Genomic DNA, 72,089 nt, shown 5'->3' with positions numbered 1-72,089 from the left:
TGAAGTCAAAATTAATCGAATTATGAATGGGAAAGTCAGTCAGAACTGAGCTGGGTGGTTCCAGTTACACATTCCAGGGGAATGTCAGGGTGTGGCTTATCCTCCAAGGGAACCAATCAGTAATAGGTCATGTGATAATGGCGAGCCAATCAGAGAAATGGCTGCCATTCAGTTAGTACAAATAAACGCATCCTTTTGCATATGTGAGTGCAATCTTTGAGCAGGGCTGACACTGCTTCATACCTTGCTGACCATCAAGTAGCAGAAAGCTGCTTGACGACAGACTTTAGTTTTTCATAAAGCAGTCACCAGCGATGCATCGATGTAGAGAGAAGAGAAAAGTGTACAACCTTTGTACAATGTCAAAAAATCTGATAGCTGCATTCGGCACTGTTTTTCCTCACAAGATTGATTGAGTGCACTGCGCATGGTATAAATGTCGCATATGGGCATTGCTCTTTGATGATAGTTTGGACACCAATGTATTTCCCACTCATATTCGAAGCATTATCATAAGATTGTCCATGACAATTTTGTATTTTGCTTCTGTTCTCATCCAGAAAGGCCAGTATTATTTCTGCTATTTCTTGTCCAGTGTGATATATTCCATAGCACAGCACACACAGCTCCTAACATGGCAGGCAGCTCTCTTAGAAGCCTCCGGAAATCTGCCTGGTTCTGTTTATTATTAACTATGCAGTTGCAGTACACAATATGTCCACATCCACAGTGTGGAGCTACAAACATTACAAGCTTACAGACATTACACTGCCATGTTAGGAGCTATGTGTGCTGTGCTCTGTGAATATATCACATCCAGTACGACCAATTATTGGCAAGAACCTCAGGAACCTTTCCTCAGGACCAGTCGGTAGAACATAACGGATGACAAATGTCAGCTGATCTGAGTGTGTGACATCTGGCATTGAATCAACAGATATTGAATTGAACTTCGCTGATTTAAATTCCTGGATAATCATCTCAAGTATTTTGCCACCCATCAGTCTAATCAGTTCTTCACAAATGGTGGAAGACAAGTATGAAGTATGCCCCTTGCCTTTGTTGGCGAACGGTTTGATGTGTTCAGCAAGAAATGCATTGTAGTTTGTGAGAACCTCCAACACACCCAGATAATTACCACTATTGGAGACCCTACAATTTCATCTCTGCCTTGTAATGAAAGACCTCGTTCACAGAGAAACGTTATCACACAGACAGCCCGCTCTAACACCTTGTGCCAGTACTGCCGTTCATTTACAAACTGGAAGACAATATGACCATCCACACAACCAGTGCCTGCTTGTTTAGTGCACATTACTACCGTGGATTCTCTAAGCTGGTGGATGTTTTCGTGAGATGAAACCTTCTCATCTCCACGCTTCCAGTCACTAAACCCATGAGTAAAGTGGCTACTTGGTTAAGCTGTGACCTTGCAAGCAAAGCAGTATACTCTACCGTTTGAAGGTAAATAACAGAGCCACGTTGGCTCCACACATTCCCCTGTCAGCGGGTGCACACGTGTAAAGAAGGACTTCGAGCAGTATCGACATCCTTCCTTGGCATGAATCATGCCGGAGTTTTGGAAGTCTTTATCACAGTTTCGGCAGTCCTCATTACTTTTTGCCAATGGCTTTGCATGTCTTTTGAGATATTGTCTCCGCACAGCCCAATGTCATTCGGAAATTGCGCCTCTTTCAGCTCAGTATGTGCCAGTTGGTTTTCATCTTCTTCAACTTTTTGGACTTGGAGCTCCAACTCGACCAACTCCGGCTCCGATGCCACTAGTGGTTTCATTGTTGAAGTTCACTGCACAGTGGCGTCTTCATGATCTTGAGTTTTTAGTTGGAAAAAATGATCTAATTTAAGCAGTTTAGCTACTTCTCGTCTCTTGCTCCTCGAGTCGCTGGTGCTCTTTCCTTTAGTTTGCCCCCGATTTGTGTGTAGAATGCATCTCTAGAAAAAGGGCATCTAGAGTCTGTTTACATCGTCAAGAATAACATGCACCTGAGCCCTCACGGCTTCGCTCTGCTCTTACTACGTCACTTATATCAATACTGTTTTACCCTTACACTTAATCCGAGCCTGTATGGGCCCCACTCTAGGCTTGGGCCCCGGGCGACTGCCCATCTGCACACACTTTAATCCGTCCCTGGTGAGGTGTGTCTAATATTTAGACTGACATTTTATAACAGGATGCAAAATATGAGATGACGTCGTGCTAGATACAAGAAACGCTGGTGGGTTCCTAACATCCAATGCTTATATGGACCAACAGGTCTCAGGGGTGTGGGGGGTGGGTAGGAAGGATGGGTTAATGTTAAATTTTGAGCTGGCTTGATAGCCCTTACTTGCTCCAGCCTTTCTATAAGAACAGGAGTAAGCCATAGAACCCCTTTGAACCGGTCCCCTTATTACATTGCAAAGCAAGCCAGCTGGTAATAGGGTTTTGAATATAATGTAAAGAACAGCCAGCAGTTGAAAATAGATTTGGGAGAATAATTCAGGTTTTCATGCACGCAAGGCTATGTAAAGGAGAGAGAACCAGCACTGTAACGGTATGGGTGTTTGTCAGATCTGAATGACACAGAGAGATTCCGTTCCCCACTGGAAAAGAACACAGTTTCAAAATTATTGGATCACAATTTTCCAACCACTGAAATCACCCTCTGTACCTCAGGTATTGCGATATATAGTCATCGTACGCCTACTTAGTGCCTTCCTTGCAACCCTGATACTGTGGAGTACCGAATCACTCTGTAAAAGACCATGCGTGGTAAGAATCCTTCAAACTTGCCCATCATGTCGAGGAATATCATTTTCAATTTGTCTTCAATTTAGGTTGAGAGACGGAAGAAAAAAAAAAGCAACATTCAAACAAAATTAAATAGAGTGCCATTTGCCATTCCAAAATAGTTGACTCCAGCAAACTGTCAGCTGCCGAGCGCTTGGAGTGAATGTGAAAAATTACATTCTCTTAAAGAGGCGGGAACATCTAAACCTGAGGGCTGTGGTTTGGCATTTTGGACTGGTGCCAACCTGAGACAATGGACTCTCGCGTTGGTTCAAAGGTGATCCCTACAAGGGATTTGTCATAGCAGTGTTGTGCTAAAAGGATGTTATTGCCCTGTCGACCAAGAACATGGATGTAAGTAATGACTGTATGAGTATAAAACATGAAAAAAGTAAAACTGATTTTTTTTCTCAAAATGTATGGAGTATTCTTTAGTTCAGTCTATTTTTGTTTCATAAAAGTAGTTGTCATTACAAATGGAGTGTAATACTGAAGTTTTATTTGATTACCCTTGGAATTTCGGGATATTAAATGGGTTAGTGGAGTCCGTGACAGGCAGAGTCAGATTAAGGCTGTGAGGGGCCTAAGGCTAATAGGAGGGAAGGGCCTATATATGTACTATATATTGCATACAATTCATAAAATCATCAAGCAAATATAATTGTATATTTATCCAAATTTAACTAACAAAAATCAAAGCTATGTACATTAAAAAACAGCACACAATTCATAGAGAATGGTTTCTTCCTGGCTTTAAACTGTGATATGAAACAAAAAACATTCTGAATATGTTTCGTCAAACAAAGACTGCTACATTCCTGGCCTTAGCTGTGGCAAAGTCAAGAATAATATCATCAAAATTTAAAGACCTGACAATTTCACTCTCATTGCTCAAAAGAGACAAAGCAGCAAGATGCTCCTGATTCATGGTTGACCGTATGACATTTTTTATCCTTTTGAGAAGAGAGAAGGAACGTTCTGCACTACAATTACAGCCGTAATGTAGTTTCTACATTTGGGAAACATTCCATCACATTGGGTTACACGGTACATCCAAATAGACCTACTCTCATCCTCTTTCCTTTCCATATTTGAGAAGGTTGAAAATTCAACAAATTGGAGAAATTCTTTAGTAAAATCTACTGGGAGATCATCTGGATATTTCTGACTAAGCGTCTGATACCTTCACTGACTTGGGAGCTTGACATATTATATGAACAATTTTCCAGGACACTAAAGGTCCTGTCAATATCGGCATAGGCCTTGATTCGATATTCTAACGCACTCTTCAGGTTTGTCAATGATTGTGAGGAATGTATCAGCTCTAAAGGCTTCCTTGTCGCTGAATGTGTGTGAAGTTGTTGTCTTTTGTCTTTTGCGACATTTGGCTGATTTATACTCCTGGTTCGCTGTTCCTGCAACCCCCTGAGCCTCGTACTCATCGAAACTGTTCCGCATTTGTTGAAGAGCAGTTCCAAGATTCCTCAGTAAGTTTACAGCAGTGGAAAGGTCAATTTGCAAACTTAGACTGCATCTGTTGAATGGTTGACGTATATCACTCCAGACTTCACACAAAATACCAGTCTCCAAGTTATGCATTGCATCACTCAGCATCTTTGCATCTTTTCTTGTTGTTGGCTTTTGAGATTCATCATCTTTGATTCTCTCTCGGGACTCGAGGATGTTGCAATATCCCACAATGAATGCCTTCACAGCTGCAGCATTGGCTCTCCACTGTGTCCCGGAGAGTGATTTGGGCACTCGACATCTCTTCGGTAGTGAATCTGTAAGAAGCTTCCAACGGCTAGTTGATGGCAGTGAAAAAATTATATAATTCTTGGACAAATCCAAAAAATGAAACTGCTTCAATGCAACAGCCCGCAGCAGACTGGCCAACAAGATTTAGCGAGTGTGCTGTGCATGGTATGTAATCAACCAAGCGCTGTGCTCTTTTATCTTTGCCTGCATCCCTGAATATTCACCATTCATATTGGAGGCATTATCGTCGCTTTGGCCACGACAAAGACTGAAGTGAATACCATTTTCGGTGAGAAAGTCAAGTAGGTATGAGGCAAGTTTCTCCCCTATGTGGGCTAGTGATGCTTATGAAGGTCATGAAACATTCACTGGTCCGCTGGGTCGCACGTAACACAAGGTGACTGAGAGCTGATCTGTGTGTGACACATCTGGTGTTGAGTCTGCAGACCCTGAAAAATACCTTGCATCCTTGATCTCATCAACAATTGTTGATCGGGTCTTCTTTGTCAGCAGTGCAATGAATTCATCAGAAATTGTCTTTGATAAATATGATGTGTGGCCTTTTCCATGATTTCCATGCTCATTGAGGTGCTGAGCCAAGAAAGGATCGAATTTAGCAATCAGTTCCAGAATGCCAAGATTGCCATTGTATTTTAATCTAATAGTCTCATCCGAGCTACGGAATGGCCGACCAGGCTCAGCAAGGAAAGCAGTTACACATCTCAGGACATTCTTTCAATACAATCGAGCTTCCCAAAAACTGTATTTCCACTTGAGAATCAATTCTGCCGCTGACTTCCTTTCGGGCATGGTTACGTACCCACTGACAATGTATGCTGCTCACTCATTGCTTGAGTATCTCTATATGCTGTATTATTCCAATCATTGAAACCTCCACAGAAATGACACATTTATTGCCTTCAGAAAACAAGCAACAATAAAAACAGTACGCTTTTGTTGCAGAAGGTGAATAGATGAGCCATTCTCATTTGCCAGTCAATTGGTTGGGCTTCACATATTCAAACATTGATTTGGTCAGATAACAATTCTGCTCGGTGTATTAAGTCATGGGCCTAAAAATATGAGGGCCTAAGGCTACAGTCTTATTAGTCTAGGGGTTAATCCGGCCCTGGTGATAGGTTAGGCTGTACATGGTTTGTGGAAGAAACAGGTTTGATGGGCTGAATGGCCTGTTCTTGTTTTGTATTTTCTGACAGAAAAAGGACATTTCTTTCTCACCATCATCTCTGGGAATACCCAGGAATCTCAGGACATCCCAAATCGCTCTATGACCGATTAAGTATTTTCGAAGTGTAGTCACTGTTGTAAAGTAGGAAACACGGCAGCCAATTTGCGCACAGCAAGCTCCCACAAATAGGTCTCTCCCCGCGGTTTGTTTCTCTCTCCCCTGTTTTGCTTTCTCTCCCCCCCCCCCACCTGGGTTTCTTTTCTCTCCCCCCACCCTTTGGGTTTCTCTCTTCCCTCCCCCCACTTGGTTCTCTATCTGTGTTCCTTAATCAGGACTGACAGATTAATTTAATTAGGTCATTCGTTATCCACCTCTCCCGACTTCCCTTTTCACAAATCACCATTGGATTTTTGGATCTTTGTTGGCAGTTGTGTACCACTGTCCAAGACCAATTTCAGCCCCATATTTTTTAATTCCAGGTTAACAAGAATGGTCCCAGTGACAGAGTTCTCAGGTGATTCTCGTTGGCCCCAAAGCCGCCATCCTCACAACCGATAAGGAAGCTGTGTTTCCGAATGCTGGGGAGACCTGCAGGGCCCAGACAACGAGGTGCAAGCCATGACAGCCAGGATGCTGTGCATGTGCGAACTGCACACACAGGGGCTGTTTCTCCCGAGTCGCCAACAGCAGAGATCGGGAGGTCAATTGCCCATTCCGGGAGATTCCCGAGCAAAGCAAGAGGGTTGGCAACACTGGCCGGAAAATGCCAGCGCTCCTGGGCTTGGCCAAGTGCAACACCCTTGGGTGGTACGGTTCCTCTCCAACCTCAGGACTGGGAGAGGGGGAGCAGCAACATCGCCCCCAAATCATCAGCGTTTGAAGAGGGGTAAAAGAAATGTGTTATGAAAGGCGATTTGGTCCACCAATGGCTCATTGGCTGCAAAATGCTTTGGGAGGTCCTGGGGTTGTGAAAGGCTCTATATAAAAATGCAAGCTGTTTTCTTCTTTCTAAAGGTTACACATTTGAAAATATATCATCATCATAGGCAGTCCCTCATATCGAGGATGACTTGCTTCCACGCCGAAAAGGGATGAGTTCACAGGTGTTTCAATGAAGGACCTAATATTCCAAGTCCCGAACTCCATCTTGAAGGGTGGAAGATGCCTGTGCGTGGATTTTTTTTAACATGTGGTGGCCGTTGCACACCAGCCACCACACGGAATTGACAGAGCTAGGTCTTGGTCCAGTGACAAGGGTTAACCAAGACGACTGGAGACCAGCTCTGCTGCAAGGACCTAGTGCGCACACATATCGCAGTGTGGGCTGGCCCGTGCTGCCTCTTCTGGGCCCCGAACTCTCTCCTCTCCTGGGCCCCGATCACATCCCTCTCCGAACTCTTGCCGCTCCTTCGCCCCGACCTCGCCGCTCCTGCTGTACCTGCCCGCACTGCAGTCAGCCGTCGCCCTCCTGCAGCAGCAAAATGTATCAGAAATAGCAAATAGCTTTTGAACAAGGCTGCTTCAAGTGCCGTGCTTGCAAATCTCAAACCATTTCCTCTTAATGGCTGGTTATTGCTGATAATATCAGCCATTGCTTAAAATCATGGAGCTAATGCGATGCACCTGACAGGAGTTTTACAATCTCAGTACACAAAATTACAGTGCATCAATAGCTTTTTTAATGCTACGAAGTAATCACTGATACTTTCATCAGCCTTTTGATTCCGAATCCAGAAACGATAGCTTTCAGCAATTTCTAACGGTTTGGGGTTATAGTGTTGCTCCAGCTTCATTAAAATCTCTTTAAGCGTTGTGTCCTTTGACTTGTCAGGCACAAGCAGATTTACAAGGTTTTCGTACAATGCCGGACCCGCCTGCAATAAGAAGATCGCTTTCTTACGTTCCAACACAGCCCGGTTCTGGACTGCATTGTCTGGAACTTCAATTATGTTATTTGCAGTGAAATATATTTCTAGCCGATCCTCATATGCTTTAAAATGTTTCTGGTCATGTCTATATTCCCCCAAATATCCAATTACACCTGCCATTTTAATCTCTAACTGTTCACACTGTGTGCTGTATTTTATCTCGGATTTTTGTAGCTTTTTCCAAAGACAGAAACTTCCAAAGTCTCTCTGTCGGCTGGCTGAATCTTTCACCAACAAAATTTCAGCTTTAAATGATCCGAATAATCCCATCCTTGTCGCCAAATGTGATATATTCACAGAGCACAGCACACACAACTCGTAACATGGCAGGCAGCTCTGTCGAAGCCTCCGGAATCTGCCTGGTTCTGTTTATTATTAACTCTGCAGTTGCAGTACACAATATGTCCACATCCAAAGTGTGGCGCTACAAACATTGCAAGCTTACAGACATTACACTATCCAGACCACTGAATGCGATGCTCTGTGAACCATACAGTCAATTGATTTATGACTTGCCTGGCCAACTCCATGATCCTTGCACATTCGATCAGCACTGGTGTTATTGCCATGTCCGATTGAATAATGCGCCCTGACATTTCAAAGATAGGAGGTTACTTCTCAAGGAATTGATATAATGAATACAAATAAATGAAGTCAGTGAGGACATTGCTGGACAATTTTTTGTACATTGTCTTTCTCCCCAATAAAGACCAGGGTCCCTTTTAAAAATACAGCTACAAGTCCATTTTAAACTCACAGTAATTTGCCTGGCATAGGTCATCTAAAAACACAGAAGATTTATGTTCAAGGCAAGGTTTCCGTCACATAACGTTAAATCCAAGGTTGAAGGTTTCTGACTGGGGCCACTTACAAACCGTTGGCAAGAACCAGTCTGATGTTTTGTTTGGGCTACCCCGAGCAACATTGACAAATCTTTCCAGTGAAAACGCTCCATCGGTTGGGTAGAGTCCTTTCTGATAGATGTGCTCCACCATGACTGATATCTCCTGCCCTTTATGCTTGTTGTTCTGTCCTACATTGTGCAGCATGAGCTATGGATGTTGCTTGGCTGGCATTGCATTTCCATGTGTTTGACTTTTAGATGAACTACCTTACATGGGCAAGTCTGGCTGAAGTTTTTTTTTTGCAAGGATTTTACAACATGCTGTTTCTGCCTGAATAGTCACTATCTAGCTGGTAGCAGGCCGGGGCCATTGGAGGGAGCAGTGTTCAGCGGCATACCACTGCAGGGAGCAGTGCGTGCTGCTGCAGGAGGGCGACGGCTGCGAAGCCAGGTCGCTGATTGCAGTGCGGGCAGGCACAGCAGGAGGGGCGAAGGAGCAGCAAGAGTTTGTAGAGCAAGTGACCGGGGCCCAGGAGAGGTGTGGGTTTGGGGCTCAGAAGAGGTGAGGGCCCTGGGGCAGCATGGGCCAGCCCACACTGCAATAAGTGTGTGCGCTAGGTCTGTGCAGCAGAGCTGGTCTCCAGTCATCTTGGGTAATCCTTGCCACTAGACCAAGACCTAGCTCTGTCAAGCCCGTGTGGTGGCTGGTGTGCAACAGCCACCACACGTTAAAAAAATCCACGAACAGGCATCTTCCACCCTTGAGGATGTAGTTCGGTACCTGGAATATTAGGTCCTTCATTGAAACTCATCCCTTTTTGGTGTGGAAGCAAGTCATCCTCACTTCAAGGGACTTCCTATGATGATGAAAGCAACCTGTCCCACCAAAGAACTTGCTGTGTTCCCTGCTAAAGAGCTAATTATGTAACACCACTGCACCATGCCATCTCCTTGAGCAATATTACTGTCTCACTGTTGACGAAGTCATTGATCATTTATTGTGCTGCATTGGGCTCCATCTCCCCCAACCCACTCCCTGCTCAACAGCGAATGTGTTTGTGTGATAAAGTGACACTGAGCTCAAACTGCACTGCGAGATCTATGCTCTTTACTACCCTGCGCATGGGCTTTCGTGTAAAGTCAGTGTGCTGAACCTTGACCAGTCCTGCTTGGCTCACACTACCCAGGTGCTCCTGGATAGCTGTAGACCGAGTGGCACTGTGTGGGTGAACCGCTGGCACTCTGCACATTTCCATTGTGCGTGAAAGGATGTTGCATCTCCCCTGCCATCCAGACAGTCTAAACCCCCTGACTTTATTTAGCATGTGCACACTTCCAGCACTCACTGCCATGAGTGGCACAGGCTGCAGGATCATCCATACTGTATAGGCTCTGCTTTCCAACCCTCGCCAGCTCCCCACTAACTGCACAGACTACAGATTTGTCATCATTGACATCGATTCTGCAACAGTGCATAATATGGCCAGGATACTAAAACCTATCCACAAATAAGTCACTAACCACCCTTGGGCTCAATGCCCCAAAATATCACAAATGCAGAAACTCTGCCCCTCTAGAAACTCAGCACCCACATCAGCGTACCAGTGTCAAATGACCCCCTACATCACAAACTTCCTTTTGGCCACTCTTTCTCCATGGTTAGTCATCTTGGAACTTCGGGCTCCTCCACAGACTCCAGTTGTTCCACCTTAGAACATCTGATTTCTCTTCAATCATCCATTGGCGATCTGCTGGGCTATAGCATTGCAGGCTGACTGATCATCCAATTATTAACTACCACACATGATATTTGCACAAAAAGCCTAAGCTAATCGTTAATATTAACTGGTCACGGTGACATTTAGCTCATTATTCAACCTCAGGCTGGAATTTCCTCTGTGCACTGGTTAATATATTCATGGTAAGTGCTTGTCTGCTTTACTTTAACTAGATCAACAACTGTTAATATAGTAGAGGCAGGAATTTAATTCTCACTTATGACTGGTGTGGTAACAATGGAGCACGGAGCGAAGTAAAACCTTTGTAGTTCCTCCCTGCATCAGTTCTGAATGATGGTTAAAAGCAGCCCTGTTGACCAGACCCTTGAGATCCCTTGCTATGTCATAGCTTACAATTAGACCATTATTCTACCAAACAGTGTACACTTTCCTGGAAATTGCATTCTGTTTTGCTGTGCGAAATTCAATTCAATTGGGACATGTTGGTAAATGATCTGATTAAATATTGAAATATTTTTGATTGGTTCTTGGAAAATTAACATAGAAACATAGAAACATAGAAAATAGGTGCAGGAGTAGGCCATTCAGCCCTTCTAGCCTGCACCGCCATTCAATGAGTTCATGGCTGAACATGCACTTCAGTACCCCCTTCCTGCTTTCTCGCCATACCCCTTGATCCCCCGAGTAGTAAGGACTTCATCTAACTCCCTTTTGAATATATTTAGTGAATTGGCCTCAACTACTTTCTGTGGTAGAGAATTCCACAGGTTCACCACTCTCTGGGTGAAGAAGTTTCTCCTCATCTCGGCCCTAAATGGCTTACCCCTTATCCTTAGACTGTGACCCCTGGTTCTGGACTTCCCCAACATTGGGAACATTCTTCCTGCATCTAACCTGTCTAAACCCTGTCAGAATTTTAAACGTTTCTATGAAGTCCCAACATAGTTGAAATTCAGAACTTTTATTCACAGCCTCCTTCCAAACTTGGACAATGTCCTTGCAGAATTTAGTGCTTTGCTATATTTGCTGAATAACCAATACCTTCTGTATCGCAACTTGATTTCCTCTGAAAATTATCTGATAAAATAGTAATTGACGCTCCATGTAATTTTGATGGTTTTACATAGAATATGTTACGTGAAGGAAATACAGAAAGAAAGGCAGGCACTTGCTAAGTGTGCAGATATCTCATCGAGAAATCTTAAGGTGTAATCTGATCATTTGGAAGACTACAATTCACACTGGGAGATAGATTTATAGAAAGAGAGAATTACTAAAATCTCACATTATGCAAATGAATTTAGAAGATCAAGACTAGTGCAGAATTCTCAAACTATATATTAAATTTAAAATCAAAGACTGAGGGGGTGAAATTGTCCCTCTGTGCGAGGCTCGTTAGCACCTCCAGGGGGCATTAATGGGGCACAAAACACTTTTTGCCCTTGAGGGCGGGGTGTTGGGGGGGGGGGCCAACTGGCTCCCAGGAAATTGCCCGGGAGTTTGCGGAGGCGCTGTCACAGCACAGCAGTACCACAGGCTGCGCGTAACGTGCCCGGCTGCCGCGCAACCGCCAATGACATCATCACCGTGCGCGCCAACCCCTCAGCATCGTGTGCCGACCCCTTTCCACCCTGTGGGGCATATTTCCCCACGCCCCACAAGAATGGCGCAAGTGTGTCAGCACCAGCCTCGTCATCAGGAAACTGGCCGACATCCGCTCGTGGGTCAGAAGTTAAAGGGGAGGTCGCCCTGCGCTGCCATCTTGGATTTGTTGCTGACTCTCCTGTTTTTTACCTGTTTTTTATCGTGGTCCAGGCCACCACCGTGCAGCCCGGCAATCCGATTTGAGTGCCGGGCTGCAGGCCCGGTCCCACGCTGCTCTGGTGGTCCAGCGGAGGCCTTCAGAGGCCTTGCAGAGCGCGCAGCGTCCCTCCCCTTTAAGTGAGGGGGATGGGCGTTGAAGCGCATCAGCGCTACGTGGAGCATCCGTGTAGCGCTTCTGATCACGTCCCATTGGAGCCGCTGGTCCCGCCCCTACAGGAAGTGGAGCGCTCGAGATTGCACTCCACTTCCTTGGAGGGGTGGTAAGCCCAATTCAGCAGCCGGGGCGGGACTTGGTGCCGGGCGCAGGGAGTCCCGCCCCAGCAGGTTACCGCCCCCAATCAGGGCGCAGGGCAATTTCGCCCCCTGAGACACGTACCTAATGACCATAAACAATGTGTGTATAAAGGTAGGAAAGTAGACCTTAAGCAATTTAAAGCACTCGGCTGCACCTCATGCTTTAATAGGTTCCTGTCACCTACTCCAGCATGAAATGCAGTGCAACATTCATTACAGGTACATTAATGTGACACCATTAGTAACTTTATATTCTAGAAAATCTTTCAAAGGCAACGTCAGCCTAAAATAGATGAGCATTTGTTTTAAATGAAGCACAAAGTACATTTCGACACTTTTTCCTTCAACTCTCCTGAAATGTTTTTCTCAGCAGCAGTCTGACTTTGTACTAAGTTTTTTTTTTCCCCTTTTATTTCTCTTTTTTGTTAATTCAAGGCGAGAAATGCTAAAATATATACAAGATGCCCTCGTCTGTATCACTAACTGTGTTATAGCCTGCTTCAATTCAATCCTGCCCAAGACTGCAATAATTTCAGTAGAAATTTTTAGGTTGAGAAATAAATCCTCAGATTTAAATAGCCCATCCTTTCTCCAAAGATCCCCTCCGCCTGCTCCTCATATCACTCAATCTACAAAATCAAATTATCCCTCGATTGCCAATTTATACTCTGTGTCCTTCCTCAGTAACCTGTTCTGCAACTCCCATGAGTGATACATTTTTCCAAATATCCTTGCTTAATCCTAATTTAATTTTTACCGTGTAACCCCCGGTATTTTAAACATGATGAACAATTTGCCTGGATCTATTTTGCCAATTTCCTTCGTGATGTTGAAAGTTTTAAATGCTCACCATTTTTAATGGAAGGTAATCTGAAAGGTTCAGCATTAACACATAATCTGGGCTGATATTCCAAGGCAGTACTGAGTGAACACACATTGTTGGACTTGCCGTGCTTCATATGAGACATTAAATTGAGACCCGTTTACCTGCTTTATTTTTATTGCCCCTCCCTAGTTGCCCTGAGAAAATGGTGGTGTTGGGCCGCCTTATTGAAGCGAATGGTTTCATCCAACTGATTGGCTTGAGAGGCCACTTCAGAGGGCAGTTAAGAGTCACCTACATGGACACGCCTGGTAAAGACGACAGGTTCTCTTCCTTAAAGTACATTGGCGAACTAGTTGGGTTTTTAACCGCAATCCAACAGCTTCATGGTCACTTTTACAAATACGAGCTTTTTATTAGCAGATTTTTCAATGATGCTAAAGTTCGTATGGCGCTATTTGAAATGTACGGCGTTCTCCTGGTGCCCTGGCTAACGTTTATCCAACACAAAGCACTTTGACTGGTCAGTCCTTTCATTGCAATCTTGCTGCACACACAGAGCAAAGGTCTGCACAACTGTCGGAAGCTCCCATGTGGGCTATTGTTGGTTTCTCAATGACAAAACCTTGCATGTGCAGAAGTTTGAATGGGCCATGCACCCAAAACAATAATTATAGGGAACATTGCTTCTGAGTACAGCACACCGAGTACAACACGAACTATAGTGGGGGAAAAATCTGCAGACTGCAGGCTCCTTCCAGTACCTGTGATGAGACATTCATTTGGGCTTTATGCTCAGCCCACTGGTGGGTCCAGAAAAATAGCTGTCTTCTTGGCTTGAATAGTTTTGTGAGTTTCCAACTCATGTAGTGTGGCATTGAAACAAACAATAATAATATACTGCAGCTAAAAGGTTAATGAGATGGAGTTCAGTGTGGCGAACTTGGAATTACATTCTCATGTTGTGTGGCAAGTTGTAATGTTTACTGTGTCATTGAAAAGTATCACATTTGGGTTTATTAATTGTCTACTTATCAGCTGGTCAGCAAGGTTTCTTTGGAGTTTGAAGAGGGACGTCATTGGAGCGTGGGCAAATACAGCAGGAGCGGCAAGGTTAGGGCAAAGGAGCGGTGAGAGAATGTAGAGGGAGGTGATTGGGGCCCAGGAGAGGCATGAGTTCGGGGCCCAGAAGAGGCAAGGGCCCAGGGGCAGCACGGGCCAGCCCACACTGTGATTTGTGCGCGCACTAGGTCCGTGCAACAGAGCAGGTCTCCAGTCGTCTTGGTTAATCTTTGCCACTGGACCAAGACCTAGCTCTGTCAAGCCTGTGTGGTGGCTGGTGTGCAACGGCCACCCCATGTTAAAAAAGTCCACGCACGGGCATCTTCCACCCTTCAGGATGTAGTTCAGGACCTGGAATATCAGGTCACTCATTGAAACACCTGTGAACTCTTTTTTTTGGTTTGGAATCAAGTCATTCTCGTTTCGAGGGACTGCCTATGATGATGATGATGATGATGATGATGATGATTTGGAGTTGAATTAGCTTGAAGATAAAATGACTCTGGATAGGAAATTCGAGCTGAGCTGTTCCTCCATAGCAGGCTCAGTATTTTGTGTGCGGAGCTAGTCAGGCCCTCAGGAATCCAAGGTGCTGCTGATGAATGGCAACAATCCTGGAGCTCATTACGGGGCAATCAGAAATAAACTTGTCCCTGCAGTTGAGCTTCTTCCCAATCAGAGGCAAAAGAGAACAGGTAAGTGAAGATTATAAAAAGGAGGGTTAAAGGAGTTAGAATAGAGTTCCTTCGTTAAAACCAGTACTATTAAAATGTCCTGGAATGATACTGAAAATAATCAAAAAAGCTAAAGGAATGCTGGCCTTTATTTTTTTTAAATTCGTTCCTGGGATGTGGGCGTCACTGGCGAGGCCGGCATTTATTGCCCATCCCTAATTGCCCGTGAGAAGGTGGTGGTGAGCCACCTTCTGAACTGCTGCAGTCCGTGTGGTGAAGGTACTCCCACAGTGCTGTTAGGGAGAGAGTTCCAGATTTTGACCCAGCGACGATGAAGGAATGGCGATATATTTCCAAGTCAGGATGCTGTGTAACTTGGAGGGGAACGTGCAGGTGGTGGTGTTCCCATGCGCCTGCTGCCCATGTCCTTCTAGGTGGTAGAGGTCGCGGGTTTGGGAGGTGCTGCTGAAGAAGCCTTGGCGAGTTGTTGCAGTGCATCTTGTAGATGGTACACACTGCAGCCACGGTGCGCCAGTGGTGGAGGGAGTGAATGTTTAAGGTGGTGGATGGGGTGACGATCAAGCGAGCTGTTTTGTCCTGGATGGTGTCGAGCTTCTTGAGTGTTGTTGGAGCTGCACTCATCCAGGCAAGTGGAGAGTATTCCATCACACTGCTGACTTGTGTCTTGTAGATGGTGGAAAGTCTTTGGAGAGTCAGGAGGTGAGACACTCGCCATAGAATACCCAGCCTCTGACCCGCTCTTTTTGCCACAGTATTTATGTGGCTGGTCCAGTTAAGTTTCTGGTCAATGGTAACCCCCAGGATGTTGATGGTGGGGGATACGGCGATGGCAATGCCGTTGAATATCAATAGGCGATGGTTAGACGCTCGCTTGTTGGAGATGGTCATTGCCTGGCACTTGGGTGGCATGAATGTTACTTGCCACTTACCAGCCCAAGCCTGAATGTCATCCAGGTCTTGCTGCATGTGGGCATGGACTGCTTCATTATCTGAGGAACTGTGAATGGAACTGAACACTGTGCAATCATCAGCGAACATCCCTACTTCATACCTTATGATGGAGGGAAGGTCATTGATGAAGCGGCTGAGGATGGTTGGGCCCGGGACACTGCCCTGAGGAACTCCTGCAGCGATGTCCTGGGGCTGGGATGATTGACCTCCAACAACCACAACCATCTTCCTTTGTGCTCGGTATGACTCCAGCCAGTGGACAGTTTTCCCCCTGATTCACATTGTTTTCAGTTTACTTGGGCTCCTTGAAGTCACACTCAGTCAAATGCAGCCTTGATGTCAAGGACAGTCATTCTCACCTCACCTCTGGAATTCAGCTCTTTTGTCCATAGTTGGATTAAGGCTGCAGTGAGGTCTGGAGCTGAATAGTCCTGGCAGAACCCAAACTGAGCATCGGTGAGCAGGTTATTGGTAAGTGCCACTTGATAGCACTGTCGACGATACCTTCCATCACTTTGCTGATGATTGAGAGTAGACTGATGGGGCAGTAACTTGTCGGATTAGATTTGTCCTGCTCTTTGTGGACAGGACATACCTGGGTAGTTTTCCACATTTTCGGGTAGATGCCAGTGTTGTAGCTGTACTGGAACAGCTTGGCTAGATGCACGGCTAGTTCTGGAGCACAAGTCTTCAGCACAACAGGCAGACTATTGTCAGGGTCCATAGCCTTTGCTGGCATCTACCCGAACATGTGGAAAACACCAAGGTCCCTCTGCTCCTTTACTCCAGTTTTAGGTGTTAGTAGGTCCTAGGCTGCGGCCTCCTGCCGCTAATTCCTGATCCTGCCCGCTGGCCAGGCGGTCAAGCCGGCCGGTTGTCGAGCGGGAGTCTGCAGTGATTTATTTCAATAAGGCCCTGCTGTTAATATCGGCAGAGTCTCCACGTCTCCAACTGTGCCAGGTTCTGCGCCCGTTACTGGCTCCCCTCCCCCCTCCCCGTTAATATCGGGGCCATTATATAACCTCATTTATATCTTTTTAGAAGAAGCAACCTGTAGTAAGACTCATTTTCAACATCAATCTTTGTGAGGAAAAATGTTGACCAACTCCAAGCATCGATCTCTACAATGTTCCTAGATTCCATAGCAATCCCAACCTAAATTGGGAACTGCAAGGAATCCCCACACATCTGTTTCTATCCGGTTTCTGCAGCTGAAGAACATCTACATTATCACTGCACCATAATATGCATTACCTCTGCAGCTTTGAAACGGATTGACAGGTATCTTGTTATGTTTGGGTCAGCAGGGTTGCTGGGAGTGAGAGTAAGAGAAAAGTGAAGAGAATAAAAATGGAAAGAGGAAGTAGAAAATGGAGGGAAAATAGAGCAAGGAGCTCCTCTCAAACTTGTGGCCTCCTCTACCTCTATGGACAAGGACAGCGGGTGCATGGGAACACCACCATTTCCAAGTCACACACCATCCCGACTTGGACATATATCGTCGTTCCTTTATCATCATCGCTGGGTCAAAATTCTGGAATCCCCTCCCTAACAGAATTTTGAGAGCACCTTCACCATTTGAACTGCAGCAGTTCAAGAAGAAGTCTCTTCGCCACCTTCTCGAGGTCAGCTGGGGAAGGTCAATAAATGTTGGCCTTGCCAAGAACACCCACATCCCGAGAATTAATTTTAAAAAACAAGCAATCGTCATCTGGAAACACTGTCCAGTTATTATAACATTTTTGGCAGATTTATGTTGTGGACCTTTACTCACTAGCTCCTAGTTTTAAGGCTGCCCGACTCACTTTGAATACAATCCTTCACTGTCAAGGACAAGTTAGCTTGTCATGTGTACATGCATACACCAGTGGCAATAATGAGATGTCTTATAATAGATGGCACTTACGGAAAGCACTCACCAGAACTGCGTGGGAGTTCGCACAAGGAGCTACGCTTCATTGAAAAGGTTAACAGCCATCAGAGACATGGCTTTCATCCTAGCTTTTATAACTGGCAAGATGTACCATCAGAAGCGTGTGTGCTAATTTACCTGTCATTGAATCAACTGCAAGGGAAGCAAAGCGCAATCACGCTTCGGGATAATGAGAGGGACAAGAAAGAAAATGTCGCCGTTAATGAAAGCTTCTCTCTTCCGTTACATGCTGGAATGTTTGTCTTAACTTGGTCATTAAGTTCCTTGAGATGTCACTTCCTTCATCTTTTTGGTTGTACTTTCTGTTCGCTGAAGCCTGAAGGGACTCACTAATACAGTGCATCAAACATCTGTGTATCTCCAAAGAGGTTTACGGTCCCTTAAAATGGCATGATATTGGGGAGGAGGGGAGCTACTAATCCTTCCCTTGAGGGCGTAATGGGTTAGCTGCGCCGCTCCTGGATCATGACCCCTCCATTGTTATATGCTGCGCCGCTCATGAGCCATGGCCCCGCTGCTGTTAATTGATGCACCGTCTCTCACTGGGCTCGGACGTGGCCCCTCGCTGGGCTCGGACATGGACCCTCGCTGGGCTCGACTCTCAGCCCCCCGTTGGTCTCGGCATCTGCTCCCGCTGGGCCCGACTCTCAGCTCCCCGCTGGGCCCCACTCTCAGCCCGCCGCTGGGCCCGACTCTCAGCCCCACCACGGGTTCCGACTCTCAGCCCCCCCGCTGGGCCCGACTCTCACCCCCCCCCCACAAGCTGGGCCCGAGTCTCAGCCCCCTCGCTGGGCTCGGACACCGCTCTAATGGGCATGGACTCCAGTGACATCAGTCCAGTTGTCCTGTAGAGGTGTTCGCACTCCGAGGTGGCTAGCTCTCTTACTTATACCCCCGCCTGCCGATGTTGTTCTCTTGCAGGTCGGGGGGGGGGGGGGGGGGGGGGCGCTGCACTGGGTCCTGGGGCTGCTCTTTTACTTATACCCCTGCCTGCCGATGCTGTTCTCTTGCAGGTCAGGGGCGTCATGGCCCAGGAGCATCGCAGCATTTGATAGCAGCGGGGTCGGGGCCCAGGGAGGCACAACAGAGCTTGGTCTCCAGTCATCTTAGTCAATCCTCGCCACTGGACCAAGACTCTGTCAAGCCCATGTGGTGGCTGATGTGCAAAAAAATCCATGCAGAGGCATCTTCCACCCTTTAAGATGTAACTCATTGAAACACCTGTGAGCCCATCTTTTCATATCTTTTTTTAGTGTGAAGAGCATCACCGTCGTTACGAGGGACTGCTGGATGGGCCACATCACCCACATGCCTGACACGGGACTCCCAAAACAAGCGCTCTACTCGGAGCTCCGACACGGCAAGCGAGCCCCAGGTGGGCAGAGGAAATGCTTCACGGACACCCTCAAAGCCTCCTTGAAAAAATTTAACATCCCCATCGACACCTGGGAATCCCTGGCCCGACACCGCCCAAAGTGGAGGAAAAGCATCCGGGAAGGCGCTGAACACCTCAAGTCTCTTCGCCGAGAGCAAGCTGAAGCCAAGCGTCGACAGTGGAAGGAGCGCATGGCAACCCAGACTCCCCACCCACCTGTTCCTTCAACCACCATTTGTCCCACTTGTAACAGAGACTGTAGGTCCCGCATTGGACTCTTCAGTCACCTGAGAACTCATTTCTAGTGTGGAAACAAGACATCCTCGACTCCGAGGGACTGCCTATGACTGGGTAGTAGTAATGGGCTAACAAGGTTAGTGTCAGGGTACAATCTTACTTTATCCACAGAGACATCAGCTGCTTCTATTGAACTAGAAACTTCAGCTCACCAAACTGCCAACCCAACAACAGCCTCCTAACCAGACCCTTGGGAACCTTAAATTCCGACACCCACCAGTGTTCCGTCTGCTCTTTTCAGATACTGAACGACCTGCAGCGTGTTTAAGAGAAGTCGGACATAGATCATTGAGGATCGTGAACAGAGATTCAACGAACACAAACACTTGATCACCAAGAAATATGTCTTTACAGACCAGGCAATCAACAGTTACAATGGGTTGGCAGGAGAGATGCTTGAGGCTAGGACACTGGACTCACTTAAAAAATAGTTTGATGCTGTAATTTAAGATGGCAAGGTTGGTATTCAGAGACGATGAGATTAAATGGGTCAAACTGCCTCTTATGGTTCAGGATTTTTCCCAACACCTTTGACCTGTGGTCAGTCTTAAAGGCAGTTTCCTGTAAACAAATTTGGGTAGATTTTGACTTTTGAAGGACTGACCGGTGGAGTGCATTGGCCAATCATCCATACCCGTACCTGTACCCATACCATGCCAGTATGATACCCGTATCTGTCCCATACCCATTACCATACCTGTACCCGTACCATACCATTACTGTACTTATACCCGTACCCATACCCATTACTGTACCTGTACCATACCATTACTGTACTTGCACCTGTACCCATACCGTGCCCGTACCATACCCGTATCTGTCCCATACCCATTACCGTACCTGTACCCGTACCATACCATTACTGTACTTGTACCCGTACCTATGCCATACCAGTATCGTACCAGTAACATATCCGTATCATACCCATACCCGCACTCACGGCAAAGAGGCGGCCATGATTCTAAGACCCCACCTCATTAACATTGGGCTTAGGAGCTTCGGAGCATCAAAGGGACTTCCCGATGGAGCTCGCCAGATTGTGGCCTCCTAATATTGGGCTGGCACATCTGCCAGCAAGGTAAGTACGCGGGGCACTCATGATTATAGAGGATTGGAGTCTGGCTGAGTCAGCGACCCAGCTTATTTTTGTAGAGCTCGTAGGACCACTGCTGCTCTTCTGGTAGGGTTGCCAACTCTCCAGGATTGCCCTGGAGTCTCCAGGAATTAAAGATTAATTTCCTGGACAGTAGTTAAAGCAACCCAGGAGAAAAAGCATGGGGGCATTAAGAAAATAGTGTGGTTTTTGAACACTTTTGTTTATTAGTATGCCGAGATGGGGAAAAGCAATCTGTTTGACACAGTCAAGAATCATCCAAGCGGGTAACAGAGGGTTGGATTTTATTAACCTTAGTGGGTCCGAGGCAGGTGACGTCAGTGGCAGGTGCCAGCCATACTGCCAGCTCCAACCTGCTGTGTAGAATGAATTTCCCCTGATTGGGCTTGTTAAGCTCACCCAGCACGTTTCCCGGCCAATTAGAGGAAGCGGGTCTGGTGATGTCATTTGATGACGCGTTATCAGCCAGTTTTGGTAAAGGGACCACGGCCAACTTTAATTTGACAGTTGCGCTGTCAGTGTTCTACAGCATTGAGGTGCTACAAACACGAACACGCACTGCACAGCGGTACACTGACCAGCACTGCACAGCGGTACACTGACCAGCACTACACAGAGGTGCATGGCTGCACCCAAGCTCTCCCATGACTCCCTCCATATGCTTACAGGGAGGTCCTCTTCCCTTCCCATGGGCGGAAAAGACCTCCCCAGGATATTAACGCAGCCTGGTTTTCACATTGCAGAGGAGGGCACAAGCAGGGATGTGGTCAGGACGACATGGGCGCAATGCCACAAACATTTCAATGATCTCAGTAGATCACGAAACGTTACTGCAAAGCCACACTCGACCTCATCCTGCTGAGCCTCTCATCATATCCCCAACACTCTTCCTTCCATACCCTGCTCTTGCACATCCTTACTTACACCAACTTACCATTGCACCTCCACCCATCCCCCATTCGCTACATTATCACATCCCCATCTCACTAGCCATTCCTCACACTCACCCTCATCCTAATGCAATCATACCAATTAACAACACACAAGGGTAGGCACTTGGGTCATATATGCAATGTTTATGTAATGTTTCTGTCAAACATTAAAACCTTTATTTTCAATACTTTGTGTTCTTGGACAAATCTGTGTGCACCTTTTGGAAGTGGTTTAGTGAGTTGCAGTGAATGGTGAGACATAACGGTACCCCCTGCAATGATGATGAGTGTGAAAGGAATTGCTTGGGCATTGTAGGATTGTGGAGAAGGTTGGTGGTGTTGGTGGTATTGCTGGTGTGTCTGGTCATGTTGGTGTTGGGGCTGATTGTGGTGGGATTCTGAGGATCAAGGTGAGAGTGTAAAGTGCACCCATGCTGATGGAATAGATGGCAAGTGAAGTAGGAATGGCTGAAGTGATCTCTCAATGGTGTACTTGCAGCATGGTGAATCTGTAGTGGAAATGCAGTTTAGAGAAACTAGTGGCTAAGGAAATATTTCTCAAGCTGAAACAATGGCCAGTGACCTCCCGCCTCAGCTTCACAGACGAGGTCTAAGCACATCAGGAAACCTGCCAAATTCAAAAAGCTGGGGAAAAAGCATTGTTAAGTGGCTGTAAACAAGCCACCAATGATTTTAATTGTCTCCCCCACCACTGTGTGTCGGGTCTGCTCAGTGCTGGCAGACCCGACATTTAGTAAAGGCAAATGGCGTCGGGTTGACAGAGGGGTTCTGATCCTCTGGGGGGAAAAAAACACTTTCCTACCCGACCCGCCACCGATCATGCCTGTCACCAGCCCCCCACTTCCCCCGCCCACCCCCCACCCCCTGAAAAATTCCCTCCATAGAGTCTGTTTACTTTCCAACTGGTGTGGGATATGTTGGGCAACAAATCGACCAATGGCGGGAGTGCGGAGGTGGGGTAGTTGGATGAGGGACGTCAGTGATGAAACCTTCAGCAATATGTCCAGCTAGAGTTGACAACCCTATCCTCTGGGCAAGGCAAAATGATTCTAAACCTACTTTGGCTAAGCCTTTGGGTTTCATCGGCAGTGGCACTGGTCAGAGTTTGCATGGTGAACGTACTGAGCAGCTCTGGATTATAATGGCATATTAAAACAGGCCTACCACATGAGACAGTTGGTCATTCCAGGCTCCTAGCAGTAGACACATTTCAAAATGTCATCAGTCCCTTTGTGCCATTAGTGCGGTGGTAAAGCTATTGATCCCCTGTTGAGGCTGTTACTACCCCATTAGAAGTGAAAATTTACCCCATTGAGTCTTCTATGAATAGAAACCTGTGTCCATATATGTGCCATAAGTGGGATACTGGGCAGTATCAGCCCTGACAAGCACATGGAGTGTCCATACACATTTGCCTGACTCTTTGGAAAGGCATACAATACCATGAGGTTAGACTAATGTGTAAAGGATAAAACTAATAGATTTATTCAGAGTCAATAATACTTGGAGCTGAAACACGACAAGATACTGAGACGGTAATTTGATGAGATGAATGATGAGATCATTTGTTTTTGACAGTGTTGCTTGCGGGAGGAATGCTGGCAAGGGCACCGAGAGAATCCCTCACCAGCCCTTACAAACTGCCCAGGTAAATGAAAAACAAAGTTCTTAACAAGTACTGGACATTCATTATCTGAAAACAATACAATCTTTATCTTCAGCTGATGCATCGGCTGAGCTAATCTGAAATCTCAACTCAAAGCAGACAGGCCTGAAATCTACCCACAAAGTACATTGCACTGTTACAGCAATGCTTTCTGTTTTGAAGAAAGGTTTAAAAGATATTGCAAGTATAAATGAATGAGCAGTTACAATAGTGTTGCAGCTATAATTGCAATAGTGAAACGAAGGAAATGTGGTGATTGAGAATGGTCTAATGGTGCAATGCACCACTGCTACAATTATCAGCTCCACTGAGGACTGAGGATTATGGACAATTCAATAGAATCTACTTCAAACTCATTACAACATGGTAGATAATGAGGAGTTTTCATCCAAATTTTGAACCTGAAGCAAGCTTTTCCATCCAAAAAAACCTTAATCCCTGGATATTTTTTTGCTTTTGTGGTGGGTAAGCAACAATTTCTATGGCAACAGCAACAACTTCAAGGTAAGTGCTTTTAAGAGAAAAGAAAAACCTCAAATGAATTCTTACTTGGCAGGCTGGTGGCAGATGATCTGATTCTACCTTGTCCTGTTGGAGAGCTTTAGCTTTGCATATCTGGGAACTTGTCGGTGGGACAGGAGTTCAGCCGTGCACCCCAACATTAACAGCTGTCTAAATAAAATAGCAACTCTTTAGAAAAGATCACCCACTAGCAGTCTATTCGCGGACCCGGCCTGCAAGACCGTCAGCAGGCTCAGGCCATTAGAAGGAGCAACATGCAGCGGCATACCATTGCAGGGAGCAGTGCATGCTGCTGCAGGAGGACAATGGCTGTGAAGAGGGTGACTGGATTGGACGTCCCCTAAACCCAGGTCGCTGATTGCAGTGCAGGCAGATACAGCAGGAGCGGCGAGGTTGGGGCAAAGGAGCGGCAAGAGTTCGCAGAGGGATATGATCGGGGCCCAGGAGAGGCATGGGTTCAGGGCCCAGAAGAGGCGTGGCTCAGAGGCAGCACGGGCCAACCCACACTGTGATATGTGTGCGCACTAGATCCGTGCAACAGAGCTGGTCTCCAGTCGTCCTGGTTAACCCTTGCCATTGGACCAAGACCTAGCTCTGTCAAGCCCATGTGGTGGCTGGTGTGCAACGGCCACCCCACGTTAAAAAAATCCACGCACAGGCATCTTCCACCCTTCAAGATGTAGTTCGGGACCTGGAATATTAGGTCCTTCATTGAAACACCTGTGAACTCATCCCTTTTTGGCGTGGAAGCAAATCATCCTCGTTTCGAGGGACTGCCTATGATGATCCGTGCACAGCATCATAGTACAGCTGAGAACTAAACCCGCTGCACAAAGTTCAGATGTCTAACCCTTCAGGTGTGGATGGTTTGGACATGATTTTCGTGTCAAAGATTACCTGATCTCATGTTAACATTTCGAACCTGGGCTGTCAATTAAGGGGGGAAAACTGATCTTTAAGGACAGGTTTTCATGAGTTGTGAAATTGCCATTCTTCCAGCCGAGAAACTGCATCTCCCAAATGAACAGTCGGAGCAGGAAGTCAGAAAAATCGAAGAAAGTTAAGACATTTGAAATGGACGAAACAAAGCATGAAGGAGGGACAGCTTGTGGAATGGAGTATATTGGACCAATTAAAAAGTAAGACTCAAGTTTAAACAAAAGAGAGACCAAAATAGAACCGGGGGGAAACGAGGGACAACAGGATGAGTACAGTGCAAGTTTATATTTTACTACTGACAGGGAGCCTTGGCCACGTGAAAGAAGAAAAGAAAAACTTACATTTATATAGTGCCTTTCACATCTTCAGAACATCCCAAAGCGCTTTACAGCCACAATACTTTTGAAGCGTACTCACTGTTGTAATGTAGGAAACGCGACAGCCAATTTGTGCACAGCAAGCTCCCACAAGCAGCAATGAGATTATGACAAGATAATCTGATACAGTGATTTTGGTTGAGGGATAATAATATTATGTGATCTTTTAAGTACACCTGAGAGCATTGGCGAGGCCTCGGTTTAAAGTCTCATCCAAAACACTGCGCCTCCAACAATGCAGCACTCTCTCAGTACTGCACTAGATTATCAGCCGAGATTTTGTTTTAGGACATGCTTATTTGCAACAGTGCAATGCTCTGATTGGGTCCCCTTGATCACTGGACCTGATTGCTGATTGGTCCCTTTGGAGGATAAGATACACCCAGCAGTTTCTCTGGAATGTGTAAGTAGGACCGCCCTGCTGACATAATCAATTTGCAAAGTGTAATTCAAGCCATTCTGACTGGACAGAGCGCACTCTCACAGGTTAAGACCTTCTCCCACCCATCCCCCCTCCCCGCCCAAGGTCCTGACCACCCCAGCCCAAGTTTCTGCCCCATCCCCATCCAGGTTCCTGCCCCAACCCAGCCCAAGTTCCTGCACACCCCCAGCCCAAGTTCCTGATATCCCTCAGATCTCCTCTCACCAACCCCTCTCTATCTCCCCAGTCTCTCCATCTCTCCCAGTCTCCCTATCTCCCCCAGTCTCTCTCTCTCTCCCCCCAGTCTCTCTCTCTCTCTCACCCCAGTCTCTTTCTCTCTTTACCCCAGTCTCTCTCTCTCTTTCTCTACCGCAGTCTCTCTCTCTCTCTCTCTCTCTCTCTTTTTCCCTCTCTCTCTGTCCTAGTCTCTCTCTCTAATTGGTGCATAAGTGCCACTTGATAGCACTGTCGATGACACCTTCCATCACTTTGCTGATGATTGAGAGTAGACTGATGGGGTAGTAATTGGCCGGATTAGATTTTGTCCTGCTTTTCGTGGAAATGACATACCTGGGCAGTTTTCCCCATTGTTGGATAGAAGCCAGTGTTATAGCTGTACTGGAGCAACTTGGTTAGATGTGCGGCTAGTTCAGGAGCGCAAGTCTTCAGCACGACAGCCGGGATGTTGTCGGGGCCCATAGACTTTGCTGTATCCAGAGCGCTCAGCCATTTCTTGATATCACATGGAGTGAATCGGATTGGCTGAAGATTCACTTCTCTGACTGTGAGGACCTCAGGAGGAGGCCAATTTGGATCATCCACTCGGCACTTCTGGCTGAAGATGGTTGTAAACGCTTCAGCCTTGTCTTTTGCATTCACGTGCTGGGCTCTGCCACCATTGAGGATGGGGATGTTTATGGAGCCTCCTCTTTCCGTTAGTTGTTTAATGGCCCACCACCATTCACGACTGGATGTGGCAGGACTACAGAGCTTTGATCTGATCCATTGATTATACGATCGTTTAGCCCTGTCTATGGCATGCTGCTTCCGCAGTTTAGCATGCATGTAGTCCTGTGTTGCAGCTTCCCCAGGTTGGTGCCTCATTTTTAGGTATGCCTGGTGCTGCTCCTGGCATGCTCTTCTGCACTCCTCATTGAACCAGGATTGGTCCCCTGGCTTGATGGCAATGGTAGAGCGGGTATGCCAAGCCATGAGGTTACAGATTGTGGTGGAATATAATTCTGCTGCTGCTGATGGTCCACAGCGCCTCATGGATGCCCGCTTTTGAGCTGCTAGATCTGTTCTGAATCTATCCCATTTAGCATGGTGGTAGTGCCACACAACGCGATGGAGGATGTCTTCCGTGTGAAGACAGGACTTCGTCTACACAATGATCATGCGGTGGTCACTGCTACCAATGCTGTCATGGACAGATGCATCTACAACAAGTAGATTGGTGAGGACGAGGCCAAGTTGTTTTTTCCCTCGTGTTGGTTCCCTCACCATCTGCTGCAAGCCCAGTCTGGCACCTATGACCTTCCGGACTCGGCCAGCTCGGTCAGTAGTGGTGCTACCGAGCCACTCTTGGTAAAGGACATTGAAGTCCCCCTCCCGAGTACATTCTGTGCCCTTGTTACTCTCAGTGCTTCTTCCAAGTGGTTTTCAATATGGAGGAGTACTGATTCATCAGTTGAGGGAAGACAGTAGTTGGTAATCAGCAGGAGGTTTCCTTGACCATGCTTGACCTGAAGCTATGAGACATCATGGGGTCCAGAGTCAATGTTGAGGACTCCCAGGGCCACTCCCTCCCGACTGCATAATACTATGCCGGCTCCCCTGATGTGTCTGTCCTGCCGGTGGGACAGAACATACCCAGGGATGGTGATGGAGGAGTGCTCAAGTCTCTGGAGTGCGACTGTGAACCCCCAACGTTCTGACTCAGAGGTCAGAGTGTTACTACTGAGCCACAACTAACACTTGCAATGCAAAGGGACCTTGGAGTGCTTGTCAACAGATCCCTGAAAGTAGCAGGCCAGGTGGATAAGGTGGTTAAGAAAGCACACGGAATGCTTGCCTTTATTGGCTGAGGCATAGAATATAAGAGCAAGGAGGTTATACTTAAATAATACTTTGGTCAGGCCACAGCTGGAGTATTGCGTGCAGTCTGGTTGGCGTATTATAGGAAGGACGTGATTGCACTAGAGAAGGTGCAGAGGAGATTTACTAGGATGCTGCCTGGAATGGAGAATCTTAGTTATGAGGACAGATTGGATAGGCTAGGTTTGTTCTCATTGGAACAGAGGAGGTTGAGAGGAGACCTCATTGAGGTGTACAAAATATTGAGGGGCCTGGACATAGTGGATAGTAAGGGCCTATTTTCATTGGTGGAGGGGTCTATAACGAGGGGCATAGTGTTAAGGTGGTTGGTGGAAGGTTTAGAGGGAATTTGAGGGGGGGCTTCTTTACGCAGACGGTTGTGGGGATCTGGAACTCATTGCCTGGAAGAATGGTGGATGCAGAAACCCTCACCACTTTTAAAAGATGGTTGGATGGGCACTTAAAGTGCAGTAACCTGCAGGGTTATGGACCTAGAGCTGGTAATTGGGATTAGACTGGATGACCTTTTGTTGGACAGCGCAGATAAAATGGTAAATACTGAAGGGAATAGAATACGGCCAGGATGATCTACTGGACTAGTTTCGATCACCTGGATGGGTCGGAGAGGAATTTTCCCAGATTTTTTCTCCCTAAATTGGCCTGGGTTTTTATCTGGTTTATGCCTCTTCCAGGAGATCATAAGACTCTGGTTGGGGTGGAGTGTAGAAGGTTTCAGGACAAGGGGTGTCGCAGTTGTGTGAGGCGGACTGGTTGGGCTGGGTGCTCTTTGCCTTTCCGTCATTGTTCATAGGTTTATATATACCCTTTAGGGCTGCTGACCAAGGGCCATGCGGCTTTTTGTCGGCCGGTGTGGACACGATGGGCCAAAATGGCCTCCTTCTGCGCTGTAAACTTCTATGTTTCAATGGGCCCAAATTTCCCCAGGTGTTGCTCCATTTTTTTTGGAGCAACTTAATTTTACTGGAGTATCTTTTTATTGCAATTCTGGCCATTTAATTTGCGCCAGTGTAAGTGATTTAGTTAGTTTTTTTTTAGTTTCGTTTTTTTTCAAAAGGGGGCGTTACCAGCCATTTACGCCTGTTTTGGCCATTTAAGCATGTTTAGCCAGCTAAAAGTTACTTCAAACTAACTTAGGCCAACGTAATTGGGCACGCTTGTACATTCAGAAAAACCTTGCGGTGACTTAAGAAATCAGCGCAGGCAGCCAGAGATTGGGGGAGGTGGGGGGAAGGGGACCTTGCAAAGCATTAAGCACCTTCACAACAACATTAAAGAAGCATAAATACATTCAAAGCACCAAGCACTAAACAAAACAGTACATTTGCACCAAGCACTAAAAGTAATTAATTAACCAATAAAAAATGGAAGGAACCCGGCACCTAAAGCACCAAGACCAAAGTAATAAGCAATCAAGCAGTAAATAACAAATAAAAAATAGAAGTTCTTCCTTAGGGAACGCAGCGGGCCACCAATGAGGGAGCCCATTTGGCCAGGGCTAGGGACGGCGTGCTTCAGGCCCCTCCTACACAGCCTGCAGCGCGTACTCACAGATTCGGCCTGCCAGGAGCTACTGTACATGTGCGCCGACTCTCGTGCCCAGGTGCAGAAGTTCCGGCACTGTTTTCAGCGCTGAGACCTGGCTCCGCCCCCAATCCACTGGGCCACAGTACGCCACCACCGAGGAGAGGCTGGGGAGCGGCCAGAATCGGGAGGAAGATTTTTGGCGCGCTTGGAGGCGGACAAAAGCGCCGCACCTCGGGTGAGGGCGCCAGAAAAAGGGGTTGGGGAAATTTGAGCCCTATGTTTCTAAATTGGGAAACTCAGATGTGCTGCCAAGATTTCCAACCATTCATTTATTTCTTTAAATTGAATGGTTGAAAAATTAGGTGCAGCCTGCTCCTGATTTGCTGATTTATGTGCCTCAGCAAGCTGGACTCCGCGTTGGTATAGTGTGTTACATTTGTGAGTCTTTTTCACCCTAGGGCAAAAAGCTAGGGGCCAAAAATATAAGATAGTCACCAATAATTCCAACAAGGAATTCAGGAGCCACTCTCTACCCAGAGAGTGGTTAGAATGTGGAACTCGCTACCACAAGGAATTGTTGAGGTGAATAGTGTAGATTCGTTCAAGGCGAAGCTAGATTAGCACATGAGGGTGAAAGGAATAGAAGGATGCACTGATAGGATTGGATAATGAGGTGGGAAGAGGCTCATGTGGAGCACAAATGCTGGCATAAACCTGTTGGGTCGAATGAGCTGTAAGTTCCACATAATTCTATATCATTCTTACTGTAGATTTTGTAGCTCCCTTCTCATAGACAACCTCATAGAGGATTCCCAACTATCAAGAGCCTTCGCGAGCATCTTCATAGATATTGATATCTAGGCCAGCTTTCAATAACATGCCAAGGATAGAACAATCTTTCCTTTAATTAATTTAGCTTTTGGAATTATCGTGCCTCCATTGAAACTCTCCAGCTTTCAATAAGCAGGACAGCATCACATCAGACTTTGTTTTAAAATAATTTATATTAAATAAGATGAACAAGTGAATAACCACAAGCATCATACACACACATTACATTCTAAATCCTTATATGTGGCTGCTCAAACAGAAAGCAGTAAAAGGTCAAAATCTAAATGCAAAACTCTGTTCTGGATTGCATCACATCTAGCCTCTGACAGCTGTGAGAGTGCGTGATGTTGACATCCCATTCCCCACATAGGCAATTCCCCGCACATTGATGGACACCACGTTTAACACCAATTGTTTTCAGAAAGAAAGCCAATTCAATCATTAACAGCAATGGTTAACTGCAAGCTTGGTATAATCCTTGCCACCAAAGGGTTTGTGCCCTGCTCCAGTACCTGGGAACATAATCTGGCTGACACTTTAGTACAGTAGGATCAGGAGATAGGGCAACATATGGGATAAGGCCGACTGCGCATGTGGTAGATAAACAGCAAAACGGCAACGACCTGTTTTGTGTTGTAATTCTATGTAATAAAGTACTGAGGGAGCGCTGCAATGTCAGAGGTGGTGTCTTTCAAATCTGAGGCTAATCCTGTACAGGTGGATGAGAAAGATCCCAAAATCTTTTTATTAACAGATCATTCAATCGTTGTTTATGGGGCCTTGCTGTGCGCAAATTGGCTGTCGCATTGGCCTAAAAACAACAGGGACTATAATTCAATAGCGATTTATTGACTTTGGGACATCCTAGGGACATGAAAGGGTCTATATAAGGTTCTTTTCTTCGAATAACAGAGCCTTTGCAACATTTTTAGGTTATATTTAAGATAACTACCGGGAAATGTTTACAAGCAGCACATGTACCAATATCAGTCAATTACAGCAGAGAAAGTCACCCAGGCTGTTTGTATCTATCCCCTAGTGGGCGGACTGTACTGGGATAATAGGACTGTGGTCTGAGAGTAGGTCACTGTTAACATTGAACTGTTATTCAATTTCCTTCCTTCTATGGTTCATAACTGAGTAAACACAAGAAACTTGGGGTTCAATTTTCCCCAGTTGTCTGTGCCGTTATTTTGGTGCTTGATGCTTTTTTTGGCCTAAATTAAAATATCCAAGTTTCCACAAAGTTTCTGCTCCAGCATAACTCAGTTAAGTCCGATTTTTTTTTTAGGTTAGGATTATTTTGCGTCATGGGGGCGTAACCTGATATCTGTGCCAGTTCTTTTCATTTAAGCAAGTTTGGCCAACTTACATTTCTCCAAGGACAGCGTATGTGTCCACTCCCAAAAAACCTTCAGCGCACTTAAGAAAAACCAACGCACAATAAAAAAATTGGCGCAGAAAGACACCATTGTTTTGAAGGGAGTCAAGAAGACCCAGAATATGCATCATGAAGCTTAATTTTTTCAAACTCAAAAGGGAGAAAATGGAAGTCTGTTGCAATTCTTTAATTTTGGATTTTTTTCAAAGTGCCACGTCACCACCAAACATCTCCTCACCGGGCTTGAGGATCGGCGTGTCGGCCGGCAGAATTGCTCCCTCGCCCGGACACAGGGGCTCGGAGTTCGGCTTCAAAAGAAGCCCGGGGGATGGGAGCCGAACTGAAGGGATAAGAACCCTTACACTATGCAGCAGCTTCAAAAGAAGCCCGGGCGGTGGGGGTATTTGCCGAGCCCGTGTCCGGGTGAGGGAGCAATTCTGCCGGCCGACCCTCGAGCCCGGTGAGGAGACGTTCAGTCGGTGGTGGGGCGGTACTTTGATAAAAATCTAAAATGAAAGAATTGCATTAGACTACGTTGCCCCAAATGTCCTCATTGAATGCCTCGCTTCCTGTTCTAAGAAAGCCTATTGCGCATGCGCAGACCAGGGTGTGGTTCATACTAGGGTGTCAGCCTTGGGGAGAGAGAGAGGAGAGAAGCTTTAACTCCTTGTCCTGCTGTTTTCAGCTTCTTGCAGAGGTACAATGTAATCATGGGGGCAATACTGACAATGCCATACCTTGAGCAAGCCTTCTGCATGATGGTGCTGCGGAGGAGAAGATTGATTCGACGTCATCGCATGAGGAACCTCAGAGCACATAAGCTGATGGGTAGGAGGTCTTACCCACATCAGGTATATCAAGACAGGCATTCATACCTGCCCCTGAGTGATGACGACTGTGTGAGAAGATTGTTTCCACAAAGAAGTTGTAACCGAGATCTGTGATTTACTAAAAACAGACCTGCAACCTAGAAGCATCAGGAGGACTGCTTTGTCAGTTGAAGTGAAGGTTACAGCTGCACTTTCATTCTATGCATCTGGTTCGTTCCAGGCCACAACTGGGGATGTGTGCGCCATTTCTCAACATGCAACACGTATCTACATTCGGCAGGTGACTGCTGCACTATATGCTCAGAGGAATGACCATATAAAGTTCCCATGACCAACCAGACAATGCGTAAAAGGGCTGTGGGCTACTCCAGGATTGCTGGCTTCCCAAAGGTACAGTGCTGCATTGATTGTACCCACATCGCCTTGCAAGCATCTTTGGAGGATTCCGAGATGTACAGGAACAGAAAAGGCTCCCACTCCGTGAATGTGCAACTCGTGTGTGACGACATGCATTGCATCATGGCAGTTGATGCGAGATACCCTGGGAGCACCCATGATGTGTTCATCCTACACGAGAACGTTATATCTGCCATGTTTCAGCAGCAGCCAGAAGGGCAGAGCTTGCTACTGGGAGACAAAGAGTACGGCCTCGCCACCTGGCTCATGATGCCCCTACACGTAACCCGGACTGAAGCTGATCGAGAATACAACATGTCGCACATTGTGACACCCAGCATAACAGAGAGGACCATTGGCATATTGAAACAGCATTTCCGATGCCTGGACCATTCCGGAGGCTACTTGCAATACTCCCCTGAGATTGTTGGTCAGTTCACTGTTATGTGCTGCATGCTGCATAACTTAGCCAACATGAGGCAGCAGCAGCACTGATAGTATAAAACCCAGCTGAGGTGAGAGTGGCTGATGACGAGGAGGAAGATGCAGATGACGAGGAGGAGGAAGAGGAGGACGAGGAAACCATGCAACTACCCGGAGCATGATGGCGGAGGAGGGCGAGCCTTCGTGCCCCTTTAACGATTGCTCGAACCTTGTGCCAGCAACTCATCCGTGAACGCTTTTCTGCCTGAAGGCTCAGTGGCAACTATTCCACATGGACCATGTTTACTGTTTGGACCTGTTCCGTAATATGGTGTGTTAATGGAATAAATGATGGAAATGATTCTTGTTTACTTCAAAAGTTGTGTTAATAATGGAACAAATAATGGAAATAATTCAGTTATAATTTAAATATATTTCATTCAAAAGTTTAACACTTGTGTGTACTTAACTTTAATAACAATATTCTTGTCTCAAACTTTAAAGTTAAGTTATCGGTTAAGATCACTTACAAACTCTAATATCACTTAAAAACTTTAAGATCACTTACAAACTTTTAAACTTGTAAAATTTACATAACTTACAAAAAACTTTTAATTTGAGAACAGTAACAATAATAATAACAAACAACAACAGCAAAGAAAGGCTGCATCCATTTCTCCTCCACCTTATTCTAAGACCGCCGCTGCGCTTGGTCTTGGTGACTTCACCCCTGCCCGCAGACAGTAGATCAGCATTTCTCGGGTTGGTACTAAGCTTATTTTTTCGAGCATCTCGGGTAATGCGCACTTCTTGATGGGGGAGCGTGGGCAGGCGGTAATGTGGAAGGCTCTGAGGCTGGTCTGGGGATTGGAGTGGGAGTGTCAGTTGATTTCATCAATGGCCACGGGGTCTGGGCATGTTCCTTTATTGCAGCAGCTACCTCTGACATTCCCCCCCTCATCTGCCTGGACAGTGTTCCCATTTCGCATGAGAGTGTTGTTACTCTCCCGACAGTCCCGATACCTCATCACCCACCCCACTGATGGTGTCCAGGAATGATCATGTAAGGTCAGTACTCTCTGCACTCATTGCCATCATCTGAACCACGTCTGTTAGATCCTGCACCTCAGGAGAGCGCTGTCGAGCTCTCCTTCCCCTCCTTACTCTGGGTGTGGCTCGCTGCATCCCACTTGGACCCACAGCCTTGGACGGTGGGGCCTTGGGTGTGCCTTGCTGCATCCCACTGGGACCTGCAGCCTCGGACGGTGGAGCCCTGGGTGTGCCTCGCTGCACCCCACTGGTATCCCCAGCATTGGACAGTGGGAAACCATGGAATGTCCCAGCAACACTCAAACCACTCGGGGAAGAGGCTGGCACCTGAATGAGCAGCACTGGCACCTCCTCCAGAGTGAGTACAAGAGTGGGGGCTTCATCCATCCCCTCCCTCTCCCCCTGACCCTCCCCCTCCCCCTCACGCCCATGCTCTTGGTCTGCAAGGTCGGATTGGATGATGTTCTCCTCTTCAGGCTCGTCTGCTTCTGAATCTTCTGTTGCATCGGCTTCAGCCTCGTCAGGGTTGGCTTCAAGTTCTGCAAAATATAACAGAACAGACAAATGGTTAGCAGCAGAGGAGGGGGCAGGGTGGGTGACATGAGTAGGCTCACACAGCACAGGCAGCAGGCTCACTTGGAGGACTACAATAAATGATAGCACAGTGCATCAACCGAAGCGTAACCGATGGAGACATCCCCATGAAGCGAAGCATGGCTAGCCTGCGCAGTACTTAACATTTAGCAAAGCCAGACTGTGGAATTTGCAGAACTTACCCTCTCCCTCGAGTGTGGGCCCAGTTTGTGCAGTGGTGATTGCTTTTCTCCAGGCAAGACTCATCAAAGGAGCGACCCTCTCTTCCAAGGGTGTCAGTGGGTGCAGATTTTCCGGGCCTCCTCCTGTTCGAGTTCTTTCCTTTTTGTTGTGTGCCACTTTCCACTGCAAAGATGAAAATAGTACTTTCTGGGAAGGATGTCTTTCTGCTGGGTGGGACATATACAGATGGTCATTATTATGTATGGAGAAGGAGTCAGACTGAACACTGTGAGCTCAAGGTAAAGTGTGACCTTAGTCTTTTATTGCAGGTCTCCAGAGTGCTTCTCCACCTGTGAGGCCTCCTTAAATAACTGTCCTTCCAAGGGATTATGGGATCATTTGGGACTCCATGGGATGAGCCCTCTGGTGGCTCTACAGAGTAAATACAAGTCTACATATATAACAACACTCCCCCCCAAAGTCAATAGCGTAACTATTTACAATGTGAGTCAATCTGGGGCCCTTCTTGCCCTGGTTGATCATCACGGTGTGAAAGCTGGTATTGTTGAATCATTTGTTGGGCCCTCGCTGGGCTGTTGTGCAGCTGGCTTTGCTGGGCTGCCTGGTGTGTTGGGCTCTGCTGGGTTGCTGTGGATGATGGGTTCTGCTTCGTGGTCAACTGTGGTGCCGGTTGCCACTGGTGTGTATGTTGGGGGATCAAAAAAGGTAGGGTCCAAGGTGGGTTGCTCAGGATAGTCTGTAAATCTGAGTTTGATTTGGTTCAAGTGTTTCCGTTGAATTAATCCATTTGAAAGTTTGACCCGAAACACCCTGCTCCCCTCTTTGGCCATGACAGTGCCGGGAAACTACTTGGGACCTTGTCCATAATTCAATACAAATACAGGATCATTGATTTCAATCTCGCGTGACACATTTGCGCTATCATGGTATACTTTGTTGAAGCCGCCTGCTCTCTACTTGTTCATGTAGGTCAGGGTGAACTAACGAGAGTCTTGTCTTAAGTGCTCTTTTCATGAGCAGTTCAGCAGGTGGGATCCCAGTGAGCGAGTGGGGTCTCGTGCGGTAGCTAAGCAGGACTCGGGATAGGCGAGTCTGCAGTGAGCCATCAGTTACCCTCTTCAAGCCTTGCTTGATGGTTTTCAATGCTCTCTCTGCCTGATCATTGGAGGCTGGTTTAAACAGGGCAGATGTGACATGTTTGATCCCGTTGCGCGCCATGAATTCTTTGAACTCAGCACTGGTAAAACATGGCCCGTTGTCGCATACCAGAACATCGGGTAAACCGTGAGTGGCAAACATGGCCCGCAAGCTTTCAGTAGTGGCAGCGGACGTGCTAGCCGACATTATCTCACATTCAATCCACTTGGAATACGCGTCTACAACTACAAGAAACATTTTGCCCAATAACGGGCCTACAAAGTCGACGTGTACCCTGGACCACGGTTTGGAGGGCCAAGACCATAAACTCAGCGGCGCCGCTCTGGGTACATTGCTTAACTGCGAGCATGTATTACATCTGTGAACACAGGACTCTAAGTCCGCATCAATACCGGGCCACCACACGTGGGACCTGGTTATCGCTTTCATCATTATGATGCCTGGGTGGGTACTGTGGAGGTCATTGATGAAGGTGTCTCTGCCCTTCTTGGGGACTACTACTCGACTGCCCCACAGAAGGCAGTCTGCCTGTATAAACATTTCATCGTTGCACTGCTGGAACGGCTTTATCTCTTCCTGCATTTCCACTGGGACACTGGACCAGATCCCATGAAGCACACAGCTTTTGACTAGAGATAATAAGGAGTCCTGGCTTGTCCAGGTTTTGATCTGCCAGGCAGTGACGGGCTATTGCTCACTCTCAAATGCTTCCATAACCATGGCTAGATCTGAAGGCTGCACCATTTCCACTCCCGTGGTAGGCAATGGCAGCCTACTGAGAACATAGGCGCAGTTATCTGTGCCTGGCCTGTGGCGGATGGCGTAGTTGTATGTGGACAACGTGAGCGCCCATCTCTGGATGTGGGCCAATGCATTGGTATTTATCCCTTTACTCTCGGAAAACAGGGATATAAGTGGCTTATGATCAGTTTCCAATTCAAATTTTAGCCCAAACAGATATTGATGCATTTTCTTTACCCCATAGACACATGCTTCTTTTTTAATCATGCTGTAGGCTCTCTCAGCCTTAGACAGACTCCTGGATGCATAAGCAACCGGTTGCAGTTTCCCAAAATCATTACCTTGTTGCAATACACACCCGACGCCATATGACGAAGTATCACATGCTGGTACCAAACGCTTACATGGATCATACAACACAAGCAATTTGTTTGAGCATAACAATTTTCTCACTTTTACAAAGGCATTTTCTTGGCTTTTGCCCCAAACCCATTCGTCCCCTTTTCGTAGTAAGACATGTTGTGGTTCTAGCATTATGCTGAGACCCGGCAAGCAGTTACCAAAGTAGTTCAAGAGTCCCAGAAATGACCGCAGCTCCATCACGTTCTGTGGCCTTGGTGCATTCTCGATTGCCTCCGTCTTCACGTTGGTGGGCCTGATGCCGTCCGCCGCAATCCTCCTTCCCAAGAACTCCACTTCAGGCGCCAGGAAAACGCACTTCGAGTGTTTTAACCTGAGCTCCACGCGTTTGAGTCAACTAAGAACCTCCTCCAGGTGCTGCAGATGCTCGACTGTGTTCCGACCTGTGACCAAGATGTCGTCCTGGAAGACCACGGTGTGTGGGACCGACTTCAGTAAACTTTCCATGTTTGTCTGGAATATCGCCGCTGATCGGATTCCAAACGAGCATCTGTTATAAACAAAAAGACCTTTGTGCGTGTTGATGCTGGTGAGGGCCTTTGATGATTCCTCCAGTTCCTGCATTATGTAGGCTGAAGTCAGATCCAGCTTCGTGAACGTCTTTCCTCCCGCCAGGGTTGCAAAGAGGTCGCCGGCCTTTGGTAGTGGGTATTGGTCCTGCAGGGAGAAACAATTGATAATTACTCTGTAATCGCCACAGATTCTGACGGTGCCGTCTCCCTTGAGACGATAGAACTGACTCACTTGTTGAACTCGATCGGTGAAATGATGCCTTCTCTTTGCAGCCGGTCTAGCGCGATCTCTACCCTTTCTCTCATCATGTACGGTACTGCTCTCGCCTTGTGATGGATGGGTTGCGCCCCCGGATTTAGGTGGATCTGCATTTTTAATCCTTGGAATTTCCCGGTGCCTGGTTCGAACAGCGAAGGAAATTTGTTTAAGACCTGGGCACACGAAGTGTCATCAGCGGGCGATAGTGCTCAGAAGTCGTCCCAGTTCCAGCGTATCTTTCCCAGCCAACTCCTGCCGAGCAGCGTGGGACCATCGCCCGGTACCACCCAGAGTGGTAGCTGGTGCTCCGCTCCTTCTTAGGAGACTTTTACAGTAGCACTGCCGATTACAGGAATCAGTTCTTTTGTGTAAGTTCTTAGTTTCGTGTGAACCGGAGTTAAGACTGGCCTTGAGGTCTTGTTGCACCAGTCTTTCGAAAGTCTTTTTGCCCATGGTGGACTGGCTCGTGCCCGTGTCCAGCTCCATTGACACCGGGAGTCCATTTAGTTCAACATTCAGCATTATTGGGGGACAATTCATGGTGAATGTGTGCACCCCATGTATTCTGCCTCCTCGGTCTGAGGCTCTGGTTCGTCGTGATCCTCCGTGGATCTGTTCTCCTCTGCAACATGGTGGTTTACAGGTTTAGCAGGATTTGCAGCTCGTCTGCACACTCGTAGGAGGTGTCCCATTGTTCCACAGCCCTTGCAAACGTACTCTTTGAATCGGTATGAATCGAAACAATGATCACCCCCGCAGCGCCAACTTGCATTCATCACCCTTGATGGTGGACTCTGAGACATTGCGGACGTGTAGCTGCAGGTATGTGTGACCTGCCCTGTACGTTATGATTCGAAAACAACATCACTTTGTTCTCAGTACTTGTAGCAGCACTTGTGTGCTGAGAGATTTGCTTCGTATTGTCACTGGTGGCAATGAACGCCTGGGCTATCGCTATGGCCTTACTCAAGGTTGGGGTCTCTACAGTCAAAAGTTTGCGAAGTATGGTTTTGTGGCCAATGCCAAATATGAAAAAGTCTCTGAGCATGTGCTCCAAATGTCCTTCAAATTCACACTGTCCTGCTAAGCGTCTTAGGTCGGCGACATAACTCGCCACTTCCTGGCCTTCAGACATTTTGTAGGTGTAGAACCGGTACATTACCATCGGAATGCTTTCCTTCGGGTTCAAATGCTCTCGGACCAGTGTGCACAAATCGGCGTACGATTTCTCTGCGGTTTCGCTGGAGTGAGACGATTCTTCATGAGGCCATACGTTGGTGCCCCACAGATGGTGAGGAGGATCGCCCTTCGTTTGGCAGCATTCTCGTCTCCATCTCACTCGTTGGCTACGAAGTATTGGTTAGTCGCTCCACAAAAGTTTCCTAATCATCTCCCTCCGAGAATTTCTCCAGGATGCCCACTGTTCTCTGCATCTTTGGGTTCCCTATCTGTATCTCGTCGCTCACTCAGCGCAAGCAGCAGGCTCATTTGGAGGACTACAATAAATGATAGCACAGTGCATCAACCGAAGCGTAGCCGACGGAGACATCCCCATGAAGCGAAGCATGGCTAGCCCGCGCATTACTTAACATTTAGCAAAGCCAGACTGTGGAATTTGCAGGGCTTACCTCTCCCTCGAGTGTGGGCCCAGTTTGTACAGTGGTGGTTGCTTTTCTCCAGGCAAGACCCATCAAAGGAGCGACCCTCTCTTCCAAGGGTGTCAGTGGGTGCAGATTTTCCGGGCCTCCTCCTGTTCGAGTTCTTTCCCTTTTATTGTGTGCCACCTTCCACTGCAAAGATGAAAATATTACTTTCTGGGGATGATGTCTTTCTGCTGGGTGGGACATATACAGATGGTCACTGTTATGTATGGAGAAAGAGTCAGACTGAACACTGTGAGCTCAAGGTAAAGTGTGGCCATAGTCTTTTATTGCAGGTCTCCGGAGTGCTTCTCCAACCTGTGAGGCCTCCTTAAATAACTGTCCTCCCAAGGGATTATGGGATCACTTGGGACTCCAGGGGACAAGCCCTTTGGTGACTGTACAGAGTAAATACAAGTTTACATATATAACAGTCACATTTATAATTGCAATTCCACTGAATAAATGAAAATATTACTTACACTAACTACTTGACCAAGGTCCTGCCACTTCTTTTTGCACTGGCCTCCAGACCTCGGAGTGATCACCATTGCACAGTAATCTTCTGCAAGTTGGTTCCAGTGTTTCTTCATTTCTTTTGGTGAAACTTTTATGTGACCTCTGCTGGTGTCCAGCTCGTGCCATCTGGTCTCAGTCACAGTAACTAGTGCCTCCACTTCATCCTGTGAGAAATTCTTGGTCCTTGAGCCGCGTTGCATCTTGTATTGCAGCTCCGATTTTCCCACTGAGAATTAAAGTTCTCACACACAACTGGCTCTTTCCAAATGACCGGTGTACGGGTCATGCGCGGCCATAGCAGTCACGTAAAAATCATCTTTTTTTTCCCACGCATGCGTAGAAGGGAGGGGACATCGTTTTTTCGCCTCAGACATTAGGCTCCACCCTCCGAAGCGACAGGACAGCCTGTATGGTGCCAATTTCAAAAAATAAGACGGGAAAACTTGCTAGTTATTTTTTTGGCGTAGTGGGAGCCAAAAACAATGGGCGTACCTCTGGCAATGCGCCAAAAAGCTGCATTGGGGAAAATTGAGCCCTTGATGGTGGAGGATACAGAACAGACTTTATTGATATCCAGTGTAGGTGATCAGCCCAACTAGTCACACGGAGTGGCTTTTGGTTTCTCTATCTTTCGAGCTCTCTGAAGACCTATTGAAACCATGCTCCTTTATTAATCATACCTCAAACGTGCATGTCACAAATAAGACCTCATGACAGATCTGTTCCTGAATCCCTATTGTTGTTTACTTCAAAGATACTTGTCTCAAACAAGACTTCTTCGACTTAACTGCTCTTGAATCCTTTGAGTAGTAGTTTTACTAAGAACACAAGAAATAGAAGCAGGAGTAGGCCATTCGGCCCCTCGAGCCTGCTCCGCCATCCAATAAGATCATGGCTGATCTTTTACCTCAACTCCACTTTCCCGCCTGATTCCCATATCCCTTGGTTCCCTTAGTATCCAAATCGATCTCAGTGTGGAATATACTCAGCGACTCAGCATCCACAGCTCGCTGCGGTAGAGAATTCCAAAGATTCACAACCCTCTGAGTGAAGAAATTTCTCATCTCAGTCCTAAATGGCCAGCAGCTTAGCCTGAACCTATGATCCCTAGTTCTAGACTCTCCAGCCCGGGGAAACAGCCTCTCAGCAGTTACCTTCTCGAGCCCCTTAAAATTGTTATACATTTCAATTAGATCATCTCTCATTCTTCTGAACTCCAGAGAATATAGGTGCATTCTACTCAATAATATTTTATTATCGAAGCATTTTAGCATCGAAGTGCTGACCAGACTTGACCAGCTCCGTTGGGCGGGCCACATCGTCCGTATGCCCGACACAAGACTCCCAAAGCAAGCGCTCTACTCTGAACTCCTACATGACAAGCAATCCCCAGGTGGGCAAAGGAAACATTTCAAGGACACCTTCAAAGCCTCCTTGATAAAGTGCAACATCCTCACCGACACCTGGGAATCCCGGGCCAAAGACCGCCCTAAGTGGACGAAGAGCATCCGGGAGGGCGTTGAGCACCTCGAGTCTCGTCACCAAGAGCATGCAGAAATAAAGCGCAGGCAGTGGAAGGAACATGCGGCAAACCAAACCACCCATCCTTTCCTTCAATCACTGTCTGTCCCACTTGTGACAGAGACTGTAATTCCTGTATAGGACTGTTCAGTCACCTGACAACTCAGTTTTAGAGTGGAAGCAAGTCTGCTTCGATTTCGAGGGACTGCCTATGATGATGATTTTACTATTAACAGTTATCTTTCTATACTACAGTTAATGGAGCCCTCTACCTATGTTTACCCTAGCCACTAAAGTGCCGCGATCGATCAGTCCGGCACTCTGCTTGAGTGCTGGGCTGTTTTCACAGCACCACTGCTCCCCAGTGGTCCAGGGAGTCCTGTTTCCTCACTGCAGATTTTGCAGCTTGGGCCCTTCCCTTTTAATGAGGGGAAGACTCCCTCCTACGCGGCAGCGCTACATGGCCCAGTGCATAGCGCTGCACCCCACTCCAGATCCGTCCACCTCACTACCGCCCCAGAAAGGAGGTGGAGCGGGTTGTTTTGTGTTCCACTTCCTTTCGGGGGCGGTAACCCGAATTTCTCAAATGGGCTGGACTTCATCGCCTGCTGCCAAATGTTCCACCTCCTGGATGTTACCGCCCCAAAGGGAGCACTACAGAATTTCACCCCCTCAGAAACTAAAAGTTGAAGATGAGCCATGCTTTCTTCACACGGTTATTAATCCTTAACTGCCCAAGATGTCCAACATACAACTCTTCAGGATGTCCAACAGGCGCCAGCCCATCTTACACATGGAGAAGGTGTAGAGAGATTTGAGTAGGGAATAAAAGGTGAAAATAATAAAATAAAAGCATAAACAACATGTTCGTTTTAAAGGGGTAACTGTCTGTCAAAGATGTGAAAAGAAAGAAAGAAAAGAAAGAGGGGGGGGGGATTTGAACTTGGAGTTAAAGCAGGAAACCACACTGACGAGTTGGTTTCCCACCCGGCAAAGGCGGCAGAAGACAGTAATTTTAGCCGGGTGCAAATAGGGCGCAGGACGATTGCCAAATGGCGAAGATCGGGCAGCTCTTGGCTGCGCGCCAGCTTCCAGCTACGTGGTGGAGAGGGCGTTTGGGAGAGAAAAGGGCGGGCTCCAGGGCAGGGGAGGCCATGGCTTTCTCTATGGAGTCTGAAGGCGCACTCTTCCGCAAAGGAAAGATTTAGACTTTGCAGAAGGGCTTCTTCTATCCTTGGACCAATGGCTGACCTGCTACTGCCTGGGGGAAAAGCCACCGCCTCAGTTAAAATGCAGTCAGGGTTCTAGCGACGTAAGAGGGCCTGGATTTCTATAAATATTTCAGGCTCTGACTTGCTGTAAGTGGGTGCCTCATTCGCCTGCAAAACCCCACAGGCTAACATCGCAAACAGTCGGGGTCTGAGCAATGATATATTTCTCGTGGCATTTGTTAAGGCTGTGATATTGGTCAGGAGAGTGACATCATCAAGGTCCAGGTCGGTGATTGGAACGTGGGCAGATACAGCAGGAGCGGCGAGAGACTGTGGAGTGATGTGATCAGGGCCCAGGGGAGGCATGAGTTCGGGGCCAGGGGCAGCACGGGCCAGCCCACACTGCGATATGTGTGCACTGGGTCCATGTAGCAGAGCAGGTCTTCAGCTGTCTTGGATAACCCTTGCCACTGGACCAAGACCTAGCTCTGTCAAGCCCTTGTGGTGGCTGGTGTGCAACGGCCACCCTACGTTAAAAGAAATCCATGCACAGGCATCTTCCACCCTTCAAGATGTAGGTCGGGACCTGGAATATTGGGTCCTTCATTGAAACACCTGTGAACTCATCCTTTTTTGGCATGGAAGCAAGTCATCCTCGTTTCGAGGGACTGCCAATGATGATGATGATGTTGGCCAGGAAGCTGTTTGCCAAACATTTGTTTGGGTGAAGGGGGAGGTGAAGAAGGAGCCAAAAACATAATTTTTCAATGCAATTTGCATCATGAAATCACAGCATGAACACACACTTTTAAAAAGTTTTTTAAAAAATCAATGAAGTCGGTGACAGTCCACATAAGGAATGAAAGCGGTTCCTGGAAAATTGTCCATTTGCAGTGTGACCAACCAGAAATTATCATTTTTACATAAGAAATACTGCAATAGCACCATGTTATAAAGAAAATCATAATGTCAATAATTGAAAATAAATTATGGGGAGCAAAGAACAATAAAGCTTACTGGTCTCTCGAGAGGTTATGTAAAGTAATGGATAAATAGCATTGCAAATATTACCTTGTGTCAGTCTTCTGATTATATCACTTCTGAAAGTTTGTTGTATCACAGTGAGTAGAAAATTGTGACAGCACCTTAAACAAGAAGCACCATGTCAGCTCCACCTCTGCTCATGCTATGGGAGGTGTACTAGTCCACCCTCATTCACCTAATACCCATTTTCCATTACAGATTATTTTGCAGAGGTGCAGCTGTGATATAAATGAGGTGATGGCTGTGCAAAGAATTAGAAATGTTCCACGTCTCTAAAAACCACCTCGCAAATGAAAGAAAGTCTTGCAATTATGTTCATGACCTCAGGACATCCCAATGAAGTACTTCTGAACTGTAGTCACTGTTGTAATGTAGGAAACGCGGTAGCCACTTTGCGCATAGCAAGATCCCACAAACAGCAATTAAATAATGAAGTCACAATCATGGCTTTAGAGCCACAGGTGTCCCCCACTTCCTTTGCTCCACCATTGGTGGCCGTGCCTTCAGCCGTCCAGACCCTAAGCTCTGGAATTCCCTCCCTAAATCGCTCCGCCTCCCTACCGCTGCTCCTTTAAGACACTCCTTAAAACCCACCTCTTTGACCATGCTTTTTGGTCAGCTGTTCTGATCTCTTCTTCTTTGGCTCGATGTCAATTTCTATCTGATTTATGTCCCTGTGAAGCACATCGGGATGTTTTACTATGTTAAAGGTGCTATATAAATGCAAGTTGTTGTTCCGGTGTTAGCATCATCTCCTCCACACTGTGTAAATGGAGTGAACTCAGGACAGAGGCTGCTGCCGTGATTGCTTCCACTGGAAGTGATGCCACAATATCACTCCGCTCCTTCCCTGAGAAAAAAGAAAATGAAAGAAGCAACCCCAGTATTACTGCATTATCTTCTCCCAATCTTAAATTCTGATATTTCTACTCACCAACAGAGTTCTAACTCACCGTGTCATTTCGAGTACAGTGAGGCATTTGTGCAACTGAGTTTAGCTCATCTGTGCACTGTAATAGGTTAACGGTGACAAGATAATGGCCGCAAGCTCTGCTACCGGCCAATAAACACCTATTTGAAATCGGATCAGATTTACTACGCTGAACCAGTAAAAAGCAGCAGTGAATGGGTATAATATGATACAAATTACTGCCATCACCGTACATCAACTCCGCAAGCTGATGCACTGTGACACAGAAGGTTTCAGAAAGTGACTAAGATCGAGTGCTGAAATAAAGCTTGGTCAAACCAGCCACTCAATGTGAAAATTATTATTTCTTAAAGGGGGTGAAGGGAGGGGACCTGCTTACCAGAGCCCCCTTTCCTCGGGGAGCGAAATAAACAAAAAGAACCATGATATTGTGATTACAGCATGAGCTAGTGAGGGAATGAAGGATCTTTCGTAGGATTTATATCAGCATCGGGTTTGTAAGTAAATGGAAACAAAAGTTTGCCGAATACTTATTTCCTAAAGAGAATGCCTCTTTAAGACTTTGCTATTTTTGTAATACTTTTTAATGGGTAAGTTTCCCCCTTTCAGTCTTGTACTTTTGTTAGATATTGTGTCCACCTGATTGTCCACCTACATCGATTAGTCACACATAGATATATATATATGTATATATTAAACTAACTTGGTAGTAGTTGTAAGGGTTAATGAGAAGGACAGTTGTCTTTGAGTGCAGAGACAAGTGGGATTAGTGGCAAGCTGGGGAGGATGTGAGTGAAGAATGGTAATGACAAGGAATTATGCCAGATAGTCTGGGTATAAGCAATGGATAGTTCTGTCTGTAATCATTCTGGAAGGGTGGGATAAATAAATATCTAACAGCCGTGGTCATTCATGTCGACAGAATAATAAATAGAGAATAGTAGCTATTTGCAGGAGTGCTTGGCAGAGGGGAGTAATAACATTACTTGGCATAGTAAGGTATCAGGCAAACGTACTCATGTACTAACTGCACATTGTAACGTCAAGTTAGGGAGATATAATTAACCATATAAAGGTACAGTGCACCGGATTTCCTTAGGGACTTCTTGCTAGCTTAGGCCAGTGTGAACAGTTAAGATGACATGCTTACGGGACTTGATAAGCCCGTTGCTCATGAGCAATTGTTGTTGGTACTAGTCTGATGGGCATTGCATGTAGTGGGTTGCATCAATGTTTTCATCACTAATAGGTCAGCCATCTCTGGTCCTTGAACTTGTAGTAGGGAAAGGATAAATGGCTAACCTATAAACTCCATACTGACCTGATCTCTCATGTTCTCAGGGCTGCCCACCAGGAGATGCCAGGGACTGACCAAGAAGGAGGAGAATGCCTTAATAGGTGTGGGGGCAGGAAAATATCCAAATTTAAATCAAATAAAAGAAGCCTCACAGGGTGGTACCGGAGGAAGAATAGCAAATGGTAGGAGGACACAAAACAGCCCAAACAATTCCTGATCCACACAGTTTTCTTTCTCAGATGTGGTAACTTGCTGAGCCAGCTGATTTCCTAAGGGAGAGATGAGTCCGAGGAACAGTGACCATGGTCACTTCTAAGAATCTGCTGGTGACCAGCTGCAGAGGAAACTTCTCAGGCATTGCCTCAGTTGGGGAAGGTATGTATGTTGTGGGTGGGTTATCTAAAGACCGGAACAGATTTTCCAATGAGTCATCCTCCGGCCCAAATGAAAACCCACACATTGACACATTTGACATCATTTTTGCTCTGAGATTTGCATTAAGTCTTATTCAAGGAGTAAATGTATGGCACACTTCAGCACAAATCTAGAGCCTTAAACTTCTCACAGAAGTACACAGGAACAATGTGTCAGATAAACAGTGATTACAATGGAATCTTGCAATATCCAATAAGTGGAATTGCAAAAGGATTACTGGTGCTCAGCATTACTCTATAAAGGTGTGTCGAAGACCAGGCCCTCAAGTCTACCACCAAGCTCATGGTCTACAGGATTGTCGTAATACCCGCCCTGCTGTATGGCTCAGAGACATGGATCATGTACAGCAGACACCTCAAGTCGCTGGAGAAATATCACCAACAATGCCTCCGCAAGATCCTACAAATTCCCTGGGAAGACAAACGCACCAACATTAGTGTCCTCGACCAGGCCAACATCCCCAGCATTGAAGCACTGACCACACTTGATCAGCTTCGCTGGGCAGGCCATGTTGTCCGCATGCCAGACACGAAACTCCTAAAGCAAGTGCTCTACTCGGAACTCCTTCATGGCAAACGAGCCAAAGGCGGACAGAGGAAACGTTACAAGGACACCCTCAAAGCCTCCCTGATAAAGTGCAACATCCCCACCAACACCTGGGAGTCCCTGGCCAAAGACTGCCCTAAGTGAAGGAAGTGCATCCGGGAGGGCGCTGAGCACCTCGAGTCTCATCGCCGAGAGCATGCAGAAATCAAGCGCAGGCAGTGGAAAGAACGTGTGGCAAACCTGTCCCACCCTCCATTACCCTCAATGACTGTCTGTCCCATCTGTGGCAGGGACTGTGGCTCTCATATTGGACTGTTCAGCTACCTAAGGACTCATTCTAAGATTGGAAGCAAGTCTTCCTCGATTCCGAGGGACTGCCTATGATGATGATAAAGCTGATGTGTTATTTGCACGTGTGTGCATTGGGTCAGGTATACTACCACTTTTGTTTACCGATTCAGATGGAAATTGATAGAAACCCATGGTTAGGGAATGATCAGGGAGTGTGATTTTCAGCAACAAATGGTTTATCATTACTCAGATCGACTCAGAAGCCCGCATTTTCACTGCTACTGGGGCATTACATACAAGAAGAGAAGCAGCAAGTTGTGCTAGACACAAATTGATTTCAATGGAAAGAAAATTGGGAGAGATGTAAAACGGGCAGGCGATTTGCTATCACCCTTTTTGTGGGGAAGACCAAAACTAGGGGTTGTAAATATAAGATATAGTAATAAATCCAACAAGGAATTCAAGAGTAACTCTCTACCCAGATAGTGGTGAGATTGTGGAACTTGCTACCACATGAAGTGGTTCAGGTGAATAGCATATGTATTTAAGGGAAAATTAGATAAGTATATGAGAGGGAAAGGAATAGAAGGATAGGCTGATGGGGTTAGATGAAGAGAGGTGGGAGGAGGCTCATATGGAGCATAAACACCGGCATCGACCTGTTGGGGCAAATGGCCTGTTTCTGTGCTGTACATTCTCTGTAATCCTATCACACAAAGTTAAAATTACCCTCCAGTGTCGAAACTTGTGGTTGTCACTGTGAGCCAAATTACCTCCCCTGCCAGGGACATAATTTACCAACCGGGTTTCTGATCTAACTCCCGACCACACTAAAAGCAAGAGTTTGGAGCCAGCTCCAGGTGACCATCTCACAGAATAACTCAAGTCCAATAGAGCACAAGGTTTTAAAAAGTCCATGACCGTCCAACGTGCTATTTCATAACTTTTTATTACATAACTTTGAATCTTCTTATCATTGGCAACAAGGTGGCACTCCCACTGACTGCCTCCTGACATTAAAATTAAGCCGATATTGGGAAGCCGGTAAGCAGAGCTTTAAGGTTAAGTGCGGATATTTTAATACATCCAGCCTCTTAGTCACAGTCATCTGCTGCAGTTAGAATGAGAGATGAAGAACTTGCATTTATACAGCACCTCGGCAGGTCCTCCGAACACCCCAAAGCAATTCACATCCAATGAATTACGTCTGAAGTGTAGTCACTGTTGTTATATAGGAAAGCATGGCAACCAATTTGCACACAGGAAGCTGCAGCAATACAATGAAATAAATGACTAATTAATCTATTTTGGTGTTGTACTGAGGGAGAAATGTTGCCAGGACACCAGGAGAACTCCGTGCTTTTCTTCAAATAGCAACATGGCATCTTCACACCATTAATCTGCCAACACCTCCATCCTTGCAACACGCTGCCTTCTCACGCCAAGTGCAAAGTGAACACTCTTTGTTATTCCATTGGATGATTCTTGACTATCAGTCAAACAGCCAATTTTCTCATGCCTAATATTTTTACAACTAACTGCTCAAAGAAAATTAAAACAACATACAATGTATGTTTGTGTGTTGCTCAGAGCAGAGTCCTATAGCTTAATTCCGAGAGGTTACAGGGCAATCTTGGAGATTTGGCAATCATGGTCAATATGTTAAGTGACAGGGCTCTATGCCAGGCCAGGGCCCCTTGGCTGGATACTGAAGGAAAATAACAAACTATTGAGCAATGTCTCGCCCAGATAGCTAAAACAGATATTGCACAATTGAACTCAGCTGCTTGAGGCAGACATATTTATTGGCAGGTCCCCAGGTTTGTAGCCTCCTGCCTGACATTGTTTTTCAAGCTACACAGTTTGCTAACGCCAGCACTGCATTTTCAATCTGAGTGACAGAATGGTCAATGAACAACAGAGTGCTTGGATGGTGGGTGTCAGCCAGTTCTGAATGGATAGCTCCTCAGCTGTGGATATATAAGGGAAATGTATTAGGAGTCAGAGGGGAAAGGCATAACCAGTGCCAGCTTCATTTGAGGATATAACGAGCATGGTGGATAGAGGTGTACCGATGGATGTGGTGTATTTAGATTTCCAAAAGGCATTCGATAAGGTGCCACACAAAAGGTTACTGCAGAAGATAAAGGTATGCGGAGTCAGAGGAAATGTATTAGCATGGATAGAGAATTGGCTGGCGAACAGAAAGCAGAGAATTGGGATAAATGGGTCCTTTTCCGGTTGGAAATCAGTGGTTAGTGGTGTGCCACAGGGATCAGTGCTGGGACCACAACTGTTTACAATATACATAGATGACCTAGAAGAGGGGACAGAGTGTAGTGCAACAAAATTTGCAGATGACACTAAGATTAGTGGGAAAGCGGGTTGTGTAGAGGACTCAGAGAGACTGCAAGGAGATTTGGATAGGTTAAGCGAATGGGCTAAGGTTTGGCAGATGGAATACAATGTCGGAAAGTGTGAGGTCATCCACCTTGGTAAAAAAAACAGTAAAAGGGAATATTATTTGAATGGGGAGAAATTACAACATGCTGTGGTGCAGAGGGACCTGGGGGTCCTTGTGCATGAAACTCTTTTAGAGTCTACCTGTAAAACATAAAACATTAAACCGTGCCACCCGCCCTGGATGACACAGTCCTTGTGCATGAATCCCAAAAAGGTTAGTTTGCAGGTGCAGCAGGTAATCAGGAAGGCAAATGGAATGTTGGCCTTCATTGCGAAAGGGATGGAGTACAAAAGCAGGGAGGTCTTGCTGCAACTGTATAAGGTATTGTTAAGGCCGCACCTGGAGTACTGCGTGCAGTTTTGGTCACCTTACTTAAGGAAGGATATACTAGCTTTGGAAGGGGTACAGAGACGATTCACTAGGCTGATTCCAGAAATGAGGGGGTTACCTTATGATGATAGATTGAGTAGACTGGGTCTTTACTCGTTGGAGTTCAGAAGGATGAGGGGTGATCTTATAGAAACATTTTAAATCATGAAAGGGATAGACAAGATAGAGGCAGAGAGGTTGTTTCTATTGGTGGGGGAGACTAGAACTAGGGGGCACAGCCTCAAAATACGGAGGAGCCAATTTAAAACCGAGTTGAGAAAGAATTTCTTCTCCCAGAGGGTTGTGAATCTGTGGAATTCTCTGCCCAAGGAAGCAGTTGAGGCTAGCTCATTGAATGTTTTCAATCAAAGATAGATAGATTTTTAACCAATAAGGGAATTAAGGGTTACGGGGAGAGGGCGGGTAAGTGGAGCTGAGTCCACGACCAGATCAGTCACGATCTTATTGAATGGCGGAGCAGGCTCGAGGGGCTAGATGGCCTACTCCTGTTCCTAATTCTTATGTTCTTATGTTCTTATGTTCATTTGGAACATGAAACAATAAAGTTAATGCAAAACAACCTCAGGACATGGACATTTTCGACAGAATTTTCTGGCATGCGTGATCGGTGGCAGGTCAGGTGGGAAAGTTGTTATTTTTGACAGCGGGTCAGGAACCCACTGTCATCTCGCTCCTGCATGCCTTTCCCCCAGGCCCGTCTATCTTCGCGGAGCCGAGCCGACCAGCAGCAGCAGGGGACCCAATTGAGATGATTATCAAATGGTTTACAGGCACCTAAGAGCATTTTTTTCATTTAGTTTTTAAATTTGCCTGCATGACCACGGGATTCATACAGCTCGGGAACCACGTCTGTCAACCTGAGGGGGTGGGTTCCGTGCTCATTGCAACAGTGGGCGTAGTTTATAGGCCCCCAAATAATAACTTCACGGTGGGGTGGGCAATAATCAAGGGAATAATGGAGGCATGTGAAAAAGGAACGGCAGTAGTCATGGGAGATTTTAACCTACATATCGATTGGTCAACTCAAATCGCACAGGGTAGCCTGGAGGAGGAATTCATAGACTGCATACGGGATTGTTTCTTAGAACAGTATGTTACAGAACCTACAAGGGAGCAAGCTATCTTAGATCTGGTCCTGTGTAATGAGACAGGAAAAATAAACAATCTCCTAGTAAATGATCCTCTCGGAATGAGTGATCACAGTATGGTTGAATTTGTAATACAGATTGAGGGTGAGGAAGTTGTGTCAGAAACGAGCGTACTATGCTTAAACAAAGGGGACTACAGTGGGATGAGGGCAGAGTTGGCAAAAGTAGACTGGAAACACAGACTAAACGGTGACACAATTGAGGAACAGTGGAGGACTTTTAAGGAGCTCTTTCATAGTGCGCAACAAAAATATATTCCAGTGAAAAAGAAAGGCGGTAAGAGAAGGGATAACCAGCCGTGGATAACCAAGGAAATAAAGGAGAGTATCAAATCAAAGACCAATGCGTATAAGGTGGCCAAGGTTAGTGGGAAGCTAGAGGATTGGGAAAATTTTAAACAACAGCAAAGAATTACTAAAAAAGCAATAAAGGAAAGATAGATTTCGAAGATAAACTTGCGCAAAACATAAAAACAGATCGTAAAAGCTTTTACAGATATATAAAACGGAAAAGAGTGACTAAAGTAAATGTTGGTCCCTTAGAAGATGAGAAGGGGAATTTAATAATGGGAAATGTGGAAATGGCTGAGACCTTAAACAATTATTTTGCTTCGGTCTTCACAGTAGAAGACACAAAAACCATGCCAAAAATTGCTGGTCACGGGAATGTGGGAAGGAGGACCTTGAGACAATCACTATCACTAGAGGGGTAGTGCTGGACAGGCTAATGGGACTCAAGGTAGACAAGTACCCTGGTCCTGATGAAATGCATCCCAGAGTATTAAAAGAGATGGCGGAAGTTATAGCAGATGCATTCGTTATAATCTACCAAAATTCTCTGGACTCTGGGGAGGTACCAGCGGATTGGAAAGCAGCTAATGTAACGCCTCTGTTTAAAAAAGGGGGCAGACAAAAGGCAGGTAACTATTGGTCGGTTAGTTTAACATCTGTAGTGGGGAAAATGCTTGAAACTATCATTAAGGAAGAAATAGCGGGAAATCTAGATAGGAATAGTGCAATCAGGCAGACGCAGCATGGATTCATGAAGGAGAAATCATGTTAAACTAATTTACTAGAATTCTTTGAGGATATAACAAGCATGGTGGATAGAGGTGTACCGATGGATGTGGTGTATTTAGATTTCCAAAAGGCATTCGATAAGGTGCCACACAAAAGGTTACTGCAGAAGATAGAGGTACGCGGAGTCAGAGGAAATGTATTAGCATAGATAGAGAATTGGCTGGCGAACAGAAAGCAGAGAGTCAGGATAAATGAGTCCTTTTCGGGTTGGAAATCAGTGGTTAGTGGTGTGCCACAGGGATCGGTGCTGGGACCACAACTGTTTACAATATACATAGATGCCCTGAAAGAGGGGACAGAGTGTAGTGTAACAAAATTTGCAGATGGCACTAAGATTAGTGGGAAAGCGGGTTGTGTAAAGGACACAGAGAGGCTGCAAAGAGATTTGGATAGGTTAAGCGAATGGGCTAAGGTTTGGCAGATGCAATACAATGTTGGAAAGTGTGAGGTCATCCACCTTGGGAAAAAAATATTGTAAAAGGGAATATTATTTGAATGGGGAGAAATTACAACATGCTGTGGTGCAGAGGGACCTGGGGGTCCTTGTGCATGAATCCCAAAAGGTTAGTTTGCAGGTGCAGCAGGTAATCAGGAAGGCGAATGGAATGTTGGCCTTCATTACGAGAGGGATGGAGTACAAAAGCAGGGAGGTCCTGCTGCAACTGTATAGGGTATTGGTAAGGCCGCACCTGGAGTACTGCGTGCAGTTTTGGTCACCTTACTTAAGGAAGGCTATACTGGCTTTGGAGGGGGTACAGAGACGATTCACTAGGCTGATTCCGGAGATGAGGGGGTTACCTTATGATGATAGATTGAGTAGACTGGGTCTTTACTCGTTGGAGTTCAGAAGGATGAGGGGTGATCTTATAGAAACATTTTAAATCATGAAAGGGATCGACAAGATAGAGGCAGAGAGGTTGTTTCCACTGGTAGGGGAGACTAGAACTAGGGGGCACAGCCTCAAAATACGGGGGAGCCAATTTAAAACCGAGTTGAGAAGGAATTTCTTCTCCCAGAGGTTTGTGAATCTGTGGAATTCTCTGCCCAAGGAAGCAGTTGAGGCTAGCTCATTGAATGTATTCAATTCACAGATAGATAGATTTTTAACCAATAAGGGAATTAAGGGTTATGGTGAGCGGGCGGGTAAGTGGAGCTGAGTCCATGGCCAGATCAATCATGATCTTATTGAATGGCGGAGCAGGCTCGAGGGGCTAGATGGCTTACTCCTGTTCCTAATTCTTATGTTCATATGTTCTTATAACAGTCGATTATTTGACAGCATGAAATGGACAGTAAAAGCTCCCACCTGACGGCTGATCACTTTCCTCACGCAGAAGCTGTCTCTCAGTCCATTTCCAGCACAGATTCTGCAGGCTGCAAGTCTTTCCAGCAAATCTTCATCCAATCTCACCTCATTGGAATAACCTTTCTCACCATTGACTGAATGTTTCTGTTATCTGTACTTCACCTGCCATCTATTCCATCAACACGGGCATCATTTATACTGTCTCACCTTGGTCCTCAGAATAGGATCATGATGAGCCAATACACCTGTAGCACAACAGATACCAGTAGCACCAACAACAACACCAACCTTCTCCACAATCATCTGATGCTGCACAGGCATATAACATCAGCACCCGAGCACGTCGCTGCCTGGTAGGCCAGGGATGGCCTCTGGCCATATTTAGTTAACTTTACGCTGTACACCCTGGCTGCCACATGATGCGCCAGGTTGGCACCACCCCACACCAACACCATAAAGCAGCCTTACAATGCCCAAGCCATTCCTTTGATACTCAGCACCATTGTGGGGGAGCCCCCGTTTTGTTTTATCATTCATTGCAACTCACGAAGCCACTTCCAAAGATGCACACAAATCTGTCCAAGACCAGAAAGTGTTAAAAATAAAGATTTATTTTGTTTGACACCACATCAACAGAAACTTCACATAAACATTGCAGAAACACCAAAGTAGCTACCCTTGTGTGTTGTTAGTTGGTTTGATTGCACTAGGATAAGTGTGAGTATGAGGGGTGGCTAGTGAGATGGGGATATGATAATGTAGATAGAGAGGGATGAGTGGAGGTGCAAGGTAAGTTGGTGTGAGTAAGGATGTGTGGGGCTAGGGTAGGGAAGGCAGAGCGATAGGGATGTGATGACGTTGAGTGTGGCTTTGTATTAATATTTCCTGATCTAATGAGATCATTGAAACATTTTCAGCACTGCACCCAGGTCCCCCTGACCACATCCCTGCTCGTTCCCTCCTCTGATATCTGCAACCAGCTGTTTTGGTCTCCTGGGGTGGTCTCTTCCGCCCATTGGAAGGGAAGAGGACCTTCCTACGTGCTCTGACTCCATAAGCAGATGGAGGGAGTTATCGGAAAACCTGGGTGCAGCCCTCTGCCTCTGTGCAGTCATTGTTAGTGTTTGCAGCACTCCAATGTAGTGCACTGACAGCACTATGTTAGATAAACTTCAAATGTAAAGTGCCATGGTGCCTTTAAAGATCCTGCCTGAAATTAGCTTGAGGTTCTTGCAAAGCTTTAAAAGATTGCTCTATATCTCTGATTTAGAGCAGCAAAGAACCATTACATGCTGTTGTAAACAGCTGTCTCGCTCTTTTTCGCTTCATTGCTTTTAACATCGAATTACCCGCACACACTCAGTTGTAGTAAAGGCCAGATCTTTATTTAGACATTCAGACATTCACATGCCAACAACTCTGCTTGCAAAGGCAGCTCTTCCAGAAGTTACACACCTTTCGAGATTCCAGTGTCTCTGCAGTCCATAAGGGTCTCTGGTGTCTGGGAGTGTGTCTCATCTTTATACTGAAAAAGCCTTTGAACTCTTATTCTTTGCATTTAGACAATCATGACTAACTGCTTTCTGAATCGTTTAACATACAGACTATTATTCCCACTGTAACAAGGTACTCAAATACTTAACATTGCTTGTTTAATCGACAGATGTCATTAAATAGTAACAAAGGTACAATCAAATACTTAACATACAGAATTGTTTCCTCGCATAGTAACAAAGTTTCACTCAAATACTTAACATACAGACATCATCAAATAGTTTAGTCATGAATTTCCATTATTCCCACCGTAACAAGGTACTGAAATATTTAACATCCAGACATGACCAGTCACTCATCTCATTGGCTGGAAGGCACCACATTGTCTAACAGTCTCTTTTCGATCCAAACTTCAATCTTCCTGTTTTCTTAATCCAAACTTCAGACCGCATGCTGAAGCAAAGAGTTCAGAAATGCGGGACTGTGCTCCCGGACATGCCATCCCATCTATTCTTGTTTTGCTTGCAATTGGGTTTCTTTGACTTAAAACAAGCCAGCTACTCCATAAAAAAAACAGGCAAAAAATGAAATGTACATGTAGTATACATTTGTGTTTTCACATGGCAGACTTTGTAGACTATCAGGAACAATTTAACCTCAAATGATGTAGCATAGATTCAAATACACAGCAGTGTCGCTTGATGATCAAAGTGTCTCTCCACCAAATTTGTCCTTTGATGGACAACAAAATAAAGTCCTCAAAAATGCTACTGTTAAAGCAACTCAATGGAACAACGAAACTTTTTCAATGAACAGTTCTGAACTGGCCCTGGTTCACAGGCCACAAATTAATCCACAGAATTCCACCAATTGAAATCCACAAAATCCCACCAATAGAAATCCACTACATCCCACCAATAGCAATCCACAGAAACCCACCAATAGCAATCCACAGAATCCCACCATTACCCATCCACAGAATCCCACCAATAGCAATCCACAGAATCCCACCAATAGCAATCCACAGAATCCCACCATTACCCATCCACAGAATCCCACCAATAGCAATCCATGAAATTCCAATACTGATCCATGGAATCCCACCAATGCTAATCATTCTATGCTTAGTTCAAACAATGACATTAATCTAACTTTTTCTATGATTCTATTTCTCCTGCTATCCAAAGCCCCCAAATTCCCTGTTCCATTAATTAAAGAACATCTATAATAAAAGTAAGTAATTCATGAATATGAATTTGGGACCTTGAGATATGGACATGGATTATGCCCTGCTTTGCTCTGTGACCCAAATGACAACATTCTGCAGTGTGCAAACTCCTGCTTGTGTGAGATAGTGAGATAATGTCACTATATATCGAGTGTCATTTGTGGCGTGTTATTTCTGGTGGTGGAGCGAGCCTTGGGTTCAGTGGCAGCATTTCCACCACTGAGTCAGAAGATGCAGGGTTTGAACTCCACTCCAGACAGTCCCAGTGAACAGAGACCGGAGCTCCAGCTCTGAATTCTGAGTTGACATCCAGCGGGATATTCACGTCCGGTGGGTATGGGTGGCCAGTCCCTCATCACATGGGTTGTGCAAATCAAGGGAAATCAGGGATAGTATTAAAGCCAAGGAAGTGGCATACAAATTGGCCAGAAATAGCAGCGAATCCGGAGACTGGGAGAAATTTAGAACTCAGCAGAGGAGGATAAAGGGTTTGATTAGGGCAGGGAAAATAGAGTATGAGAGGAAGCTTGCAGGGAACATTAAAATGGACTGCAAAAGCTTCTATAGATATGTAAAGAGAAAAAGCTTAATAAAGACAATTGTAGGTCCTGCAGTCAGAATCAGGGAAGTCATAACTGGGAACAAAGAAATGGCAGACCAATTGAACAAGTACTTTGGTTCGGTATTCACTAAGGAGGACACAAACAACCTTCCAGATATAAAAGGGGTCAGAGGGTCTAGTAAGAAGGAGGAACTAAGGGAAATCCTTATTAGTCGGGAAATTGTGTTGGGGAAATTGATGGGATTGAAGGCCGATAAATCCCCAAGGCCTGATGGTCTGCATCCCAGAGTACTTAAGGAGGTGGCCTTGGAAATAGCGAATGCATTGACAGTCATTTTCCAACATTCCATAGACTCTGGATCAGTTCCTATGGAGTAGAGGGTAGCCAATGTAACCCCACTTTTTAAAAAAGGAGGAGAGAGAAAACAGGGAATTATAGACCGGTCAGCCTGACATCGGTAGTGGGTAAAATGATGGAATCAATTATTAAGGATGTCATAGCAGCGCATTTGGAAAGAGGTGACATGATAGGTCCAAGTCAGCATGGATTTGTGAAAGGGAAATCATGCTTGACAAATCTTCTGGAATTTTTTGAGGATGTTTCCAGTAGAGTGGACAAGGGAGAACCAGTTGATGTGGTGTATTTGAACTTCCATAAGGCTTTTGACAAGGTCCCACACAAGAGATTAGTGTGCAAAGTTAAAGCACATGAGATTGGGGGTAGTGTGCTGACGTGGATTGAGAACTGGTTGTCAGACAGGAAGCAAAGAGTAGGAGTAAATGGGTACTTTTCAGAATGGCAGGCAGTGACTAGTGGGGTACCGCAAGGTTCTGTGCTGGGGCCCCAGCTGTTTACATTGTACATTAATGATTTAGACGAGGGGATTAAATGTAGTATCTCCAAATTTGCTAATGACACTAAGTTGGGTGGCAGTGTGAGCTGCGAGGAGAATGCTATGAGGCTGCGGAGTGACTTGGATAGGTTAGGTGAGTGGGCAAATGCATGGCAGATGAAGTATAATGTGGATAAATGTGAGGTTATCCACGTTGGTGGTAAAAACAGAGAGACAGACTATTATCTGAATGGTGACAGATTAGGAAAAGGGGAGGTGCAAGGAGACCTTTGTGTCATGGTACATCAGTCATTGAAGGTTGGCATGCAGGTACAGCAGGCGGTTAAGAAAGCAAATGGCATGTTGGCCTTCATAGCGAGGGGATTTGAGTACAGGGGCAGGGAGGCGTTACTACAGTTGTACAGGACCTTGGTGAGGCCACACCTGGATTATTGTGTACAGTTTTGGTCTCCTAACTTGAGGAAGGACGTTCTTGCTGTTGAGGGAGTGCAGCGAAGGTTCACCAGACTGATTCCCGGGATGGCAGGACTGACCTATCAAGAAAGACTGGATCAACTGGGCTTGTATTCACTGGAGTTCAGAAGAATGAGAGGGGACCTCATAGAAACGTTTAAAGTTCTGACGGGGTTAGACAGGTTAGATGCAGGAAGAATGTTCCCAATGTTGGGGAAGTCCAGAACCAGGGGTCACAGTCTAAGGATAAGAGGTAAGCCATTTAGGACCAAGATGAGGAGAAACTTCTTCACCCAGAGAGTGATGAACCTGTGGAACTCTCTACCACAGAAAGTTGTTGAGGCCAATTCACTAAATATATTCAAAAAGGAGTTAGATGTAGTCCTTACTACTAGGGGGAATCAAGGAGTATGGCGAGAAAGCAGGAATGGGATACTGAAGTTGCATGTTCAGCCATGAACTCATTGAATGGCGGTGCAGGATCGAAGGGCCGAATGGCCTACTCCTGCACCTATTTTCTATGTTTCTATGTTTCTATCATAAAACCCTCCCGTCCTATGGTACTGTTAGCGTAAAAAGAAGACTTCTCTTCTCCATGATGGACTTCCTGATAAAAAGGAATCAACACCTGCCCGCCCCTATAGCGACCACGGAATCACTCGGACGAAACCTCGGTTCAACCGGTTTTTATTCAAGTATGCAGGGGAAGAGTTCCGATGAACCCTTCTAGGAACAGATGTTTCTACATCAACAGTTATATATTTTCTGAGGTGAGCGACCCTCCTACAAAACTACCGATTGACTGACTGCTTATCAGCGAAGTTACATTGATTCGTTGACCCTTATCAGACTGGCTCTGAATGATTCCCCCAACCTTTCCATCTTCTATCACATGTCAGTCTTATGGAATGTGTTGTTCAATGGTGTCAACTTTGCCTCAGTTCCTCATGACGTCTTGATTAACTTTGTTTCCAAGGGTGGTGCCTCCTTGTCCCTCTCCCAAGCACTCTAGTCAAACTACCAGTCAATACTATAATCTATGTTCCCCAACCAGCTTACTCTATTGTCCTTGGCAAGTGTTGCTCTGTACTGAATCTTCTATCAGTCAGTGCTTGGGTTCATTGCATTTATCAGCAAGCTTTGCTTTTTAGCTGTTCTCCATTTTAAAACCCATTTGTAAGTGAGTTTTATAAGCGAGCTTTACATGCACATAAGCGAATGTCCACTTCCACCTTGATGACAGTACTCCATCCCCCCACAATACTATACCCCCTTACAGTACTTACCATCTTATAGGTTGCCATAGAGATGGCAATGGCCATGGAAGGAGTGTTCACATTGTGGCCTATCAGACTGTTAATCGGTCTGAGAATCCTCCCACTATTTCACACTGTTCTCCAAGGGAAGATCATGAAGATACGAAGACAACTAAAATACCACTTTACTGTACATTGACTAAAGCACCAACAAAACCACTAGTAAGAAGTGGATCTGATTAAAATAAGTAAAAAAGCAATAGTCTGATTGCAATTGCTTCCATAGCAAGGTGTCAGATTTAGTTATAAAAGAAAGAAAGACTTGGATTCCAAAGGGACGGGCGATGGCCTCCATTGCCCTCAGCCTGGAGAGAAAGCAGGAAAGGGGTACTGAGGTGAATGATCAGCCATGATCTTATTGAATGGTGGTGCAGGCTCGAAGGGCTGAATGGCCTACTCCTGCACCTATTTTTTATGTTTCTATGTTTCTATAACCCATGCGATGATGGACTGGTCACCCATTTTCACCGAACGTCTCAAAGTACTTTACAGCCAATGAAGTACTTTTGGAGTGTAGCCACTGTTGCTATATGGGAAATGCGGCATCCAATTTGCACAGCAAGCTCCAACAAACAGCAATGTGATACTGACCAGATAATCTGTTTTTGTTATGTTGATTGAGGGGTAAATATTTTGCCTGGACGCCAGGGATAACTCCCCTGCTCTTCTTCGAAATAATGCCGGGGGATCTTTTACATCCACTTGAGAGGGCAGAAAGGACCTCGGTTTAACTTCTCATCTGAAAGACGGCACCTCCGATGGTGCAGCACTGCACTGGAGTGCCCGCCTAGATTATGTTCTCAAGTCTCTGGAGTGGGTCTTGAACCCACAACCTTCTGACTCAGAGGTGAGTGTGCTACCCATTGAGAAGGATGGTTAAGTACAGCTATGTAAACACTCAATCCCCCTGTCATGTTTCTGAATTTAGAAAGACTTCATGTCAGAAGAGCCCACTGATGCTATGCATAATAGACAATTTAAGAGTAGAGTATCAAGAAATAAATAATTCTGTGTGATGCCCCACAGACCAAGAGGCAGTTGCTAAGCTCACTATGAACAACAGTATACATAGCATTTTTGTTTCATCACATACATCTTAACAGACTTCTGGCACATGCTTACTCTATACCTAGAATCACTATCCATTAGTGTCCTTGAAAGTAGCAATCAATGTAATTGTTGCACTGAATGTCCATGTAACTGGCTCTTGTAACCAGGAAGACAATTTTGTGGCATTGCTCAGTCAACAAAGTCCAATTACTAAGGCAGATATACATATATCTCCCATTATCAACTAGGACACAGATTGACAACCAGCAACATTTCTATGTCATAGTTGCATTCCTAGATGTATTTGGAATGATAACATGTGTACATAATTCATCAGGGACATTACTGCGTAAGTGTATAGGTTGTCTGCAAAGCCGACCATGCAATCATGCAGCTAATGTTTCTATCTCAACTCATGCTGCATTCATGTTGAATCGGTTCAGGTTGCTGAGCTTTTGAACTGTTAGGTTTTGACTGTTGACCCTCTACACAATGTATCAATCCAAGATTAGCACAAATCAGAACTTTAGGCCACAATTGAGAGAATGCTCAGTGTGGTCTAGAGCTCTAGTATTATTTTAACAGTGTGAAAAAATTTCAGATTATGATGCACACTCCACAACCCAGGAATATTGGGGCCAAGTTTCGGCCTGAGTTGCTCCTGTTTTTTTGGAGCAACTGGTTTAGAATGGAGTATCTTAGAAATTGCAATTCTCGGCATTTAGTTTGCTCCAGTTCTAGTCAGTTAGAACAGTTTCAGTTTGGAACAGAATTTTTTTTTCAAAAGGGGGCGTGTCCGGCCACTTACTCCCGTTTTGAAAGTTTAGGCAGTAAAAACATACTCCAAACTAACTTAGAATGGAGTAAGTGTAGATTTTTGTACGCTCAGGAAAACCTTGCCTACATTTAGAAAATCAGGCGTAGGGAATGGGGAGGGGGGGGGTGGGGAAGGGAAGTTTACAAACATTAAACATCAGTTTTACAAATAAAGAGCCATCATCAATAATAAATGATAAATACATCAATAAATCAACCAATAAATCAATCAAAAAAAATTAATAAAAAATAAAAAAAAATGTAAAAATCAATAAATAAAAAATTAAGTTTCTACTCACTGACTGCAGCACCGGGAGCCCTCCAACAGCGTGCTGGGACGGGGGCCCCCCAGTGTGTCTCTCTCACTCTCTGTCTCTGTCAGTGTCTCTCTCTCTCTCTGTCTGTCAGTGTCTATGTGTTTCTGACAGCGTGGGGTAGGGGAGGGGGGGAGGAGGAGGGGGGAGGGAGGGAGAGAGGAGAGGGGAGGGAGGAGGAGAGGAGAGGGAGGGAGGGAGGGGGAGAGGAGAGGGAGGGAGGGAGGGGGAGAGGAGAGGGAGGAAGGGAGGGGGAGAGGAGAGGGAGGGAGGGGGAGAGGAGAGGGAGGGAGGGGGAGCGGGAGGAAGGGAGGGGGAGAGGAGAGGGAGGGAGGGGGAGTGGGAGGGAGGGAGGAGGAAAGGGAGGGAGGGAGGGGGAGAGGAGAGCGAGGGAGGGAGGGGGAGAGGAGAGGAAGAGAGGGAGAGGAGAGGGAGGGAGGGAGGGGGAGAGGAGAGGGAGGGAGGGAGGGAGGGGGAGAGGAGAGGAAGGGAGGGTGAGAGGAGAGGGAGGGAGGGGGAGGGGGAGAGGAGAAGGAGGAGGCTGAACGGGCCTGGCCGACGTGAGGAAGCCGGGCCCAAGACTTCGGGCAAGATGCCAGGCGGGCGGGCCCCACCGAAGGAAGAGGGAGTGGACCGGAGTTAAAGGTAGGTGGTCGGGGGAAGCCGGAGCTGGGGGGGAGCGGAGCGGGAGCTGGCGAGGGTGGGGGGGGGGTGGAAGCGGGAGCTGGGGAGGGAGCGGAGCGGGAGCTGGGAGGGGGGTGGTGAGAGTGGGCAGTGAAGCTGGAGCTGGGGGGATGGGAACGGGCAGCGGAGCGGGAGCTGGGGTGAGGGGGTTGAGAGAGCCAGCTGAACAGGGGAGGAAGCTCGAGCCAGAGCAGGAGCTGGACGAGGGAGGTGCAGCCTGATCTTCGCTGCCCCAGTGAGCCCATTCGGCCAGGGCTAAGGGCGACGTGCTTCGGGCCCCTCCCACACAGTTTCGGGCGCCTGGAGCTACTACACATGCGCGCCCACTGTAGCGCGCCTGTGCAGAGGTCCCGGCACTGTTTTCAGCGCAGGGACCTTGCTCCGCCCCCCACAGCTCGTGCTGCGCCGGACTTGCAGGCGCGAAAAACGGGCGTCCAGGTCGGGGTTCCGTCGTTCTAGGCCCGGCCTGAAAATTGGGCCCCTAGAGTGGTGTAGGCAGCAACACATCAGAAGACAGGATGAGACTGCAGTCGGCAGAGGCCATGAACAGAGTGGATAATTTGGCAGTAGGCAGGAATTCCAACAGTAGCTTTAGATATTCTCTCAGATACAGTGGTATAAATCACTCGCCTAAGTGGTCTGCGTGTCTTACAATTAAGGATATGCTCATAGTGCCCAATATCTAACTACATAATAGCGTACTAAGATTCTAAGGGGGTTTGACAGGGTAGATGCAGAGAGGATGTTTCCCCTCGTGGGGAATCTAGAACTAGGGGGGCATAGTTTCAGAATAAGGAGGTCACCCATTTAAGATAGAGATGAGAAGGAATTTATTTTCTCAGAGGTTCGTGAATCTGTGGAATTCTCTACCCTAGAGAGCTGTGGAGGCTGGGTCATTGAATATATTCAAGGGGGAGATAGATAGATTTTTGACCTACAGGGGAGTCAAGAGTTATGGGGAACGGGCAGGAAAGTGGAGTTGAAGCCATGATCAGATCAGCCATGAACATATTGAATGGAGGAGCAGGCTCGAGAGGCCAAATGGCCTACTCCTGCTGCTGTTTTTTATGTTCTTATGTTCTTATGTACTCCAGGAGTCTAACAATTGTCTTCCCTTATGATCTCAATTGGCTATTCATGCCTTTGCATATTTGCTTCTTCAATCTTTTTGAAACTGAAGTGAGAAATCACTTGGTACAATGAGGCTGGATACAAATTAGTAAGCTACTTTATTTGCAGAGTGAGTGAGCATGCAGACAAATAGTTATGATCAGGTTCACTTAGTTCCATCAGTGCAATTTGTCTTTGTGTAATAATTCAAAATAAGGAACAGTCTACATTTCCCCACATCTAGCTACTCTTCTGCATTCTCATCTTCTCCTCAGCTGTGCCTCACTCACATTGCAGCCTTTTCTAGATATACCTGCACACTAGCCTGTGTCTCTGTATTTTTTTTATCAGCCTCCGTCACAGCCAGAAGGGATCAGAGACTTCCCAAAAGAATGGGTCTGTGGTATTTATCGATTGCTGAGACTGGCTAACAATTGGTTTATTTTTTTACTGTCTTTTGGGAAAACAACTTACATTAGCAGAATAACTACCTTTCATCCAGGTACTTGTTTTCTAAACATGAGAGAATACACTTTGCTGTATAAAAAAAACACGTTAAAATAACTATTTTTTGTAAATCCTTTCTTTGGAAAAAAAATGGTAAAAGAAATTCCCAAACCACGACCTCAAGGAAATTATAAAAGCTCAAGAAATGTTGAGAACAAGAACAAGTTTGAGAGAGTGGTGGTGAGGTAGAGCTGGGTGTCGTCAGCGTACCTGTGTAACGTGACGTCGTGTTTTCGGATGATGTCACTGAGGGGCAGCATGTAGATAGAAATAGGAGGGGGCCAAGGAGTGATCCTTAGGGGACTCCAGCAGTAATGTTGCAGGAGATTAAAAATTAAACATCTTGAACCAGCAATGAAAGCAAGCATGTAATACAACCAAGATAACTTTGGACAAGTTGCCTTGAAACATCCCCTTTATTATAGCCATAAATTAAATTTATATTTGATTAAATTTGCTTTTGAGACAGATATGTAAGTAGATAGACGTAGATATGCAATGTACAGTGTTTAGTTTACGCTATCGGTTATTTTTGTTGAACTCCAATGAATCCATTTATATTTTCAGTAGGTTTATGAGGCTCTGCTCCTAGTCTATGTCGATGGGAGCTTAATTTGGAGACAGAGCTCTAACACAATAGGGCAATTCTGAATCCTGGGCTATCGTTTAACATAGACTCTGTGCTGTCGTTTTCTCCACATGAACCAATTAATTCAAGCCCCCTCTATTTCTTGCTCCCCATACCCTTTAACATTCCACAGAAAATGCTGGAAATACTCAGCAGACCAGGCAGCATCTGTGGAGAGAGAAACAGAGTTAACGTTTCAGGTTGTTGACCTTTAGCCAGAACTGGAAAATATTACAGATGTACCAGGTTTTAAGGGAGTACAGAAGCCGGGAAAGGGAGGGAACTGAGGAAAGAAGGGACGATCTGTGATAGGGTGGAAGGCAGGAGTGATTAAATGACAAAAGGGATGAAGGTGCATGGCAAAATGGAGTAGTACTAGGACAAGTAAAGAAACAAAAGATGGGTCTAGAGAAGCTGTAAATGACAACAGCAGAATCATTTCCTGTAAACTCCCCTATCTCAATGATTTCCCCCCACCCCCCCATAACTGACCTCAAATCTCTCCCTTGGCAATTTGTCAGCTTCCCCCCACAATCACTGTCTCCCTCTCCACCCCCCTGTGATCTGTCAGCAACCCCCCCGTGATCACTGACACCCCCCCCCCCCAATCTGCATGGTGTGACCTCCTGCGTAGTGGTCCTTATTTGTTGTAATGTGATACCTTCTCTCTCCGAACAAACATGGTGCTGTTTGAATTCACTGTTACAATTCGGGATTCTTCATCCTGGGTGAAACCATAAGTTAACAATGGGCTCTGCAGCACATTGCAGTCACATAGCATCACAGTCCAGGCATCAACTTTCCTGAAACTGTACATGAAGTGTCTGGTGCAATAAAGAACCTTTCTTTTCCCTTCACTAGTATCTTCAGATAGTTCACAAATTCCTTGTTTATATCATCCTCCATTTTAAATATTTCCATCAGGTTATAATCACCAGGTAGCAATAGAATTGCCACTATCACAGGAATCAGTCGTAAAACTATGCCACTTTGCTTGCAAAGCTTCCTGGCATAACATACCAATCTGAATCTTCGCACTTTATACCAAACCATATTCCCATCTGAATTCCAGATTTTTATTTGTTTATCTAGTATAAAATTTGGGATCCAATTGTTTACACCATTCAATCCCTTTTTGAATCTGATTTAAGTACACACCCTCCATACATAATCACCCTTGGGATCAGTTGTTCTCAATAGTCTTTGTTGTTCTGACTGATTCCCATTATCCCTAAGCTGTCCTAATCTTCCTACATTTTCTTTTATTAAAACCAGGGTCTCTACTCGTTCTGCTATAACATGCCCTGACTGCCTAATCATTCTTATAAGTAATCCCTCTTGTAATGGATTTGCTTCGTGGTTTCTTTGCTTAAGAATTCATAGCAACACATTTCTATTAAGAACAAATTGGTTTATTAACAAAGGTTTAACAATCACACTACACATTATCAGTTCATCCACTAGGCTCACAACTGCATACCTCATTGTGGATGACCAAGACCCTATTGAGTCTTGTGAACATCACGTGACTGTCTAAGCTACACACAATGCAACAGTTCTACAAACCCGTGCACATATTCACAGGTGCATACATTACACCTCTAATTACTGATCATCTTCCCATTGTCTCTAGCTGAGTTCACCTTAATATCTTTCCGAACTGTGCTTAGTAAAAGTGTACAATTTCTCTAAGTACCGTATGATAAAACTCTACATAGATTAAATTACATCATTCAGCTGACAAAAGATACAGAAGGAAAAATATCAAAAATTTTTATTAAAAGTTTCATGTGACCAGTTCACTAAAATAATTCAGGGGCCCTTCATAAACACGGTTTGTATCTTTTCCTGTGCCTCCCATTTATTAATTGCATTACTGTCCATTTTTAGATCAAGTCTACACCATCTGCACGCACATTTGCGTGCAGGGAAACATCCATCCATCTGTGCAGAAAAATGTAAAGTTCGCTCCTTAAGCGTATCCTCATACGGAATCCCCACTTTGTCAATGTTTTGGTATCCAAGGTGTCAGCAATGCTGTTCCTACTGCTTTTTTTAAATAATGCCACATCCAGATCTGCCTGCAGGTCTTGACCAGAGATGACACAACAACAAACAGGTCTCCACTTGTTACATTGTAAACTTGTTACCTGCACCTACTGCTAGGCTGAGAAGTATATAGAAACAAAGAAACATAGAAAATAGGTGCAGGAGTAAGCCATTCGGCCCTTCGAGCCTGCACCGCCATTCAATGAGTTCATGGCTGAACATGCAACTTCAGTACCCCATTCCTGCTTTCTCGACATACCCCTTGATCCCCCCAGTAGTAAGGACTACATCTAACTCCTTTTTGAATATACTTAGTGAATTGGCCTCAGCAACTTTCTGTGGTAGAGAATTTCACAGGATCACCACTCTCTGGTGAAGAAGTTTCTCCTCATCTCGGTCCTAAATGGTTTATCCTTTATCCTTAGACTGTGACCCCTGGTTCTGGACTTCCCCAACATTGGGAACATTCTTCCTGCATCTAACCTGTCAAAACCCATCATAATTTTAAACGTTTCTATGAGATCCCCACTCATTCTTCTGAACTCCAGTGAATACAAGCCAAGTTGATCCAGTCTTTCTTGATATGTCAGTCCCGCCATCCCGGGAATCAGTCTGGTGAACCTTCGCTGCACTCCCTCAACAGCAAGAACGTCCTTCCTCAAGTTAGGAGACCAAAACTGTACACAATACTCCAGGTGTGGCCTCACCAAGGCCCTGTACAACTGTAGCAACACCTCCCTGCCCCTGTACTCAAATCCCCTCGCTATGAAGGCCAACATGCCATTTGCTTTCTTAACCGCCTGCTGTACCTGCATGCCAACCTTCAATGACTGATGTACCATGACACCCACCTCCCCTTTTCCTAATCTGTCACCATTCAGATAATAGTCTGTCTCTCTGTTTTTACTACAAAAGTGGATAACCTCACATTTATCCACATTATACTTCATCTGCCATACATTTGCCCACTCACCTAACCTATCCAAGTCACTCTGCAGCCTCATAGCATCCTCCTCGCAGCTCACACTGCCACTCAACTTAGTGTCATTGGCAAATTTGGAGATACTACATTTAATCCCCTCGTCTAAATCATTAATGTACAATGTAAACAGCTGGGGCCCCAGCACAGAACCTTGCGGTACCCCACTAGTCACTGTCTGCCATTCTGAAAAGTACCCATTTACTCCTACTCTTTGCTTCCTGTCTGACAACCAGTTCTCAATCCACGTCAGCACACTACCCCCAATCCCATGTGCTTTAACTTTGCACACTAATCTCTTGTGTGGGATCTTGTCGAAAGCCTTTTGAAAGTCCAAATACACCACATCAACTGATTCTCCCTTGTCCACTCTACTGGAAACATTCTCAAAAAATTCCAGAAGATTTGTTAAGCATGATTTCCCTTTCACAAATCCATGCTGACTTGGACCTATCATGTCACCTCTTTCCAAATGCGCTGCTATGACATCCTTAATAATTGATTCCATCATTTTACTCACTACTGAGGTCAGGCTATAATTCCCTGTTTTCTCTCTTTCTCCTTTTTTAAATAGTGGGGTTACATTGGCTACCCTCCACTCCATAGGAACTGATCCAGAGTCTATGGCATGTTGGAAAATGACTGTCAATGCAACCGCTATTTCCAAGGCCACCTCCTTAAGTACTCTGGGATGCAGTCCATCAGGCCCTGGGGATTTATCGGCCTTCAATCCCATCAATTTCCCCAACACAATTTCCTGACTAATAAGGATTTCCCTTAGTTCCTCCTTCTTACTAGACCCTCTGACCCCTTTTATATCCGGAAGGTTGTTTGTGTCCTCCTTAGTGAATATTAAACCAAAGTACTTGTTCAATTGGTCTGCCATTTCTTTGTTCCCCATTATGACTTCCCCTGATTCTGACTGCAGGGGACCTACGTTTGTCTTTACTAACCTTTTTCTCTTTACATATCTATCGAAACTTTGGCAGTCCGTCTTAATGTTCCTTGCAAGCTTCCTCTCGTACTCTATTTTCCCTGCCCTAATCAAACCCTTTGTCCTCCTCTGCTGAGTTCTAAATTTCTCCCAGTCCCCGGGTTCACTGCTATTTCTGGCCAATTTGTATGCCACTTCCTTGGCTTTAATACTATCCCTGATTTCCCTTGATAGCCACGGTTGAACCACCTTCCCTCTTTTATTTTTGCACCAGACAGGGATGTACAATTGTTGTAGTTCATCCATGTGGTGGAAATAGAACAATACCATCAATGGTTCTTGGAACCCCTGATGAATTTAGCTGAGTGTGCCTTTAAATGCTGCCAATTACTAAGGGATATTTATTAGTGCTCAACTTGCCATTGTTTAATAATATCATGTGTAAGACTTACCTTTTATAAGAACAGGTTTTGGCCTGGAAGATATATGTCTTGACTCTACACTTTCAGAGTTCAGACTTGTGAGACAGATCGATACAGACACAGAATGTTTCTCCAATCACCCCTATCCAGGGGTTACCTTTACTTCGAATAATCAAAAGAAATATAAACAATTTACGATAGTATCAAATGCACAATAATTTTTAATTATTAGCCCTCACCAATCTAATCCATTAAAATACCTTATAACAGTTAAAGTTGCCTATCCCCTAAGTGATTAATAGAAAGCAAAGACACTCACACAGGATTAATTCCAGTCATGGTCAACGATCGAAAATTAACCCCCTTTCCCTTTGTAACTTACCAGGTTACCAATCTCTTGACTGCAGCATTTGACCTCTAATGTTTGAGCCATTTTATACTGTTTTTCTGGATGTCTGCCCACCGTGTACACAATTGTCTAGCTTCAAAACAAAGGGACACTCTTTCACGATGAATAGATCTTTCATTCTTTTATTTCCTGGACAGTCTTTTTCCGCAGATCCCAGACAAGTGCTTTGTAGCTGTGAGATGTTACAACTCATGAGAAAGTCCAACTCATGAGGAAGTCTTTTGAATTTGCACAGCATTTTGGGTCATTAAATATGGTCATGCCAGGTTCAGCCATCTTGGAGCAGTTTGCAAGCACAGTTATTAGCAGAAAATGAGATGGAAATAATGCTGTAGTCTTGCACATGGACTGTCCAAAAGAGTTTGTGGCACAAGGCTATAATCATGAATGTCATTGTTTTTATTGAGGGACAATGGAACTGTTTGTAGAGTGACTACTCATTCCAAACAGGAAGCTGTGACTCAGCAGATTGAGCTGGAAGCTCAAAAGGTGCAAGACCAACTTTTTAAAAATTGAGTTCACACAACAATTTGGCAACCAGGTTACAAAAGAAGATAAGAACATAAGAAATAGGAGCAGGAATAGGCCATACAGCCCTTCGAGCCTGCTCCGCCATTCAATAAGATCGGGGCTGATCTTCTATCTCAATTCCACCTTCCCGTACTATCTGCATAGTCTTTGCTTCCCTTAGTATCCAAAGATCTATCGATCTCTGTCTTGAATATACTCAACAACGGAGCATCCACAGTTCTCTGGAGGAGAGAATTCAAAAGAGTCACAATGCTCTGAGTGAAGACATTTCTCCTCTTCTCGGTCCTAAATGGCCAATGCCTTATTCTGAGTCTTTGCCCCTAGTTCTAGAATTTCCAGCCAGAGGAAACATCCTCCCAGCCTATCAAGCCCTTTAACAATTTAATATGTTTTATTGAGATCACCTTTCAATCTTCTAAACTCTAGAGAATATAGGCCAACAAAGAAAGAAAGACTTGTATTTATATAGCGCCTTTCATGATCTCAGGACGTCCCAAAGTGCTTTATAGTCAATTAAGTACCTTTTGAAGTGTAGTCACTGTTGTAATGTAGGAAACCAATTGGTGCACAGCAAGGTTCCACAAACAGCAATGTGATAATGACCAGATAATCTTTTTTTTATCATTGTTAATTAAGGGATAAATATTTGCCAGGACACTGGGGATAACTCCCCTGCTCTTCTTCAAAATAGTGCAATGGAATCTTTTACATCTACCTGAGAGGGCAGAGGGGGCCTTGGTTTAACGTCTCATCCAAATGACAGCACCTCCAACAGTACAGCATTCTCTCAGTACTGTACTGGAGTGTCTGCCTAGATTTTTAAACTCAAATCTTTGGAGTGGGATTTGAACCCACAACCTTTTGACTCAGAGACAACACTAGTCTACTCAATCTCTCCTCAATCCCCTAGAAATCAGTCCTGGAAACCTACGTTCCACTCATTCTAAGGTAAATATGTCCTTCCTTAAATAACGAAACCAAAACTGTGCACAGTAATCCAGGTGTGGTTTCACCAACTCCCTATTTAATTACAGGAATACTTCTTTACTCTGATACTCTAATCCCTTTGTAATAAAGGCTAACATATCATTTGCTTTCCCAATTGCAATTTCCTAATTACCATACCTGCATGTTAACTTTCTGTGATTTGTGTTCACGGACACCCAGATCCCTCTGAATATCAACATTTCCCAATCTCTCACCATTTCAAAAATATTCTGCTGTTCTATTTTTCCCACCAAAGTGGATGACTTAATACTTTTCCACATTATATTTCATCTGCCACGTTCTTGCCCAATCAATTAACCTGCCTAAATCCTTTTGCGGCCTCCTTGCATCCTCCTCACAGCTTACTTTCCCACCTAACTTTGTCCCTGGGCGCTACATGTGTGGGAAGTGTATCCGCCTCCAGCTCCTGACGGTCCGCGTAGCGGAATTGGAGCTGAGGGTGGATTCACTCTGGAGCATCCACGATGCTGAGAATGACGTGAGTATCACGTGTAGTGAGTTGGTCTTACCGCAGGAGAAGTGTCCACAGCCAGATAGGGAATGGAAGACCAGCAGGAAGAGCAGTGCAAGAAAGATAGTGCAGGGGTCCCCTGTGGTCATCTCCCTGCAAAACAGATACACTGCTTTGAGTACTGTTGGGGAGGATGACTCATCAGGGGAGGGCAGCAGCAGCCAAGTTCATGGCACCGTAGGTGGCTCTGCTGCAAAGGAGGGCAGGAAAAAGATTGGGAGCGCGATAGTGATAGGGGATTCGATGGTGAGGGGAATAGATAGGCGTTTCTGCGGACGCAACCGAGACTCCAGGATGGTATGTTGCCTCCCTGGTGCAAGGGTCAAGGATGTCTCGGAGCGGGTGCAGGACATTCTGAAATGGGAGGGAGAACAGCCAGTTGTCGTGGTGCACATTGGTACCAACGACATAGGTAAAAAAAGGGATGAGGTCCTACGAAAAGAATTTAAGGAGCTAGGAGCTAAATTAAAAAGTAGGACCTCAAAAGTAGTAA

This window comes from Pristiophorus japonicus, chromosome 17 (assembly GCF_044704955.1).
Source record: "Pristiophorus japonicus isolate sPriJap1 chromosome 17, sPriJap1.hap1, whole genome shotgun sequence".
NCBI lineage: Eukaryota > Metazoa > Chordata > Chondrichthyes > Pristiophoridae > Pristiophorus > Pristiophorus japonicus.
Note: the sequence above shows the minus strand (reverse complement) of the source record.